The sequence below is a fragment of the Dermacentor andersoni genome, unplaced genomic scaffold (assembly GCF_023375885.2).
Source record: "Dermacentor andersoni unplaced genomic scaffold, qqDerAnde1_hic_scaffold ctg00000276.1, whole genome shotgun sequence".
NCBI classification, from domain to species: domain Eukaryota; kingdom Metazoa; phylum Arthropoda; class Arachnida; order Ixodida; family Ixodidae; genus Dermacentor; species Dermacentor andersoni.
Window position 1 is genome coordinate 43,678 of NW_027314968.1, and position 72,089 is coordinate 115,766.

General features: G+C 45.7%; 2 protein-coding genes across 2 annotated transcripts; one reads left to right on the forward strand and one right to left on the reverse strand.

Annotated features, from left to right (window-relative positions):
* Positions 1 to 14,371: 14,371 nt before the first annotated feature.
* On the reverse strand, positions 14,372 to 22,955 carry LOC126522173 (uncharacterized). The gene is made up of 5 exons (XM_072285839.1): positions 21,679 to 22,955; positions 21,371 to 21,386; positions 20,172 to 20,466; positions 17,051 to 17,311; positions 14,372 to 15,354 (listed from the first exon to the last, which is right to left on the reverse strand). Exons 1-5 carry the CDS (start codon positions 22,908 to 22,910, stop codon positions 14,564 to 14,566), a joined length of 2,595 nt encoding a protein of 864 aa, XP_072141940.1. The 5' UTR covers positions 22,911 to 22,955; the 3' UTR covers positions 14,372 to 14,563.
* A 2,865-nt stretch (positions 22,956 to 25,820) lies between these two features.
* Positions 25,821 to 40,248, forward strand: LOC126522183 (uncharacterized). The gene is made up of 10 exons (XM_050170924.3): positions 25,821 to 26,637; positions 27,637 to 27,749; positions 27,847 to 28,102; positions 28,337 to 28,404; positions 29,302 to 29,373; positions 31,481 to 31,546; positions 32,701 to 32,835; positions 35,999 to 36,064; positions 39,123 to 39,342; positions 40,111 to 40,248. Exons 1-10 carry the CDS (start codon positions 26,442 to 26,444, stop codon positions 40,218 to 40,220), a joined length of 1,302 nt encoding a protein of 433 aa, XP_050026881.3. The 5' UTR covers positions 25,821 to 26,441; the 3' UTR covers positions 40,221 to 40,248.
* The last annotated feature ends 31,841 nt before the right edge of the window (positions 40,249 to 72,089 follow it).

The following is a 72,089-nucleotide window of genomic DNA, read 5'->3' on the forward strand; positions in this document are numbered from 1 at the left end:
ATGCAAATGGTGCTTTTTGCAGAACGCGCACGTGGATTTCTACCAAACGACGTGCTAAGCATGCCGATGCTGCTCTTTTTAGCACCCGCGCACGCATTTGTGCGAAAACGCGTTTTAAGCATGCACATGCATCTTTTGGTAGACGCGGATGAAATTTTCTGCAAAACCACAAGATGTGCATGCAAATGGTGCTTTTCGCAGAACGCGCACGTGGATTTCTACCAAACGACGTGCTAAGTATGCCGATGCTGCTCTTTTTAGCACCCGCGCACGGATTTGTGCGAAAACGCGTTTTAAGCATGCACATGCGTCTTTTGGTAGACGCGGATGAAGTTTTCTGCAAAACCACAAGATGTGCATGCAAATGGTGCTTTTGGCAGAACGCGCACGTGGATTTCAACCAAACGACGTGCTAAGCATGCCGATGCTGCTCTTTTTAGCACCCGCGCACGCATTTGTGCGAAAACGCGTTTTAAGCATGCACATGCATCTTTTGGTAGACGCGGATGAAGTTTTCTGCAAAACCACAAGATGTGCATGCAAATGGTGCTTTTTGCAGAACGCGCACGTGGATTTCTACCAAACGACGTGCTAAGCATGCCGATGCTGCTCTTTTTAGCACCCGCGCACGCATTTGTGCGAAAACGCGTTTTAAGCATGCACATGCATCTTTTGGTAGACGCGGATGAAGTTTTCTGCAAAACCACAAGATGTGCATGCAAATGGTGCTTTTTGCAGAACGCGCACGTGGATTTCTACCAAACGACGTGCTAAGCTTGCCGATGCTGCTCTTTTTAGCACCCGCGCACGGATTTGTGCGAAAACGCGTTTTAAGCATGCACATGCATCTTTTGGTAGACGCGGATGAAGTTTTCTGCAAAACCACAAGATGTGCATGCAAATGGTGCTGTTGGCAGAACGCGCACGTGGATTTCTACCAAACGACGTGCTAAGCATGCCGATGCTGCTCTTTTTAGCACCCGCGCACGCATTTGTGCGAAAACGCGTTTTAAGCATGCACATGCATCTTTTGGTAGACGCGGATAAATTTTTCTGCAAAACCACAAGATGTGCATGCAAATGGTGCTTTTGGCAGAACGCGCACGTGGATTTCTACCAAACGACGTGCTAAGCATGCCGATGCTGCTCTTTTTAGCACCCGCGCACGCATTTGTGCGAAAACGCGTTTTAAGCATGCACATGCATCTTTTGGTAGACGCGGATGAAGTTTTCTGCAAAACCACAAGATGTGCATGCAAATGGTGCTTTTTGCAGAACGCGCACGTGGATTTCTACCAAACGACGTGCTAAGCATGCCGATGCTGCTCTTTTTAGCATCCGCGCACGCATTTGTGCGAAAACGCGTTTTAAGCATGCACATGCATCTTTTGGTAGACGCGGATGAAATTTTCTGCAAAACCACAAGATGTGCATGCAAATGGTGCTTTTTGCAGAACGCGCACGTGGATTTCTACCAAACGACGTGCTAGGTATGCCGATGCTGCTCTTTTTAGCACCCGCGCACGGATTTGTGCGAAAACGCGTTTTAAGCATGCACATGCGTCTTTTGGTAGACGCGGATGAAGTTTTCTGCAAAACCACAAGATGTGCATGCAAATGGTGCTTTTGGCAGAACGCGCACGTGGATTTCAACCAAACGACGTGCTAAGCATGCCGATGCTGCTCTTTTTAGCACCCGCGCACGCATTTGTGCGAAAACGCGTTTTAAGCATGCACATGCATCTTTTGGTAGACGCGGATGAAGTTTTCTGCAAAACCACAAGATGTGCATGCAAATGGTGGTTTTTGCAGAACGCGCACGTGGATTTCTACCAAACGACGTGCTAAGCATGCCGATGCTGCTCTTTTTAGCACCCGCGCACGCATTTGTGCGAAAACGCGTTTTAAGCATGCACATGCATCTTTTGGTAGACGCGGATGAAGTTTTCTGCAAAACCACAAGATGTGCATGCAAATGGTGCTTTTTGCAGAACGCGCACGTGGATTTCTACCAAACGACGTGCTAAGCTTGCCGATGCTGCTCTTTTTAGCACCCGCGCACGGATTTGTGCGAAAACGCGTTTTAAGCATGCACATGCATCTTTTGGTAGACGCGGATGAAGTTTTCTGCAAAACCACAAGATGTGCATGCAAATGGTGCTTTTGGCAGAACGCGCACGTGGATTTCTACCAAACGACGTGCTAAGCATGCCGATGCTGCTCTTTTTAGCACCCGCGCACGCATTTGTGCGAAAACGCGTTTTAAGCATGCACATGCATCTTTTGGTAGACGCGGATGAAGTTTTCTGCAAAACCACAAGATGTGCATGCAAATGGTGCTTTTTGCAGAACGCGCACGTGGATTTCTACCAAACGACGTGCTAAGCTTGCCGATGCTGCTCTTTTTAGCACCCGCGCACGGATTTGTGCGAAAACGCGTTTTAAGCATGCACATGCATCTTTTGGTAGACGCGGATGAAGTTTTCTGCAAAACCACAAGATGTGCATGCAAATGGTGCTTTTGGCAGAACGCGCACGTGGATTTCTACCAAACGACGTGCTAAGCATGGCGATGCTGCTCTTTTTAGCACCCGCGAAAGCATTTGTGCGAAAACGCGTTTTAAGCATGCACATGCATCTTTTGGTAGACGCGGATGAAGTTTTCTGCAAAACCACAAGATGTGCATGCAAATGGTGCTTTTTGCAGTACGCGCACGTGGATTTCTACCAAACGACGTGCTAAGCATGCCGATGCTGCTCTTTTTAGCACCCGCGCACGGATTTGTGCGAAAACGCGTTTTAAGCATGCACATGCATCTTTTGGTAGACGCGGATGAAGTTTTGTGCAAAACCACAAGATGTGCATGCAAATGGTGCTTTTGGCAGAACGCGCACGTGGATTTCTACCAAACGACGTGCTAAGCATGCCGATGCTGCTCTTTTTAGCACCCGCGCACGCATTTGTGCGAAAACGCGTTTTAAGCATGCACATGCATCTTTTGGTAGACGCGGATGAAGTTTTCTGCAAAACCACAAGATGTGCATGCAAATGGTGCTTTTTGCAGAACGCGCACCTGGATTTCTACCAAACGACGTGCTAAGCATGCCGATGCTGCTCTTTTTAGCACCCGCGCACGGATTTGTGCGAAAACGCGTTTTAAGCATGCACATGCATCTTTTGGTAGACGCGGATGAAGTTTTGTGCAAAACCACAAGATGTGCATGCAAATGGTGCTTTTGGCAGAACGCGCACGTGGATTTCTACCAAACGACGTGCTAAGCATGCCGATGCTGCTCTTTTTAGCACCCGCGCACGCATTTGTGCGAAAACGCGTTTTAAGCATGCACATGCATCTTTTGGTAGACGCGGATGAAGTTTTCTGCAAAACCACAAGATGTGCATGCAAATGGTGCTTTTTGCAGAACGCGCACGTGGATTTCTACCAAACGACGTGCTAAGCATGCCGATGCTGCTATTTTTAGCGCCCGCGCACGCATTTGAGCGAAAACGCGTTTTAAGCATGCACATGCATCTTTTGGTAGACGCGGATGAAGTTTTCTGCAAAACCACAAGATGTGCATGCAAATGGTGCTTTTTGCAGAACGCGCATGTGGATTTCTACCAAGCGACGTGCTAAGCATGCCGATGCTGCTCTTTTTAGCACCCGCGCACGCATTTGTGCGAAAACGCGTTTTAAGCATGCACATGCATCTTTTGGTAGACGCGGATGAAGTTTTCTGCAAAACCACAAGATGTGCATGCAAATGGTGCTTTTTGCAGAACGCGCACGTGGATTTCTACCAAACGACGTGCTAAGCATGCCGATGCTCCTCTTTTTAGCACCCGCGCACGGATTTGTGCGAAAACGCGTTTTAAGCATACACATGCATCTTTTGGTAGACGCGGATGAAGTTTTCTGCAAAACCACAAGATGTGCATGCAAATGGTGCTTTTGGCAGAGCGCGCACGTGGATTTCTACCAAACGACGTGCTAAGCATGCCGATGCTGCTCTTTTTAGCACCCGCGCACGCATTTGTGCGAAAACGCGTTTTAAGCATGCACATGCATCTTTTGGTAGACGCGGATGAAGTTTTCTGCAAAACCACAAGATGTGCATGCAAATGGTGCTTTTTGCAGAACGCGCTCGTGGATTTCTACCAAACGACGTGCTAAGCATGCCGATGCTGCTCTTTTTAGCACCCGCGCACGCATTTGTGCGAAAACGCGTTTTAAGCATGCACATGCATCTTTTGGTAGACGCGGATGAAGTTTTCTGCAAAACCACAAGATGTGCATGCAAATGGTGCTTTTTGCAGAACGCGCTCGTGGATTTCTACCAAACGACGTGCTAAGCATGCCGATGCTGCTCTTTTTAGCACCCGCGCACGGATTTGTGCGAAAACGCGTTTTAAGCATGCACATGCATCTTTTGGTAGACGCGGATGAAGTTTTCTGCAAAACCACAAGATGTGCATGCAAATGGTGCTTTTTGCAGAACGCGCACGTGGATTTCTACCAAACGACGTGCTAAGCATGCCGATGCTGCTCTTTTTAGCACCCGCGCACGGATTTGTGCGAAAACGCGTTTTAAGCATGCACATGCATCTTTTGGTAGACGCGGATGAAGTTTTGTGCAAAACCACAAGATGTGCATGCAAATGGTGCTTTTGGCAGAACGCGCACGTGGATTTCTACCAAACAACGTGCTAAGCATGCCGATGCTGCTCTTTTTAGCACCCGCGCACGCATTTGTGCGAAAACGCGTTTTAAGCATGCACATGCATCTTTTTGTAGACGCGGATGAAGTTTTCTGCAAAACCACAAGATGTGCATGCAAATGGTGCTTTTTGCAGAACGCGCACGTGGATTTCTACCAAACGACGTGCTAAGCATGCCGATGCTGCTCTTTTTAGCACCCGCGCACGCATTTGTGCGAAAACGCGTTTTAAGCATGCACATGCATCTTTTGGTAGACGCGGATGAAGTTTTCTGCAAAACCACAAGATGCCCTATTGAAAAATTTTTATGAGAAATTGAGCGAGATGTATGCATGTCGTACAGATTTGTATGAGAAATTGAACGAGATGTATGCATGTCGCACAGATTTGACGAGAAATGAACGATATGCTATGCATATTGAACGACTTCTCGTACAAGATGAGCGAGATCTCTATGATGTGCTACGCACACTTTTACGAAGTGCACGAGATTTATGCGATGTGCGATAAGAATGCGTAGAGAAGTGCACGAGATTTATGCGATGTGCGATAAGAATGCGTAGAGCTTGTATGACGTGTGCGATAAGAATGCGTAGAGCTTGTATGACGTGTGCGATGTGCTGTGTAGACCTGACGAGATTATGTACGAGGTGTGTGAGGTGGCATGCGATGTGTACGCACTGTAGTCGTATGAGCAACATGATCTTTGAGGATGACTATGAATTGCATACAAAGTATGTGCACTTAAGTCGTAGTGCATACAAAAGCTCATCAATGACAGCGAGATTTATGATGAGTTGTTTGTAGTACATGCAAGAGCATGATCAATGTGCTGTATGACACTGAACGATTGTGACACATATTTACCAGAGCAAACGAGATGTTCAGAGTTCAACTTCTGGAATTTCATGCAACGAACACATACAGCCCCATCAAAGCAGGTGTCGGTACTTTTGATGCAATGATTTTCACTTGGAGACATAGTCTCGGATGAACGCTTATGGCGATACTACTGCCTTTGCATAACGCATTCCTCAACCAACCAATAAGCACTGCATATAGCACAATGATATTGTCAAAAGCTATCATCAGAGAATGAATCCCTTGTTCAGAGTAGATCTGCCTAAGATTTTAATGCAATATAGGAGTCGGCTACCATCAAAGTTTCATAATAAAATGCTACATGTTTGTTTCTGCACACAATAAAAGAATCTGGCAATGTGATTATAGCGCATTGGAAACACTTCAAACAAGGACGAGTTGGCAAAGGAGTCTATTGCAGGCAGTTTGATCAATGACAGAAGACGCATGCACTTTGTCACATCCTAATAATATTGCTTGCATCAGAGATGTCAGTCAGGGATATTCATGCACTTAATGCGTTGTACAATATCACTGTAGTGTTTAATGATGGAAGTGCACATGCCCAGTGTACAGCAATTATAAACAGTGTGAAAAATGACTTTGGCAGTCATTCCTTGCATCAATGCCTGCAGATAGAATGGACAGAATTGGTTGTGAGTGAGAACACATATTGTACCTTGGGATTAGCGAAATAGTTCTGAAAAAGCTTGAAACAACAAAGAAGTTTCATAATCCTTATGGTGATAAAAAATCAGTACAGTGCAAGTTCACGGGAATGAGTATTGGTGCATGTGAGCCAGTTTGTAAGAGCTCGCCTAATAAACAAACAATAAGCATAAGAAATTGTGCTTTTCAGTGAAAAGGTCACTCTGTTTCACGTTCCTTCAACTTTGTATCTGTCTCGCTTCAGACAGCACATGCACTGTGTCAGGTTCTCTGTAGATGACACTTTCTTTGAAGCAACATGAAGTACCTCATGGACAAAAGGTTAACAAAAGGTGCTGTCCTGCAGCATATTGGACCTTTTGTTAACCTTTTGTCCATGAGGTGCCAGGAAAAATGAGCGGGCAGCTGGAGTACACACTACTTCTTTTACAACAAGGCATTTGCATTACATATATGTCATTTAACAAGCTGTATTATACAATGCATTTATATGTAAAAACAGAATGGTTACATCAATCACTTCATTGAGAACAATTAAGGTTTGTGCTGGATATAAAAACTGTTCATAGCAATCTGCGACCCAATCAAGTGGCGTTAAAAAGACTAGTGAAAACCACAGATTATTCCACATTAATACTTGAGCACAAATAAGCAGTTGTGTGCATGGATTGAGAGCAAAATTGTATGAACCATTGAAGTGGTGGTCAAACAGCACCGCTGCGCTCTATGTACACTCATTGATATTGAAGAATGGCAATTCCTGAATCCCCATCATGAGTTTTACCTTTTTCTTTTTCATATAATCGTATGTGGTTTTCATTATTTCTTTTCTGTATCATGTCCCCAGCAGCTTTGCGTTCTGTTTAGTGCATGCTCCAGGACATATGGTATTTTACACCAGGACATATGGTATTTTACACAAACTGCAAACACGCACACATGTGAACTGGGGAAAGCTGGACAGGTCGATACATTGTCTACTCTTTGGCTGTGCTCTTCAACCAAAGTTTTCAAACATTGTTTGGCATTGCCTATGTTTCCCAAGAAAGAAAGCTAAGTGCATATTCCACCCAACCTTTACTGTGGGGTCGCATTTCTTTGTTGGTGGCAGCCAACGTGTAACATGCAAATTTGTAGTTGCAAGTTAACACTTTTACCATTTAGCATGTAGTATGATGTATTACCACCAGGTATGACACTGTACATACAAGGAACTGTTCGCATTCTCTCATCACAGAAAACTTGAGCCAATTGACTTAGTGCTAATGCGCGGGTAACTGCGTTATGTACTGTGTTTTCAGCATAGCACAAGTTTTAAAAATGTGCTTCAGTCCCATGACACAGGTGCAAATGCCACAAATTCCCACAATGCAGGTTTTCTTTATATGCTCAACTTTAAAATTGCTCTGCCACCAAAAATGCCCACACGACTGTGGAAACTCTATGTGACTCAAGCAACAACACATTAGAGTTTCCAGAATTGGCCTAGTTCAGACCGCATCATCTCCGGGACCAGCCCAGTTTACTAAGAATGCATCAAGCATTGGCTAGTTTACTCAGCAAGAAACTTGCCAAGTATTGGCGGCGAGGAGTTACGGAGTCGCCACCTATCGGAAGCGCCTCGCTGGCGTATTATGAGGGATCACGTGGCGCGCTCCTCATAGGTTTTGCTGTCAGCGCTCACTGAAAGCACCACGCGCGAGCTCTCCCGAACATTTCTGTAAGTACTTTCGAAACGAGAGAAGTTTATTACTGTCTAAATAATAATCTTGGACAAACTGAAAGCACACAATCGTTTACAGACGCTATCTCTTTACCGAATACGTACAGTGAACGCCACTGCGCGCGGTCGCCGCGATGGAGTCTCCCGAACCGGCTTCTTGCGTGAAAAGTAGGTAAACGCTGAGAGCAAACTATGTGAAATATGTTCTTATAGTGTTTGTATAACTAAATGGAGTGTAATAGAACGAAGCCTCAATGCAGCGATCGCACAGATTCACAGCGACCGACTGCGCGTCTGCATGCTTGTCCGCGCACTGTTTCGTTTTCACCGCGCGCGCGTTTTCGCATCGTGCCATGAGCTTTAGGCCGCAGAATATGAGCATTTGACAGTATACAAGCAACCATTGTTGCGTAGGCGCTATCACAGCTGTTCAAAAATAATTTCATTGTAGAGACTTCGACGCCTACTCCCCGGGGACTGTGATGTGCCGTCGCGACGATTCAATATTTTTTTTTTCTTCTAAATTCTTTGACCTTTCAATACTATTTCTCGAGTTGCGTCGCACTGTACGTTTATCGGTGTTCTCAGCGTGCAATTTCCCGCTGCTCCTTTTTTGTAATTTAGCGCATTCATTCATAACACAAACATGACCATATGCCATGCTTTCTTTAAATGTGCTTCTTACCGCTGCTGTTCCACTCCACTGAACTTGCCAGTATCTATAGCATCGACAAGTTCATAGACCAAACCGTCACGACATTAGTCGGGCAGCGGACTCGGTCGAGCGTCTCAGTGCGCGTTTTCAGAACGTCGCAGACCGGGCGCCGTAGCAGAAATCTTCCTCGCGTCTGTGCTTGCTGCATACCCGAGTTGTAGCCGATGACTGTTTGCCGGTTTTATGTTTCGCGAGCCAAGCTTCACGCAGCTTCTTGTCCTGCGGCTACGTGTGAATAAGGCTGACACCGGCCTCCGTTACGTGCGTCCCGCCCTGCGGCACCGAGCAGTAGCCTACCATGTTGCGCGCCTTCAAAGGCAGCCACTAACTATTGTAGTGCTTTCAAGCGTTGTAAAGGAGACACTCGAAGCGGGAAAATTTCGCCACTAAATGAGGACCGCAGCATACGAGGGAATTTAAACTCGTTTTCAGCTCGCTTCGGCGCGCCCGAAGCAGCCGGCGCGGCCGCTATGTCCACGTGATCCCTCCTAGCACGTCACGCCGACAGTGGCGCCAGCTTTTCCAGTGGTGGAGCTCGAGGCCAATACTCAGTAAGAAACCGACTGAGCAAACATCCCTTGCAAAAGCCAAAGAAATTTAGCTTTGCGTAAAAATGATGCACTTGAACAGTACAGAAGTTTCAGACAAAGGTACGCCACCACTGGAGAGCTCAGCCGTGCAGTTTGGCCATCATTCCCATGGTCCCTAGAATTTTGCTTCAACAGCACATGCTCAATTTTGTTATTGTCATAATACCTGCAAAATTGTGATTCACTGCCATGATCTGGGTTCCAATATGTAGAATATTACCTACCGACCTGGCCGATATATTCTACAGCAAAAACACCCCTGCACTAGTTCAACTAAACACATTACATGTCTCCTAATGCATAGCTTACATACATAAGCTCAGTGCAGTGTTATTAAGAATTTACAGTACTACATGCTTATCGGTGGACAACATGTACCTTATAGTCTGAATTCCTTCAAACTAGTGCAGGCAGTAGCTGTGATTTCAGATTTCCATACGCAACAGAACTATACTGGTGCACCTCTTCCGGGAAGAGGATTTAATTATCGGCCATCAAAGTATTTCTCCAAATATAATGGCTTATAAGTGTGACGGCTCATCGTCAGAAACAGCAATAAGTTTACACAATGTGCATTACGAAACAAGATACAAAAAGGCTAACTATTGATGAATTAATTAATACTACAAACACTATGTTGCAGTGACTTACTGTACAAGAATACAGTAAGACATCGCTAAACTGTACCTGCTTAAACAGCAGTTTCATTTTAAACGTAGTAATGTGAAGTCCCCAACTCAGCGGCTATTCAACATAATCTGTTTTGTATTCGCATAAACCGTTCCAGTTTATTGCGTACGTATTGGTTAACACATAGTGTTTGCACTTTTCCTAGCACAATCACGGCGGTAGGTCGGCCAGGCAGAATGAGCCTGAGATCAGAACGGCCTCGAAGCACGAACGCAGAAGCCGCTTGGAAGGGTGAAGCTACACTAACATCAACATTATTTCGGTGCCGAGCCAGATAGTGCTGTGGCATCGTGCAAGCTAGGACTTGCGTCATGCCAAAGTTTGGACAAAAACCAGGTGCTCAGCATAAATGAAAAATTGGAAATTGTTTGTGCTACCGAACGTGGCACGAAGTTGGCGCTGGCACGCGAGAAGGATCTACCGTTCAATATGGTATGTGGCATTTGGAATGCGAAGGAGAAGATGCTCGGCAGTGCTGCTGGGACCGCGAAAAGATGTTGGCTACGAGGTTAAACTTTTTGAGGTTTGTCTTTTCACCATCGTTGCCTCTGTTATTGCTGAAGTGTCCCCTAACGACAGTGATGAGGACGACACAGAAAACGACAGCACGGGCGATTCAGGCCCGACAGTGGCAGAAGATGCGCATTACGTCAGCCTCATGCGAGTGTTTGGCGAGCTTAAAGGAGTTTGATGCTGCTGTCGTCACTGCTAGGCTGCCGCGGCATCAAACGAATATAACAGACTTTTGTCGTGCAAAATGGATAATACTGCATGTTTTTTGCCCTTTTATTGCACTCTCTCCGAGTTCCGTTTTTGACAGGTAAGTGAGCAATCTCACACTATTTCAGTTTAGCAGTACTATCGTTTAATACATACTTTTTCCAAGCTCCGGCCAACTACGATTTAACAAGGTTTCACTGTACATGTAAATTTAACATTCTCATGTACAGATACTGAGACCTACAAATGCAGGTAACATAAAAGTTAAATATTTAAATTGGCTAGTTGGTTCATGTTTCCAACACAATGTGCTACAAATATGGGACAGGAAAAACAAGTGTACTAACATATGTGCAGTGTTTGTAATACCGTAATTACTGGTCGATACTTCTAAAAAGAAAATGAAGTACGGAAGCAAGGGGTCGGCTTAGATTTGAGTCGGTGGTTTGGCCGCAACTGCCACATACCTATCGCCACCTCACCGTCACAGACTTGTAGCAACATATGCGTGCGCCATAGTGTTTTCTGGAAGCGATCGTTCAGAGCGGGTTGTCCAAATTTTTTTCAAGTGTTGCGCTGTAGCCTCCTGCCAGCCACTGTGGTGGCACTGACCAAGTGGTGCCACTACACTACAGGCTAATGGCAAAAGGTCGTTTTACACATGGAGAAAACCTCCAACCTCCAAGTACAGCACGAGTTCGGCATGGACGAAAAGAACATGCTACGGTGGCGGAAATGGAACAAGCTTTCCAACTGCAGTGCAGCCCGCATGGGTTTCACCGGACCACAGAGGAGTCAACACCATGAGGTGGAAGATACGGCGTATTCATTAGGGAACAGAGAGAAGCAGGAATGCACATAACGATGGGGATTATACAGGCAAAGGCAAGGGAGGTCACCAATGCTAGGCGTATCACACAAACCAATTTCAAGCGCAGCAAAGGCTGGGTAACGCGTTTCATGAAATGTTTTGGCTTCAGCCTCAGACAACTGGCTTTCGTGTGCCAGAAACTAGCCAGCGAATTCTGAGGAAAAGCTCATGGGATTCCAGTACTACGTCATTGAAAAATGGCGGCAAAAGAGCTATCAACTGGAGCAGATTGCAAACACTGACCAGACACCGGTGTTCTTCGACATGCCCATGGCATATACACAGTAAACGAAGAGTGAGAGAGATCAAGCTTAGGACAGCAGGTTATGGGAAGAAGTGAAAAAGAGCAATGCTGTGCTGTTTTGTTGATGGACGGACACAGTACACTACTGGCCAAATAAAAGTTCCCCAGGAATGTTGTTGCGCACGTTCACGAGAAAAGTGCGATGAACAGCGCCACGATGGACTGGGTGAAGACTATTTGAAGCAGCCTGCCCTACAGTGTCAGCGCTGCTGTCGTGGCCGTCACTGTCGCTATCCGATGCACGTTTATGACGATCGCCTCATCAGTTAGAAGCATTTGGTTTACAAATCTATAGCAGTGTGCCTTCTTTTCACCAGCAACGTAGTGCATTGCTGATGATCAGCAGGCAGATCATCCATCTTCCATTTCGGCAGCAACTCATACAAGGCTGAGAAACAACATGGCCAGGAATGGCTTCAATGCAACAAACAGAGACAAGTACAAGTGACTTAATCCATTAGCAGAACTGGGCAGAATGAGGACCATAGAATAAAGAACCAACAGTGAGGACCCAGCCATAGAGATGGCCCAGCGAGCAATCTGGGAGCGGTGCCGGCAGTGCAGTTGGCGTGGTCCATTTGCGTTTTGGAGTGGCGAGGCACAGAGCTATGGCCGCAGCCCATTCTTGTTCGGAGGGGTGGAAGGGCGACGGGAGAGATGCGCAAGGCTGGTGTGAATCTCTCATGGAGAGAAGCGCGCGGCGGCAGTTGCAGTGGCGGGCAAGCATGCAGCGGCTAGCATTTCACTTTTTTTCTTTTCAAGGATGTCAGATTCCATTACCTTTCAGCACGGACATTCAGCAGCCAGAATTCATCATTATAACCGATAATGCGGCATGGGGCCACTGTAGAAAGCAGGTTATTTCCCCATACAAAACATACAAAAGTTGACAGTGTAGCAGCTTTTTGTTGTCCTAACCGATATCTTTATAAGTGGGTTCAACTGTAGTGTCACCCTCAATTGCACACTGATTGGCTGGTTGCCAAATCGTCATTGCCAAATCACCTATATAAAATGAGCACAAAGCATACAATCACAAACTTCAAGCGCACAAGGCAGTCATATTGCCTAGAAACGAGACAACAGCCAGATAGGTAGGACCTCGATTGCTACCTCTACATATGTCCATATTCAAGGGGACATCAATGAGTGGACAGGCTTCTGAGAACAATTTGACCCAACTATTCACCTCAACTGATTTGACATGTTCCGCCAAATTTGACTACCTAAAGTGTTTTCTGGCTGGTGATGTCGCAGCAGCAGTCTCTTGTTTGCACGCGCTTGAAACATGCTGTGTGCATGCCACCTCACTGTTGAAGGAAAGATTATTCAGGACCACTGACAGCACTTTGACATCGTTAGAATGAGAAGTCATACAATGACACACGTGGTCTGCAACGATCGTATGACGCCGCGTAGCTACACATCCATTGCCTTGGCACTCTATGTGTACCAACTCTAATGTATCCAGCTATGCTCATTGATATCGTCCAGCAGGCTCTACTTACGACAAAATTCTCAGCTTCACACGAGGGAAGACAAGTCACACTATGAGGGTACACTTGTGTAATAGTCTTTCTGCAAAAGCCTGCGAGTCACTTTCACCAGCACCTTCGTCAGACACCGAACTAAAATATGTCCTACTGTTTATGCAAGTGGACCTGGAAAGCAGTGAGTAATGCGTGTCACCATCTCAACTACTACAGTAGATCACCATATTGACAGGCAACTTAGTGGTACACCCATGGAATGTAGAAAAAAGATTAAATTAAACAAACAAGGCCAGCCAGTGTAGGCAGAGAAAAAAGTCAGTGGAAGACATCGGTGCTACGTACGCCATGGCTCCCATCAGAGTATGTTCATTCAGTCAAATAAATAGTGCATGCCAGAATGAGCAACTATAACTTCATTGTGGAATAAACAAAAGATGTGAATTTGTTCCAAGATAAACTTCGAAAATGCAGACCCATACTGACACTGTACTTATGGGATTCTAACCCACTCAATTTTCACGAGATTAAAGTAACAAAATAAAATTACATATGAATGCAACTCGCCAGATTTATAATAGAAAAATATAGCATGCCCTAAACGTTCAGGATCAGAATACGAGACATGTAGAAGTTACCTTCACCAAAGGGAATTTTTTTTTTATATATGAGCTTTCGTAATGAAAGTGCTGCATTGTCATTGAAGTTTGGCCTTTATTGGCCACAGATACCAAGCACACAGGGGTGGTAATCTCAAGCAATCACTTCTAGAGAGAATACTGACTTTCAAGGGCTGTGGTGCTGTGCTGCTAAGCACGAGGTCGCAGAAGCCACATTTTGATAGGGTGGAATGCAAACACGCCCATGTGCCGCATATTCGGGGCACGTTGAATATACCCGAGTGGTAAAAATTAATCCAGAGTCCGTCACTACAGCGCACCTCATATTGAGATCATAGTTTTGGCACGTAACACCCCAGAAGTTAATTCAGATTATATGCGACTCGGCATCTGACTTGTCAAAGTATGCGGCAGCGAGCGTTCTTGCAGATACCGAGCTTTCCACAATGCCACAAACGCTGGTGGCCATACACACAGCTTTTGTTTTATATAAGTTCAGGTTATTTTTGAACACAGTTTCTCAGAAAAAACGTGCTAGTTAGATTTCCGTAAATACAGTGACGCAGAGACTTTTGTTTTTGTACTTCAGTTCAATCCCGTTCTACAATGTTGGGCAATGCACATACATACTGCTTGCTTTCAGCCTCAAAGTCTATAAACAAAGCCGGCATTGCAACAGAAGCGGGCTTTAAAACAACACAAGTGTCAACAGGCGACAAAAAACACTCTTGGATGTGAGGAGGAAAACCATCAGCATTTTCACCAATTCCCAGTTTCTGACAAAGCAAGAGAACCACGCCAGAAATGCCGTCAATTACATGCAATATATGGGAAACTATAAAAAATTTCCCATCATGGCTTGCAACGACAGAACAGTCACTTTTCTTTGCTTTTCTATACTGCTGGCTGTGTATAATTGTGCCTTCAAAGCTCATTCTTGAATATTCCTCAATTACAGCACATGTTGTGTCCAAGAAATTTTGCACAGATTGCAGTTCCCGCTCGGACAACATAGCTGTAACTGGTGCTCCAAATAAGCATACATTATCAATTCGAGTCACTTTCTTAATAGGAACATTGCCAAGCAGTCTTTCGCAAAACCTCACCACATCATGCGGAAGAGAAAGCAAATGCAGCGCAAGCTCCAGCTCTCCTTCCAGAGTGACTCTCTCCAGTATTTGTGTCGGAGCTCCTTTTGCTGCCTTTACCATCTTTGTGAGCTTCCCATTCCCTGCTTCGAAGGGAAACGCTGAGTTTGCCCAAAGGGGACCCAGATGCTCCACGCTTGACGTCAGATGGCGAAGCTGGTGGACGTTAAAAGTCATGAAGCGAGTCCCATAGAGGTTTGCAGCTCTGCACACAAATGATTCAAGCAGGTGACCTAGAAAAAATAATTGTTTCATGTAAGAGTATTGTTGAAAGAAAGCTTTGAGTAAGCTTGTCAATGCACGTGTAAATTATCACATCTCCAATACTTTCATCCACTTAACGTGCGTCTCTAACAAGGTTTAAATTAGAGCATCCCCATGTATCAAGAGTAAAACTTTACATAATGGGGGACACAGAACAAATACACTCTGACATAGCTTGAGCATCTATTATAGTGTCTGGGGATGTATCTACAATAGTCACATGATAACTGCAGTCCAATACTCCACTTGAGAAAACATCCACCCCTGTTGACCGCTTCACTATCGTCCTTTCTCTGTCCCTTTTCATGAAATGTATTTCACGCCACAATCAAGCATACCTATGAAATGTGCACAGATTGAGTGTTTTATCTTCCTGCATCGCATTTTGTTTTAGCATTCACAGCAAAAAAAAAAAAAAACAGGAAAGAAAACAATGTTGCCATGGTTGTCAATGAGAGTGAAATTGTAATGACTCACAGTCTAATTAAAGGCTTCATAAATTTCAGAAGCTATGGCTACCAGAAGAAACCAGCAGTGCATAAAATTAGGATAGTTGGTGTAGCACAGCTTCAGAAGTGCAGCAGTGGAACAAAACAAATGCAGTTCAGAGCACATAAAATGCAACCTATTGTAGTGCAGGACCAGATATAAGTCTTTTCTGACTCTTGTTTACCCTCCTATAGAAGTTAGAGTGTGTGCACAATGCTCCCACATCTGTGCGACCTCAAATACCAGACAAAACACAGCTGCCAGAAAATCGTGCAAACGAGGCTGCGGGAGCACTTTCTCACTGGGTGCACTGCTGGGTACAGGGACATTGAGGGGAATATGCAGAGTGAATGGACGATCAGAAATGCACCTGCCACAGTGGTATATAGCGTGCTGTATAAGTCATGAAAAAAAAGTAGTGTCAGGAGAAAAGCTTTGCACTAGAGGATGCATTTGTTTTACAAGATTCCATCCGGGGACAGGCACTTTTAGGGCCTTTCACTCTGCTATTTGAGTGAATCAGAAGGCTATATTGCAGAGCAAGGTTGAATTCATTGACAAATCCAAGCCTTTGCCATAATCAGTGTCGCTTTGGGCTTGCTGATTACTTCAGCCTGCAAGTATAGTGGTTAGCCAAGATGGAAAATGACCACCTAGCAAGCTTCCACAGAATTGATTGGCTAAGGCACGTACTATGTGATGCTTTGATGATGCGCAAAAGGTTGTGTAGGGGACAGAGTAGTCTCTGCGCCTCTGCTCTAACCAAAGGTGTGCACATTGTTGCTCTTTGGCTTTTCAGTTTGTGTACAGTAAGTATGTAATGTGTATACTAACATAACATTCGCATCATAAGATTACCCTAAACAATGCTCTCGAAAATTTCGATTTTCGTTTACCTATTTCTAATAATGACACCCCTAACTTTGGTCTGAAGCAGACTTGTGACCAAATGGCCATGCAGTATTTTTTTGCCGAGATTAAAAGCTTTTACTCTTGCACACACGTTTAGAGCAAATGCACTTAACAGCTGTGGCTGGGGGCTGCAGGTTTGATGAAGGACCAGCTAACGACTATGACAAGGGAACACTGGCAGCAGGAGAATGGTAATAACAGGCTGAGTGGTAAATACTCTTAAAAATAGAAGCAAGATAGTCTAAATGCAAGTAAACAATTTACCTGCACATTGAAGATCAGTTGGTGAAATTTCACTCTTGAGCAGAGTGAAAATGGCTTCGGCCAGCATTGACATGTGCCTCCAGAACCGCGGCGGCAGCACTCCAAGTACTGTTGGCAGAGAGTAGTAGAGCAGCCAGTTCTTCCACTCGCTCGCCTTCCAGAAGCACCTGTCTGCCAAGGACCGTGGCAGCCGTGTGAAGCAGTGGGGTGGGCAAATACTCAGGAGACGTTTATCCAGCTTGGCTATAGTTGAAGGAGCACCTGCACAAAAATAAGCCGTAGTTACTACCACAAATTCCATCTATGCCATGAAGAGGATGTTTGCCTCACCTGTTACAATACTTGCAATGGTTGGGAATAGTGCAATCATATGCCCAGTTTCTCAAGTACCAAGACTAGATGTTACCCATGTCTTAGTAACAGCCTCGTTTTCACGCAATGCCATGTGGACAAATACACATAAAAAAACTACAGACTCCGCATAGTATGGTAGCTGTGGCAAGGCCACAAATATTTATAGCAATCCAAGCAGTAGGCATTACTAAAACGACATTTATTAGCGCTTGGTGCATTATAGCCAATGTTGGCTGCTGTGATATGAAACCTATACTATCATCAATTTTCTTAATGCACAGAGAAGCACATTGCCTTTACAGTTATATGACATCCAGAGGCTTGCAGTGATGCCTAACACCGGCAAAAGATGCAGAGAGCGAGTGGGACTATGCTAATCCAGGGACAACCAAATTAGGAAGGCACACTCAGCTTAGACAAAGACACTGCCTCACCAGAACAGGAATTGGCCTCCCTGGTACAGTATTTGGCCACCCCCTCCCTTATGATTCCTACAAATAACCCATGGGCCTCAGTCCCCAGCAGCTATGGAGCACCTGACCAATGCGGTGGTCAACGCAGCAGAGGTTGCTAAGCATCTCTGGGTCTGGACAGGCTGCCAATGGAAAATGACCCTGTCAACCTTTCACAGCCGGACTCTGTCTAGTGAGGCTAGCTTAGTAGGACTCTTTGAGGAACTGTCACATATTGTTTGGGATATCATCGGCCTTAGTGAGACTAGAACTGGTGACGCTTATACGTTGCTGAATAACGGCCATGTCCTCTGCTTAGAGGTCTCCCAGATAAGAAGCAATACGGGGTAGGATTCCTAATCCATAAGGTCATGGCGGGCAACATTGATGAATTCTACAGCATTAATGAGAGGGTTGCAGTACAAGCTTATGCTCCAACATCCAGTCACAATGATGATGAAGTAGATTGGTTTTATGAAGATGAATTAGCGATGAGAAAAGTGCAAACTCGGTACACTGCAGTAATGGGCAACTTCAATGCAAAAATGGGGAAAAAGCAGGCTGGGGAACAGGCAATTGGAAACTATGGCATCGGTTCTAGGAACGCTAGAGGACAGATGCTGGCAGAATTCACAGAAAGGAATAAGCTTCGCATAATGAACACCTTTTTTCAGGAAGCGTAGCAATAAAAAGTGAACCTGGAAAAGCCGTAATAGTGAAACAAGAAGTGAGATTGATTTCATACTGTCTGCCGATCCCAGCATAGTGCAGGATGTAGAAGTGATAGGTAGAATAAAGTGCTGTGGCCATAGGTTAGAAAGGGCTAGGATTCACCTCAATTTGAAGAGAGAAAGAGCAAAATTGGTCAAGAAGAAACAGGTCAACCTAGAGGCAGTAAGGGTAAAAGCAGACAAATTCAGGCTGGTACTTGCAAACAAATATGCAGCCTTAGAACAGAGAGACGCTGACATAGAGGTAATGAATGAAACCGTAATTGGGCTGGATTCAGAGGCAGCAATAGAAGTGGGAGGCAAGGCACCAAGGAAACCAGTAGGCAAGCTCTCCCAAGTAACAAAGGACCTAATAAAGAAACGACAAAGAATGAAAGTGTCGAATTCAAGAGATAAGGTAGAATTCGCGGAACTGTAAAAACTGATCAAGGCGAAAATAAGTGATAGTCTTAACTATAACATGAGAAAGACTGAAGAAGCCGTAAAAAACGGACACAGCCTGAAATCAGTGAGAAGGAAACTTGGCATAGGACAAACCAAGATGTATGCACTAAAAGATGAGCAGGGTAATACCATCAGCAATCTTGAAGGTATAGTAAAGGCAGTGGAAGAATTCTGTACTGACCCGTACAGTGCCCAGAGGACTTGGGAGAACTCCATTCAAAACAGTAAAGAACAGAATACAGAAACTCCTATAACTCGCGATGAGCTGAGAAGGGCCTTACAAGACGTGAAACAAGCAAGAGAGTGCAGCAGGAGAAGATGGAATAACAGTCGATTTAATCAAAGATGGAGGAGACATAACGCTTGGAAAACTGGCGGCTCTTTATACGAGGTGACTATCGACTGCAAGGGTCCCAGAAAACTGGAAGAATGCAAGCATTATACTAATCGACAAAAACGGAGACGTTAATGATGATGAACATGCAGACGCTGGTAATACTGCAATGACGTGTTCAACTTTCTTTAAGCCACATGCTTACCATAGGTCTTAGAACATGCAAGTCACAGAATATCACGTGAAATTAAAAAAGTACTAACAAAAATATTGGATTGTATCTTTTCTGTTGAAATAACTAGCCGACAACTCAGCAATCAGCTGTTTTATAACTAGTTCAACCCAGCTCGGCTAAATCTGTCAATTTCGGTTACGTGTACTTCTTATACAAAGGCATTCCTACTGTAGTCTGTAAACATTTCCTTTTCAGTGCTATTTCCAGGCAGGTATCCACAGTGGACCAATTGCAAGTTTTAGTGGGATATTTTTTACAATGCTCGGCACTTCCCAGTATACAGGAATGGTTGATTGCCCCCTTTTTTTCTTTTTCTGCAATTTAGAGCATGGCAAGCGCATTGCATTACATAAGTATTCTGACTTGTGTGCAGGATATGTAATATTTCTAAAAAAAAAAAAAATGTTTGTATGTGTGTAACATCAGTACCAGCTAAATCATGGATGTTATCAGGCATACTCTTGTCACATGCACTGCAAGAGCGAATTGTTATTTCCCTTCAAAATTGACTTATCTGAACAAAATATAGAATTCAATTACTCCACTTTAACAAGTGAGCGCAGGTACATACCGATGTAGAACGGCTCCTGGGAGTTTGCACTGTCCAGCCAAAACTCGGTAAGCTGCCTTGTCACTCCAAGCAGCACACAGTGCATGTAGTCAACTGCCTGGCTCAACACTGGATTGAACAAATTAAGGTTTATCAGGGGCGATGGACCCTTGATGCCATTCACTGGCATATCCAGCTCAAGGGCAAGCTTCATGTCTCTCAGGACCCCTTCTTCTGTTCTCAGTGCAAAGTCCGTTTGGATGTAACGAGGAGTACCTGCAATGAAGGAAATGCCCATAAATTTTTTTACATACACCTAAAGATACAAATATTTATGGGAAATCCCACAATGTTTATTACAAGTGTGCTCATAGTGACATATTGGTGCTTTGTAGGGTACAACGTAGTAGGTTGCCTGACATTTACATTAATGCGATGCAGCACCTTATGCATCTCATGGCCCTTCACAAGTTAAACAGTAACAGGTAGTGACATGAAAGCTATGTTGTCAACTGCAAGCGATTCAGTACTTTCAACAAATATGTGCAGAGAAATGTGAAGCATATGTTCTTTTTATTCTAGCAAGAATCTGCATAAATATAGAATGCTTGCAGGAAAGTGCCAGCCAATTTGTTCATCGTGTACTTGTCTCCATCGTGCCTTTCCGTCCTTTGTATGCTGTCGCGCCAGGCACATCATGGATTAACAACTAGCCCAGCCTCACACCTTGCTTCAGTAGATTTCTAGTTCATCACGTTGCACTGCACCAAGAACAGCCTGAACAAAAAGATTTTAGCATGCTCTAAGTCACCAAAAGGCCTCAGTGCAAACATGCCACTGACCTATATACAGCCCACTTGACATGACTTTGGTGAATCAGCGCACTTGGGAAAAAACACAAGTTCACATGAAAATGAATTATGAAAACATACACATGCACTGATGTATGTCCAAATGTCCAGGAGCAGTCCTTTTTTTCCAAGTGCACTGCTTCACCAAAATCATGGGTACCCAACTAGCCCATCAGTACCTATAAAGTAAGCCCGAATAGATCGGTTTAATCAATACACTAAATGCTACTGCCTGTGTACTGTAATACCTTTTGTTACAAGCTATTGCCCACAGTGTAAATCGACAATGCAGCACTGTGTCCCCCCACTATAAAGCATAGCAGTTGCACTTCAAATAGGTGAACGCCGGAGCAGAGAGAACTTACACACCACTCCTCTATGGATGCTGTAAAACACAACATAATGCAGAGCATGCACCGCACTGTCAAAACATGGACAGAACTTACGCATTCCATAAACTAGCTTAAGAAGAAAACCCAATGCAAGGAAGTCGCAAGTATGCTTAGAAGGTATCATCACACAAAGTAAAACATTATAGAAGCCAACGTGAAAACAACTTTGATCTGCAATGTTTCAGTCTAAGACTAGTTATCGTGCCAAGACATTTTCCAACACATCCTTATGACAAAATGGTGTATGGTCACTCAACTAGCGGGCACATCGGAATCAGAGAGAGCTAATAATTCATGAGCAATGTGAAAAACGCCATACCTTCGATTTGTTCTGCACAGGTCAGGCACCAGCAGCAGCCGAACCTTCCATTGAACTGTGTCTGGTTTGTCACTGCTGCACGGGCTGGTGCATCAACTGAACAGCAGATGGAATGAACTTTAGATCTAACCGTTTCTGTTCCATGCTGCCACACAACAGTTCCAACAGCCTGCAATGCCTCCACAAATTTTTCCATAAACACCATCATGTCTGGATGTTTGTGGCCAAACCACAATCCAGCCAGAACAGGGCTTTGGCGGCGCACACCTGGCGGAAGTTCATTTATAGTGAACTGGATGGGCCACACAGACGCTTTCGACGATTTATAAACAGGGCTTCCGTCAGTGTTGAATGTGAGCGTCAAGTCCTTGTGGGATATCTTGCCACTCTGTCTAAGACTCTTGTAAAAGGCACCACTGGTGATGTCACTCACTGAATCGCATTGCAATCCTTGCTCTATTTTTTCCATTTGGGCGAACAGAAGGTCCTTAAACTTTGCTATTGACTGACCAATTTGCTGCTTGATGTTCAAGATGCTGAAAAAGCAACCTGCGTTATTCAATAGCGAGACTTTCATATCTGCTTGGCATGCTTGACAGCGCATTGTCTCTGAACTTAGCTGCTCTAGTTGACTTCCGCAAATGTTGCAGTAGTAATGGCGATTCACGGCCGTATGCATCGTTGGATTCCACAACTTCCTGAGTAGATACTTGCTTCGAGGCAGCATGTCACCTTGAAATCCAAACAATGCTTCGATGAGACGCAACAACCCGTCCACGGTGTCCCAAGGCAGCCCATGCGCAACAACAAAAGCTAGAATCATTACGACTGCAGCAGCTTTTGTTGTTGTGGATCCAGGAAGGGTGCCCGTGCCATACTCGCGCAGAGCCGTTGCGAGCGCTTGGGCAACGTCTATCGGCGGTACTGGGTCGGATTGCCCGCTTTCGTTGCCTTCGTCTGGGGCCGGGCATGCATTGTCAGTCTGACGGCCAGCTGACGATGCGCCGATTTCATCGTCTGAAAGTAGCGGACAGTCGTCAAACGAGCAGGACAGATCAGGCTCGGCAATGTTCGAAGCATGCCCTTGCGCAACCGGCTGTGACATGTGACGCAACCTATAGCGGCGTGTCGATGAGGGAACGTGAAAAGGTTGGCCATCGTGGAGGTACATTTTCCTCTTCCGAGCGGGAGGCTCCATTGATAGGCGCGAAGAGACCACGGTACGGAGTAAGAAAAAGCTAAGCAAAGGAAAGCGTACACAACCGCAGAACAGCAGAACAATGCAACTGTCAGGATACGCGTGCACTCACCGCCAAGATTCACTGTTCGGAATGTAGTCACGTGGCCCCGATTGGTACGTTCGATTCGCCGTCAGTAGGGTGCCTCGATGCCAGCGCCACTTGAACCAGTTCGCGAGGTGCTGCACCCTGCCATTCGTTTCAGCGGTGCAGCAATGACGCCCGCAGAACCACGACGTTCGTTTGAAAAAGTGCAGGAAAGGTGCAGGGCTGGTTCGTGATTTTGCTGCACCCGCTCCACGGTCGGTGCCGACTTGGTGCAGGTGCGAAGCAGCGGCGCAGCAGACGACGCAGCAGACGAGCACGATCGAACACCGTTAAAACCCCGCTTACGCGCGTCTGATGTGTCTGCGCAACTGTGGTGTGCATTTACGCCCCAGAAACCGATCATACCTCCAGTTCAGGACCTCTCAAACTTACGCACACCGTGTACATTCGTCAGACATAGCACAACGCCTACACCGCGTCTGCACCTTTGCTTTCGTTTCGAGTGTTTCGCTGAGCCTGCACACACACACACACACACACACACACACACACGTATATATATATATATATATATATATATATATATATATGTGTGTGTGTTCCAAAACGTTGATACATTCCTGACACAAATACCTGCATTATATAGACCAAAAAAATATTCTTAAGGACATTTGTCAATATTTTGTTACGATAAATAGTGCAAGATTTTGTAGTGCATGAAAGTTATTCTGAATTTGGCAGTCGCGTTTTCCGACTGACATCACGAACTAACTTTACTAGGAGTTTTGTAAATGTGCTTGGTTATTTGTGAAGCTGTACGCATTGAAGATTTGGGACTGCTAGCTGTTATGTTTGGCGTATCTTTTACCGCTGAGAGTTTGGATACGTTGTGCGCGCTTAATTCTTCACGCACGACGTCGATACGATTATTATATACTTTCCTACGTTGAGTGTATCTTCCCCACACACACATTTCACCGAGACATGTCCCAGCTTATGAGCAGAGGAAAAGTCACAGTACAGTCGGCTATGTGCGATACACATTTTCTATCTGATGTGGCCGGGCGGACCCTTTCAGCCTCAACTATAGCTTAATTCATACAACAATAGCCTGCATCTAAACATACACAGCTATCGCCACAGCGGCAGGTACTGTGTGATTTAATTGCGTCTCGCGCGAATTACACGGTCAATAGTTCAATGCGACGATACAATAGATAACGTTGATTCACTGCATTACATTATTTACAGGGCTTTGGCTGTTCAATCGACTCAAATGCCCTTCACTTTTTTATAAAAAGTGCGCATGCCGAGGACGGCATATATACCTGTGAAAAATGTATACCCTTAGGGTCACGTGAAATCAATATTTCCGATGGGCTGATGCGTATTAAGGTAAGTCGTGAGCAAGTAGCCCAGACGCAGAGAACGTTTAATATGAATATTAATGCGAACAGCATTCTTGGCCCCGTCAGAACAGTAGTATTTCAGGCTATCTAGCTATCGACCCACCAAGAATATCCACCGATGCGCGAAGATAGTGCAGCCTGAAAATGGTGGGCCGTTCCAGTGAGCATGTGCAATGATTCTGTGCGCGCTCTTCAATGAACCTGTTCGATGCCAACTTTTGTGACTGTTTACATGTCTGTGGGCTTGCGCGTACTTCACGGCGGCGACGCCAGAAGGCACAACGTGTCCATGAGGAAGCGAGAGAGCTACAGGAGCCCGGCTGCAGGTACCCGCGTCACAGATGCGTTTCGGCTAATCGAATACTTTGATAGTCATATCGTACATGAGTTCTGCCCGATTTCTTGGTAGCTTGGCATGCAGGCTGAAATGAAGGTGCCTGTTCGACTAATGTAATTCATTGAGACGATTCCGTCGCACGGCGCGCGAGCTGTGCTAAACGATAAATCTTTTTGCTATACCGTCGTCTAAGCACTTTTGCTCTCGAGTGTAGAATTATCATGATGTGTTGAAAGCATGCGTGCGCATACCGAAGGCAAGATGCTTAATTGAAGTTTAAAGTATTTCTTCCCTCCTTTCCCTTCCCCTCTCTCTAATTTTTTGTATATGATGTATCACGTGAGCTTGGAGTTGCGCTAAAGAGAGAGGGACAGCTGCAGGTAGAAAGATATAATGGACCTAATAGTTAATAAACCTTGAGTGCCCCTTTGGGACACTTGTTACGTCTTACCATCAGCCACATTTAAATGGTATCAGTAGTCATAAAAATAGTAACGACCTTTTTTTTTTTCTTTTTGACCAATATATACTGGCCGTATTTTTTAACTGCTAACAGCTCAGGCCTGAGCTATTACTCCGGCTCTAAGTTCAATCACTTCTGTGACAAAAATACCCTGACGATGTACCAGGCACACACAACTAAATGCAGGCCACATGCACCACAGGAGGAAAGAAACGTATCGAAAATTTGATTCATAACGTACACTGCGGTTATTCAGGTTATCACACCTAAGCACGTGAGACACGAACAGATCTTTATGTTCCGCGAATCGGTTCGCGTGAGGGTGGAGATTCAATAATAATGACAGGTGGTGTCGAAATCCACGGCCCAGCGATGTCCTCATCAACGTAATAAACGTTGATCTTGAAGGCCATGCTGTTGCTTGCAGCAGAAGGCGGAAGTGGTTGCGGGAGTCAGAAACACGTCATAGACGTCAAATTCGGCGCTGAGGATCCTCAAAAAGGTATTATCAAGATAAGATAACGCGATATTTAAATGGTTCCTTAAGCATATTGCAAATAGGTAGTATTTAATCCATGGCGCATCGACAATTTCAATTGGTATTAGATATCAAAGGCTATGCTTTTGCGGCCTGCACACGACGGAACTGAGATTACGGCATGGCCGACATGTGTTAAAGGTTGTGCATAAACGTTTTTTAATTTTTCTTTTCTCCACTGCCATGTGGCAACACAGAGCACACACATTCAGTACCTCCATAAATTCGCATACGGTGTCAGCAGTCTATGCATATTTACTACAAGCCATACAAGACTATAAAAGCGTGTGTACGTCTTTGTGCAAAGCCCTGCTACCCTAGCTCCTGCTATCGTCGCTGCTTCCCTCGCCATATTTCTGCATACGCCACGTTTTTTTTTCATTCTTATATTCCTATTCCTATATATTCATATTTCCTTTTTCTATATCTCTTTTATATCTTTTTTATATCTCTTTTATATTATCTTTTATATCTTTATTACTGTATCTATATATATAGCTTAATTTCAGTGTAGTGCCGTGATTCTTTTTTCTTTTAAGTTTTCTCTGTAAGTGCTTATTTTGTATGTGTGTATTCAGTGTATAGTTCCTTCATCTTTAATTATATATATATAACTTTTTTTATTACTTTTTGTACTTTTGTAGGCTTCGTATTTATTTCTTTGTGTTAGTGTGCTTTTTATATTTGTCCTTGAAAATGTCAGCGCCGACGCACGCGTATGTGGAATATGAGGACGGAGGCAAGGCGATCGTCTCGGTAAGCCTCATAAAGGATTTCAGTCCCAACGACATGAACGATTTGGCGTCCAACAAGCGCATTTATTGGAGAGACCATGGAAAAGGCTTCGAAGGCGAGGAAGGTTACTACTCCGGCAACGTCATGGTGTTGGGATGTGAGTATATATCAACTTTCAACACTTCATTTGCTTCGCGGGGGTCGATCGCAGGGCAAAGTTGTGACTGGTGTTGTAGATGTCGCGGGGGGCTTTTCTCGTAGCTGGGTGCTTTTTTGTTTTTTCGTTGCGACGATATATTGAATTTTTCACAAGTACTTCTCCAGGAGGGCACATGTAACAGGCAAACGGAGGCCTCAGGAAAGCACCTGAGATTATAGTAACAGGTGCAGATCGCGGTGCTTTGCGCTGCATTTCATGCAGCCTCTATGTCGCTAAATGAAGCATGCACACAGCGCTGTGTGCGCGTTCCTTTATTGGGTCCAGTTATCGTAACGAGTCCTGATCGACGAGATTAGTGCTGCGATGTTATGGCGATGACTTTTCCAACGTTATTCCTTCTCGGAGCATCAGTGGTCATAGTGACGCTCCGACCGCGCTAGAGTGGCATAGAATCGGCGTAAGGCATTGTCACATAATCGCGGCCTATCTTAGCATACAACTCACGGTGCGATCGTGGTTATAACATAGGCGGCTTATATGTCATTGATAAAGGAAATGGGAAAATAACTGAAAAAAATGTAGCCTTGTATGTGCTCGCCACGCGTTACTTGGTCTGAAATTGGGCCTCGTTGCCGACTCTACCGAAAATTTTAGCTCAACAGACCCTATGTTTCTCATTTGACACGTGCGACATGTGTTCAAAAGAACGGAAACCTGCTGCATCAAGACTTAACCTGTGTTAATTAACACACGTTAGCACGCAACATGTTAACGGATGTGATGTGAAGCAACAAAATGCCCATGCTTTAGTGTGCTTGTTTTGGGGCACTTACTGCTTCCGCTTGTTACTTTTCCTTTTCTGTATGTCTTGTAGAATCCCTCAGTTATATTTAGCGCCTAATGTGGCACCTAATAGCGCCTAATATGGCATTTGCGATGACCATCACAAATGCCATATTTTATTGTAATCAGCATTTTGTTTACATTATCCTTCAGGTGGCAAAGCTGATTTGATTGCCAGGATGTCAAAGCAGCACAAGCCTGTTCCCATGGACGTGTTTGAGCAATCAAGTGAGAGACATCGCCACAAGCAGAAGCCAGCCCTCAAGGTAATAATAATGATAATAATGCTTTAACAATTGCAAAGTTTGCCGAAACAAATATTATGCAACTTCATTTTCCTCTTGCCATTTACATTATTACTAGGATGTACCAACAAAGGAAAAGCGGCGCCGATTAGAAAGTGCAAAAAAATCAAGAATGCAGAAGATCCTTGAGAAGAAATCTGCTGTTGGAGATACGGACTCCAGCAGTGAAGATGAGTTGGTGCCCCGGAAGATGCTGAAGAAAGCGGAAAATGAAATTGCAGGGCTGAAAAACAAGTTAAGAATATCCGAGCAGCAGCGGATTGAAGAGCGGCAGCAGAACCACAAACTCCACAGCTTACTCGAGGAGAGGATGAGTGAGCAATAATTTATTTTTAAATGACGGTGTCACTTTGCTTAGAAATTTATTTTTGCAGTATTGTGTGGCCTCACAAGTGTGCTGTCAGTCCTTGTGCATGAATGGTGTAGTAAAATGCCTCAGCATGCCAGCTAAGGTTTTAGATTAATGCTAGTCAGTGGAATTAATTGTGCTATGTGTGGACATTTATGTGACAATTATGATTGTGTTTATGTAAATGTGCACCATGCAGATTCCATGGAGGCCTCCATAATTGAGGCACTAAGAAAAGAAGTTCGTGCGGCAAGGCTGCCTTCACAGGTATGTAATGTGGCATGTTGATATTTTATGGGGAGCAAAATTTCATGATTTTGAAATGTCAAATCAAGTCATGCACTGTTTCCCATGGACAGATTTATAAATTTGGTTACTTGACGATCTAGTTTAACCTTTTGCTGCCACAATCACACTTCTATCATGACATTTCTTTGGCAGCTGACATGATTTGCACCCATAGTACTTGATATAGAATTTCTCATCTAAGCAGCAGCAAAATAATATTTGTCGATCTAAGTACACGAGTCTAGCTGCATCCTAATAAACAACTAATAAATGACACTTCTGTATTGTGAGATCATGCACTGATCTCACATTTTGCAAAACTTTAGCCTGTTTACCTTTAACCATGGAGGAAGGAAAAAGATAGGTTGGAGCGTACCGCAACGCGATTGAAGCCAACCTGGTGACCCAACCTGTGGTCGCATGCCGAAGTTTGCGGCTGGTTTTAGTGTTCCCACTCTGCAGGCAGAGCCACGGCAAGGCAGCTGAACAAGCGTGCACCGAATAAATATTGGCATAGCTACTGGGAACCAAACGTCTTAGCAGATCTCGACCAAAGAGGTCACATGTTGGGCCACTACTGTGGCTTCATGGAGCGTTCGCTTGCCAAGGCTGGCTGCCTGACGTAATGCTCCCTCCTATATCTTTCCTTCCTCCATGCATTTAACTGCACAATTATCAATGCATATCTCTAAGCACGTGGGAATCTAATAGCTACAGCAATTTGTCTAAAGCAGCTAAACTTTTTAATTTGCAGTAACGTTTTGTGTCAAAAACAAAACCCTACAAGCCTTAATGGCCTTACTCTTTTACCAGTGCCTATTGGAGAAAATGTAAATGGACTTCTGATAACTGTACTGTTCTTCAATTGCCCTTTAGGGTTGTGCTGCAAATGTTTGCAGCGATCATTTGCAACAAACAGTCCGGGAAGCTCCCATGAAGCCATGTGAGGTGAGAACTTCATTGGCATTGGTATATTTATTTGTTAGAAATGACTATGCATTATGCATTGCTCATTATTTATGTAGTCAACTTTAAAACAAATCTAACTTACCACGAAATGCTAGTGTAAACTTGATGGTATTGAGCTTTGGTGTCGTATATTTTATGCTGAATTATAATTTAAGGTAATCAAACCAAGGAATGGGGAGTGTGTGTTACTCAACAGCATTTCTAGTTTGCATATGTACGGCTTTGTTATGCACTATGCACATTTCGTGCATGTTAGTGCACGTAATACTGTACTTATGGCTATATACTAGTTACTGTGGATAAGCTTTTCTTTGCTTCTTTGCACATTCCTGCTTGTGTACAGTCTAGCTTCTGTATCACTGGTGAGCACTAGGTAGCATTATTGTGCAATGCATGGAATCCTGCTAATATGTCTGCAGTGTAGATTTCTCAGCGACAAGATCGTTACAATTGTTCGCTGAAATAAAAATGTATTTCGCAGTGCAAGAAATAATGTGTAAACTTTCATTAAGGGTTATGTTTCAATGCAGTAGCAGTATAATTAGCAGAGTGGCAAATTGAGTGAATTGGCATTCGTTGTCAAATAAACATAACAGCACTAACAACAAGGGAGAAAAAATGTACGACACAGGAAAGTGCCCGTAGCACTAGCTGTTACTTCCGTTTCAAATTTAGCTAAAGTTATACCCACCACTGTGGTTCAGCCACTGCGACGTCCTACCACAGAGCACAAAGTAAAAAGAAATAATTATCAGTGTTGTGAGCCACAATCCAATGAAGCCAGAATTCAAAACCGTTCATGCATCAATTTATGTGTACATTGACGAACCTGAGGTTTTAAAAAAGTATCTGGAGCCCTTTACATGGCTTTTCTCATAATCTTTGGGATTCACGTCCAAAGGCCAGGTTATTATATCTCCTTTGCATTAAACAGCCATAGGCAGAAAAAGCTGATACTCGCTCATACTTGCTCGCCTATATATTTGGAGGCTATGCACTCACTCGCAGTCATTGGCACTTGCATTCATGAAAGAAAGAAAATATTCCCGCGTAGTGCAATACAAAATGGTATACAGTATCATGTGGCATTTGCAGTTGCTTGCATTGACACTTAATGGTACCCAGTCATGATAATTCTTGCATCCACAACCATTCACTCACATTACATTCACTCGCACTTGTGGACAGCCACCTATTATACTCGCATTCACTGAAACTCGCTGCCACCAAATTTCATTCATAGTCGTGTTTATCAGCACTTGCTGTTATCCATACGTCCCCTCAAGCTTGTTAACACTCCCATTCATACACACATCCTTGCACCTATCATTACTCACTAGCACCCTCCTATGCCTGTGAAATAAGCGTGGAGCAAGTACGAGTTGGTATACTTGTGAACATTTTGACCTATACAAATTAAAAGCTGGTGTTTTTCTTCCAGCGCAGCAATATGCAATAGTATAATTATTCACTACAAGTTTCTGGGGCTTTACTAGTTCTCAACAGTAGTGATAGCATGTAGTGCTCTGCAGTGTTGCATAGTTGTCACACATGAGGCAACACATGGGCCGTAGTATTTCCGCCAGCAAGATAACCTTATGCATTCAGCTGAAGAGCACCATGTAGTGTGACACAAATTTTTACGTGGTTTAAAGCTTCAAATATTGGGTAAGCTTGCATTGAATTTAGACTGAAGAATGCACACACTTCAGGTTGTCCCCATGCAGCAACCAAATGAACAATCAGTGTTTTATGTTTCTCTTTCCTGTTGTGCTGTGTCATTCCTACATTCTGCTCCCAAGCAATCGTTTTTTCTAGCCCAGACATATGTTTAAGTAATAGCTGACACGCACGCTTCTTGCTTCTCGGTCTAGATCTATGTGTTTTGAGCCATTGGCAAGGAAGGTGGCAGGTTAGGCCCTGTTTAATTTCAGAAAAGGGCTCAAAAAGAACTTTGCCATTGCTCTTAGACACTTCGCATAGCTTCTTTATAGTTCATGTGCTAATGCTGATAAGTCTGTGGCCTACACATTTAAAGAATTGATGTGTGGTGGTAATTGCAATGTGGTTGGTTCCTGGATTTCAGGATAATTTCATTCAGGAGAACTCCCGAATGGCAATTGATGAACAAGAGTCTACCACGCTGTATGAGGTATGTATACACAATACATGAAAGCCCAGCTAGTGTGTTTTGCATGGGGCTGCGAAAAATTAAGATCTGGAAATCTGAACAGCCAGAACGAAGACAGATTTGTACGCATTTGGTTTGTACTTTGCAAGCCTAATGTAGCAGCCACGGGACTATAAATGATATTGTTGCTTTCGCCACTTTATCTAAGAGAGCGGATGCTGAAGTGCGTGGGCGAAAGCACTGTCTTGTTAATTTTTAGCAGAATAAGATGACCTAGTGAACATTGTCTTTAGCTGTTTTGGATTGCGAGCACTTTTTTCTTGAAGCTAAGCTTTTTTCCTATATTTTTCTATCTCCCCTTTTCCTAAGCCTGTGTTTGGCATGGTTGCTGCTGCTGTGGTATCCTTGTAGGTATGATTCTGGATATGTATATGCAGGTTTATATGCAAAGATTGCAGGCTCCAGCACTTGGGCTGACATAGCTCTGTACGCTCTCGGACTCACTAATGCCAGTTAGCATGCTATATTCTGGATAAAAAGAAAGTTGCTATTTAAGATGTGGGTATAATGATGACTTGAAGGTATTTTTAAATCACACTGACCTCTTAATGGAATAACATGTTATATCCAGTGGCACCTTGGGTTTAGGCATTCGGCATGTGCCACTGTGACCCAAGGGGGTACAGAATCATTAAATTTAGCTAGATGTGTGCCATACAAACATCATGATGTTGCTTTTGTCATTGTTGCATCGCTGCATGCAGTAGACATCTCACAATGTGTATCTGCATCTGCTTTGTTTGGCATTTGCAATATGGCATAACCTGTGAGCAGTGTAGTGCATAAAGAAAAAGAAATTGCATGAGACACTTGCGCACATATGTTTATGGTGAACAAACATAAACATTGCATAATTAAAATTACAGGTCCCACAGGGTGAAAGTAAACACTATTATATGCACCTTTACTTTTATAGCACTTCATTAAGCATGCCACTAAGACTTTGCTTCACGTTGACTCCAGTGTGTCTTGGATCTGCATAATTATTTTTTGGTGTTCTGCATGGGCTGCCACACTGTATTGCTCAGTTGTATTTGTTCTCTAACCTGCATCTATTGTACACCCTTGAGGTACTCGTTGCTATGATGTGCAATCAACTTGCTATTTGTGTTCAGGATTTGGATCTCGGCACTGCCCCAATGGATGGGGCACTGCCAGCTCATTGCGAGTCGGCAAAGCCCAGCTGCGTACTTGGGCCTCGAGAAGAGGTGGCAGGCAGCCAGGTAGCCAGCCATGTGCCTTCCACCCATGTGAGTGTATAGATTTATCCTGATAATTTGCACCTGCTAAGCCGCTATGCTTGCTAGACAAAGCCTAGCGAAGTGTTTATTTCCTCTTGTTAAACATTGTGTCATACTGAAGAACTAACATTGCCATGAATGCACTTGCAGTTGGTCTGCTTGAATTTTCGAATCGTACTTTGTATACTAGTTTATGCCAACTCAATATGAGAATCGTGCTATGCGGATAGAGCTATCTGCCTCCTGCTCAGAAGGCACAGTACGCACCTCTTTGGCCTCTGCTTCACGTAGATGGCAACCCCAGACTGACCCACCCGGGAGAAATCTGTAGTTGCCCTTTCCTATCCTCCTCTCTAATCTTTGTCTTTCTCTTGCTTTCGATCTTCCCTGTTTCCTCTTGGCTTCCTCTTACTTCCACTTTTTCCAAACAGCAAGGGTTAACCTTCTGTGGGATAGCCAACCTTGGTTATAACAGATTTGGTTATAGTAGGGTACGTACAGCTGGCGCCTGCAGGATGTGTTTTTTCACGGTCTTGTATCATCCCCTTGTTGGGCTCCATATGGAGGTCGGTGGTTGGCGGTGCTGCCGAATTTCCGCATATATTTATGGCATGTTCTTTTCCCCCACTTGCTGATCACCCTCATAAACGAGGGCGCACCGAAGAAGTATTTAGCTTCTATGGCCAACATGCTGAAAACTTTCCCAAATTCCATGTCATACATTCCGAGAAAACCGCAATGTCAGTGAGAATGATCTCCTTTTCTGGTGTCGAAATCAATAACCGATGTTCTTGGTCAAGGCTATAAACTTTCCAAACTTCCTAGTGGAGATCTCCTTTTAGAACTCCGAGATAAAAATCAATATGAAAGGCTGCCGAATCTTGTCTTTTGGCGACGTTCCAGTGAATGTGACGCCGCATCGCACCATGAACACCAGCCGTGGTGTTGTATTTGATAGTGACCTGATTGATCTGACAGAGGCTGAACTACTTGAAGGCTGGGGTGACCAGAATGTGATCAGTGTAAAACGAATCAAGATGAGGTGCGATGGTAAAGAAATACAGACTAAGCATCTTATTCTCACATTCGGCTCATGTGTTCTGCCTGAAACAATCGAGGCAGGCTATGTGAAGATCAGGGTCAGGCCATATATACCAAATTTCCTCCGATGCTTTAAATGTCAAAGGTTCGGCCACAGTTCCCAGAACTGCTATGGCTGAATAACCTGTGCCAAATGGCAGCGACCATGAACATCCGTCCGAGTCATGCGCGAACACTGCACACTGAATTGTGAAGGGGAGCACCCTGCGTACTCGCGGTCCTGCCCATCTTGGAAAAAAGGAAAAGAAACAATGGCAATCAAAATCAAAGAGCAAATTTCGTTTAAAGAGGCACGCAGGCATGTATCCTTCTTGCCAAAGTGGCGCGTCGGGGCAGTGCCACATCCGCCTCCAGCGGCTGTCCGGCCCGTACACAGTGAGCCGGCAGTGCCGTCACCTGCCCCCTGGGCGGTTGCAGCTGGCGCTGTTCCACCGTCCGAGATCAAGGGGCCATCGACCTCTGGGCTGGTGGCCTCAAAGGCCTCATCACTTAAGAGGCTTTCTCGACAAACAAATCTCTCTCAAGAGCCGGTGTCCAGCGCCTCGCAGGAGGCGATGGACACAACACTTAGTCAAACGGCACCACCAGCGCCTTAGGGGCGGCGAGAATCTTGACCGTTCCATAACAGAGAAACATCGCATTATGGGACCGGCAAAGGGCCCTGTAACCTAACTTTTCTTGTTAGACACACAGCACTAACCTCGTTCCCATATGGATACGCAAATATTGCAATGGAACGTGAGCGGACTTCTTCACAACCTTGACGATGTTAAAGAACTCCTCCGCAAATTCACTCCAAAGGTGCCATGTGTACAAGAAACACGCCTAAAATTAATGCAGACCAACTTTCTAAGGCAATATGCCACTTTCCGCAAAGTCCGTGATGATGCACGCGCCTTCTCAGGGCGTGTAGCCGTAATAGTCTATAAGGGCGTTGAATGTCTGCAAATAAATCTCTGAACCCCCCTCGAGACAGTTGCATTACGAGCTGTGCTATTTGGTCAGCTAATCACGGTTAGTTTGATGTACGTCTCCCCTTCCTGTCAACTTACTAAAGCAGAGTTTCACAGCTTGATCGATGAACTTCCTCCACCATATGTAGTCGCGGTGATCTAAATGCACATAGGCCCATGTGGGGCAAGACATGTGCGGATGCGTGTGGGCGCCTGATAGAAAATTTTGTTTTCTTCAGGTGCATGCTTATTGAACAAAAAAGAACCAACATACTACACTGTTACACATAAAATATACTCGTCCATAGACTTGAGCATAGTTTCGAGCTCACTATTTCCGTACCCGGAGTGGTCTGTTCTGAAGAATCCCTATGGGAGTGACTACTTCCCAATTACATTAAAGGTAACAAAACCAGATGCATGCTGTCCGCATTTTCTTTGATGAAACCTCGAATCTGCAAACTGGGAACTTTTCCGAGAACTCTTATATTTAGGCGGTGATAACAATTCTGATTTTAACGTAGATGATGCTGTGGCATACCTAACTAATTGTGTTATTGATGCTGCAACAAAATGTATTAAACAATTTAACGGACTGGCAACGAATCGTCGCAATCCATGGTGGAATGACGAATCTAGGAAAGCCCTCAAAAATCAAAACAAAGCTTGGGGATTGTTTCACAATTCTCTAACAGCTGAAAACCTTATTTCATTGTGGCCAGAATATTGTCTCAGGCTTTTGCTATCCTGAGGTTTGACTATGTGTTAATTGAATGCTACACTAATGAACTTGTTTGGCGTGGGACAATTTGTGTTTATAGCATTGAAGAACCATTTATAAAAAAAAAACTTTTAATGTATCTCCAGATAGGTTCTGCTTACGTAGTTTGTAGTTTACTTTTTGCCAGTGGCGATGCTGGCTAGTCTTATAGCACGTGCTTGGTGCACAAGCAATGTGGAAATGAGATATAATCACATTCACTGATTATGCATGCTTATTGTATGCAGTCTTCTGTAGGGTATTCTTTCTAATGTCAGGTTTGATATTTTTTGTGTAAAACAGAAATACTAGGAAAGGTAGGTTGGCTAACCACATAGGTGTGCTGCTTTTATTTCAGGGGCCAGTCCCAGTACGTGCAGAGCTGGGTGTGGAAGCTCCACTCTTCACACCAGTTGGTGGAAAGGCAAGCTGTGTTTGCTTATCTCAATCAAACTAGTTTGTCATTATAAACGAAAATATGTGCCGAGTACTTTACTCGGTACTAACTGTGGAGCTTAGTGTATGCAGTTGTCAAAGCAGCCAGTACAGCAGTGTTCTGAAGAAATAACAGGTGCTGACGTGCTAGTATTTCAAGTTCATTCGCAGTGCATATAAAGATTAATAAAGGCACAATCAACAAACTTATTTTCACGCCTTTTTTCGCAGTGGAGTTTGGCATCATCATTTGGGTTAGTCATCCAGCATACCCTTGCTAGCTTGTTAGGTGCAGAGAATACTAGTTGTACATTCAATCGCTGGCCAATCTTTTTCGAGTTGTGTGATAACTTATGTATTTAATAAAAAGAAAAGCCTCGCAGTTAAAAAACAATTTGTCCTGGTCCGGGACTCGAACCTGGGACCACTGCCTTTTCGGGGCAGCTGCTCTACCATCTGAGCTAACCTGGCGGCTAGCAGATGGCAGGGCGAAGTCGAACTTGTTGACAACTCGAAGCAATCAAAGGCAAGAGTTTGACCTAATATTTCTGCGGAAAACCGCAAGGTAAATAGGGGCGTGCCAAGGCATTGATAATCCGCAACCGCAAATCATTCGCAGCCACGACTGTAGGCAACATTCAGTACGAGAAAAGAGAGCAAAAATCAAGTTTGGTTTAAATTTTCTCGGCTGCTAATCAACCCCTTCTTTTTCTGCAAGAATATCTTGGCAATTGCTATGAACGGTTGGATGTCTGCTTTACCCTTTATTAATTACTTCTCTCCAACTTGCGGGTTTCTGTAGAACTATTAGGTCAAACTCTTGCCTTTGCTTCGAGTTGTCGACAAATTTGACTTCGCCCTGCTATCTACTAGCCGCTTGGTTAGCTCGGATGGTAGAGCGGCTGCCCTGGAAAGGCAGTGGTCCCAGGTTCGAGTTCCAGACCAGGACAAATTGTTTTTCAACTGCGAGGCTTTTCTTTTTATTAAATACATAAGTTATCACACAACTCGAAAAAGATTGGCCAGCGATTGAATGTACTAGTATTCTCTGCACCTAACAAGCTAGCAAGGGTATGCTGGATGACTAACCCAAATGATGATGCATCATCGTGCATCTGCGGGCAATTACACCTGCAGTGCTTTAGATTCTCTATGTAGGACAAACAGGATGATGCCTGAATGATTGGCTACGGGAGCATAACAATGTAAAGAAATTTGGCAGTTAGTCGGTAGCGTGCCATTGTAGAAAGTGTGGTTGCACCTTTGTTTGACCAGTGCAGTATCTGGGCGGGGCCGGACAGCAGCTGACATGTGGTGTAATAGAAGCTGTTCATATTAAGTACTTAGTAGACAGGTGCGTTTACATTGTGCCCTTGTCACTATACCATAAGGAACTGGCAGCATACGTTCGAGGAGAGAAAAAATAATAGAGTAATGCAGAATGTTGCAGGAAGCTCATTGCATAAAAGATATCTGATATAGTTTAAGTCCTGCATCTGTTGCGCTACCCAATAAAGAAAAACCCATGCTAACGGTGGTATCCTACATGTGCGTGGAATGTGGTTTGGTGAAAGTACCATGTGTTGAACAGTTGCTTATGCTATTGTGTAACATTTAAGAGCTTTTTTTTCAATGCCATGAAACCAGTTGAAGACTAGTGCCCTTTCTGTCCTGTCATCCTTTCTGCATTGTAAGACATTTCTTTTTTCCTCCAGAGGATGAGTACTTCTATTCAATTAGTTCAGCACTGCACGTGACATTAGGTATTGCCTAATGACTCGGGCTCTGAGCAAGGTGTGTGACTATTGTGCAATGCAAAAGAGCAAAAGCAGTGCCAGTGTCCAACTGAAATGACACAGCAAGTCAACATTCCCTTGTCATTGGGGGAAATTGTACAGGGATGCCAAAATGTGTCATGCCTTGTTGTGTCTTTATTCTCGCATTTGCTAGCTGCCTTGCATGACACTGCATTGGCCACCTGCCTTCAGAACTGCATAATTGCCCTCTGTAGTCGTGATGATCATGACCACGGTTTCGTTCGCAGCTGTTGTGACAAGTAGTAGTTCATTGTGACTTGGTGCAATGCATGCTGTCTCACAAACATGGTGGCTATCGAGGATAGTGATTGTACTGTGGCCAGGCTTGCATCCAATCAGCCAGTTACATTGAGATTGTTGTACAATCTGTTGTACAGCCATCTCAGTGGTGAAAAAATTATCGGGATGGACATGTGGTAGTGAATAGCATGCCTCCGACAAAGATGCGGCCACGTCTTGTGCTATGACTGCACTGCAAAGAAAGTACTTCCTCAAGGCCCTTGCCGCTGCGAGCAGCATGAGCAGTCGCGAAATGACATCTGCAGCTCCTGCACTGCTTATACGTGAAGTAGAAACAGGATTTGCGGATTGATTCAGTATAAAAGTGTGTTGGTGTGAACATTTGTTTTTTTTCTTTTCATACCCTTAACAATTCAACATTTGGTTAATTCAGAATTTAGTTCCAGTCCTGTGAAATTTGAATAAATGAGGTTTTACTGTATTACACCCCTTCTTTCACCGCATGTGTAATTTGAGCTCACTGGGGTACTGCAAGAACTGTTTTCAGCCTCAAGGGTAAGATTGCTAGCTCTGGGACAAAGCAGCTCCTTAAGCGTGCAATAAGTTTTACTGTGGTTTTCTACTCTTCTCATCTGCTTCCCTAGACTTTTTCTCAAGTCTAAATAAAAACTAGTATATCCCGTACAAAAGGTGCTTGTCGCTGACTGTGGGATTAAATGTGGTGAATCCTCCGAGGTAGAATTGTTGTCCCTGGGCCATTATCAGTGAAGCTTCATCGACTAGGGCTTCCTACAGTCAGGGCGTAAACTTTTAACCTTTTGCATATATCTTGGTTTTATCCTTGAGTGCCATCACTGTTTGGCAACCTACTTTTCCTTAATAACTGTTACCTTTTTTATCCATTATTTCAAGAACAGAGACTTTTTCTGAGAGTACATATGCTCTTTTGTATTTGAGTAAATAATCTCTTGCAATTTTTATCTTTCGTAGGTTCACATTGGAAATGGCCTATTTATCTGTGCCAACAAGTGGACGTGGGTTAACCAAGCAAAGACAGACAGCACATTTGCCAGAGAGGTTGCCCGGTGCCTGTGGCAGCCACATGAATTGGTCGGCAGGAGCGTGACGGGCAAAATTTGCATGCGCAAACTGAAGGAAGGTGGCGAGGCAAAGCCAGCGTTAACACCAGAAAAACTTGGTGCAGTTCGAAGTAAGTAGACCCTGTCCTGCTAGCTCATGTTTTCATAACGATTGCGAAGTGTTTTGAAGTTAAAGGAGCAATGCCTATCGCATGGTGCTATTTCTGCACAAATATAATGGGCTGTTGGTAAGATGGGGTTGTATAGAGGTGATCTTCTTATATGGGCCGACATAGTTTACATCTACACATCAGGGGCATGCATAGCTGTATGTGCATATTTAGTGATGCGCTCTCACTAACAAAAACTATCACTTAGTTTCTATAGTGGTATTATAGGTGCATTAATCTTTCCTATTAATAGTTCTGCACTGGCATCTATGCAGTGTTTTCCATCTGCATATTCCGCGGTGCTGTAGCGAAAAGCTGTGTAATTTGTGTAGTCACTTGCATGAGCTGGTATATACTTGATAATTTAATGTAAAATATGTGTGGAAATGTATTAGACTATTTCTGTGGTCTTTTATTGCAATTCTGCAGCCATTTATATTGTTTGTAAAACACGAACATTTCACAGAAATGGGAACAAGACAATGCGAGGACGAGCGCTTGCTTTCAACTGTTGTGGTTAATGTTGAAATATCAATTTACGTTGGTAAAAAACTCATAAGCCTCCGTGTTCTATTTTTGCAGTTTCTCTGTGAGATGTTCACGCTTTACACTCAATATCGTGCCAGAACTAGCCCAATCAGTTACGCAGTGGAGCCACCTACTGTGCATGTCAGTTCCAATGGCTTGTGGAATCTAACAGAGCATGCTTTGTTTGCATTTTTTGTGCAGAGTCATACGAGCACTTTGTGGCGCAGCATCCAAGCGCTGTGGACACTGAGGCCAGGAGGCTCAAAGACTTCAACAAGCACCTGGCCACCATGCTGCGTGATGCCAAATAAAGATGGTTTGTGCTGCGTGCCCTAAAAAGTGTCCTCTTTGGAGCTGGCTCATTGCTCGACTGTGCGATTGAAATTCACTCGCTGCAGTGTTGGCAGACGATGTTACTGTGTGCAACTTCATCAGAAATATTGCATGAACAAAAGAACTCGTTCAACACAAATGAGAACACTTGTACAATGTAGCTAAATAAGAATAGCGTCTTTTGCATAGCTGAAGAGAACATTTTCATGTAGCATACACAAACGAGAACGATATCGTTGAGCGTAGCCATGCGAGAACGATATCGTTGAGCGTAGCCATGCGAGAACGATATCGTTGAGCGTAGCTATGCTAGAATAATCTCGTTTAACATAGCTATGCGAGAATAATCTCGTTTAACATACCCATACGAGAACGATCTCGCTTACTGTAGCCATACGAGAATCTCGTTCAGTGACGATGTCCTCTCGTACACATGTGACATACGATGTCGTTGAGTCTACGAAGCAATAATAGCGTAGAGAAGTTCTCGTTCAATTATCGTACATATTTTTTCAATAGGGTGTGCATGCAAATGGTGCTTTTTGCAGAACGCGCATGTGGATTTCTACCAAGCGACGTGCTAAGCATGCCGATGCTGCTCTTTTTAGCACCCGCGCACGCATTTGTGCGAAAACGCGTTTTAAGCATGCACATGCATCTTTTGGTAGACGCGGATGAAGTTTTCTGCAAAACCACAAGATGTGCATGCAAATGGTGCTTTTTGCAGAACGCGCACGTGGATTTCTACCAAACGACGTGCTAAGCATACCGATGCTGCTATTTTTAGCACCCGCGCACGCATTTGTGCGAAAACGCGTTTTAAGCATGCACATGCATCTTTTGGTAGACGCGGATGAAGTTTTCTGCAAAACCACAAGATGTGCATGCAAATGGTGCTTTTTGCAGAACGCGCACGTGGATTTCTACCAAACGACGTGCTAAGCATGCCGATGCTGCTCTTTTTAGCACCCGCGCACGCATTTGTGCGAAAACGCGTTTTAAGCATGCACATGCATCTTTTGATAGACGCGGATGAAGTTTTCTGCAAAACCACAAGATGTGCATGCAAATGGTGCTTTTTACAGAACGCGCACGTGGATTTCTACCAAACAACGTGCTAAGCATGCCGATGCTGCTCTTTTTAGCACCCGCGCACGCATTTGTGCGAAAACGCGTTTTAAGCATGCACATGCATCTTTTGGTAGACGCGGATGAAGTTTTCTGCAAAACCACAAGATGTGCATGCAAATGGTGCTTTTTGCAGAACGCGCACGTGGATTTCTACCAAACGACGTGCTAAGCATGCCGATGCTGCTCTTTTTAGCACCCGCGCACGGATTTGTGCGAAAACGCGTTTTAAGCATGCACATGCATCTTTTGGTAGACGCGGATGAAGTTTTCTGCAAAACCACAAGATGTGCATGCAAATGGTGCTTTTGGCAGAACGCGCACGTGGATTTCTACCAAACGACGTGCTAAGCATGCCGATGCTGCTCTTTTTAGCACCCGCGCACGCATTTGTGCGAAAACGCGTTTTAAAAATGCACATGCATCTTTTGGTAGACGCGGATGAAGTTTTCTGCAAAACCACAAGATGTGCATGCAAATGGTGCTTTTTGCAGAACGCGCACGTGGATTTCTACCAAACGACGCGCTAAGCATGCCGATGCTGCTCTTTTTAGCACCCGCGCACGGATTTGTGCGAAAACGCGTTTTAAGCATGCACATGCATCTTTTGGTAGACGCGGATGAAGTTTTGTGCAAAACCACAAGATGTGCATGCAAATGGTGCTTTTGGCAGATCGCGCACGTGGATTTCTACCAAACGACGTGCTAAGCATGCCGATGCTGCTCTTTTTAGCACCCGCGCACGCATTTGTGCGAAAACGCGTTTTAAGCATGCACATGCATCTTTTGGTAGACGCGGATGAAGTTTTCTGCAAAACCACAAGATGTGCATGCAAATGGTGCTTTTTGCAGAACGCGCACGTGGATTTCTACCAAACGACGTGCTAAGCATGCCGATGCTGCTCTTTTTAGCAGCCGCGCACGCATTTGTGCGAAAACGCGTTTTAAGCATGCACATGCATCTTTTGGTAGACGCGGATGAAGTTATCTGCAAAACCACAAGATGTGCATGCAAATGGTGCTTTTTGCAGAACGCGCATGTGGATTTCTACCAAGCGACGTGCTAAGCATGCTGATGCTGCTCTTTTTAGCACCCGCGCACGCATTTGTGCGAAAACGCGTTTTAAGCATGCACATGCATCTTTTGGTAGACGCGGATGAAGTTTTCTGCAAAACCACAAGATGTGCATGCAAATGGTGCTTTTTGCAGAACGCGCACGTGGATTTCTACCAAACGACGTGCTAAGCATGCCGATGCTGCTCTTTTTAGCACCCGCGCACGCATTTGTGCGAAAACGCGTTTTAAGCATGCACATGCATCTTTTGGTAGACGCGGATGAAGTTTTCTGCAAAACCACAAGATGTGCATGCAAATGGTGCTTTTTGCAGAACGCGCACGTGGATTTCTACCAAACGACGTGCTGAGCATGCCGATGCTGCTCTTTTTAGCACCCGCGCACGGATTTGTGCGAAAACGCGTTTTAAGCATGCACATGCATCTTTTGGTAGACGCGGATGAAGTTTTGTGCAAAACCACAAGATGTGCATGCAAATGGTGCTTTTGGCAGAACGCGCACGCGGATTTCTACCAAACGACGTGCTAAGCATGCCGATGCTGCTCTTTTTAGCACCCGCGCACGCATTTGTGCGAAAACGCGTTTTCGCACAAATGGTTCTAAAGTTGCGCCAGTTTTGAGTGACATTTATCTAAGTCGCGTTAATAGAAAACTACAAAACAATCTTAAGGAATTGGCGGTGCATGCGTTTAGATACGTAGACGACTATCTGGTATTTTGTTCTCGCGATAACTACACTAAGAAAGCTACGGATATCTTAAAAGTTTTTAGGGAATGTGGTGGGGGCCTAGGTTTCACGCTAGAGATTATCCAGGACAACAATTTACAGTTTCTAGATCTGTGCTTAACGTTTCAGGATGAGCATGTCTGTTGGCATTATTCGCCTAGGGCCAAGAAGCCATTGCTAGAATATTCTTCTTGCCATTCTAAACTTGTTAAACGGGGGATAGCTTATTCAACTCTTAGGTCTGCCATTACTAAGTCATGTCCGCACAATATGCAACAAAGTTTTTCACAGCAGATAGAAAGGCTTAAAAAAGCTAGCTATCCAGTGCATCTATTATCACTAACCTGCGAAAAACTTGTAAAATGGGTAAAAAGCCCCGGTAAAAAACAAGAAAAACAGAAAAAAGAAACAAAGTTTGCTGTAGTACCCTACATACATAGATTATCCCATGGTTTAAGGAATGTGGCAAATAGGTATGACGTCAGTACCGTTTTCTCGGCCCCACGCAAGTTGTCTAACATGTGCCCTTTGATAAATAGGAGACTTGAACAGGAAGGCAAAAAAAGAAAAGATGATTGCGGAGTAAAACATGTGTCCCCTTTAGTGCCTTGCAACACGGGTATAGTTTACCAGATTCCACTCGAGTGTGGGAAAGCTTACATTGGACAGAGTGGCAGGTGCATTAACATCAGACTAAAAGAACACAAACATTCACTAAACAACCCCAATGCGTCACATTTAGCGGCACATTGTTTCGAGTGTGGTTGCAAACCTTTCTTTGAAGACACAAAAATTCTTTCTAAACACAGATGCCAAACCACGCGGGAAATTATCGAGGCATTCCACATAAAAAGATTAGGAGACACTTGCGTCAGTCATGCTTCGTTGTCACTGTTAGATTGCGAATTTCAGTACCTTCGCAATACATGTACTAATCTGTAGTAATTTTTGTTTCTTTGACTTCTATACCTCCTGATATGTTAAACTGATGCCTTTTACCTTGTCATGTTCTTTTGCTACGGTTTTTGCAATCACCTATATATGTTCTTCGTTTCAATAAATATTTAGTTGAGAGTTAGCGCTCGTCCTGTCTGCTCCTTTCTGTGTCCGTGTTTCACTTCGCGCTAGAAGCCATAATCATGTTATCGGCATGCTTAGCACGTCGTTTGGTAGAAATCCACGTGCGCGTTCTGCCAAAAGCACCATTTGCATGCACATCTTGTGGTTTTGCAGAAAACTTCATCCGCGTCTACCAAAAGATGCATGTGCATGCTTAAAACGCGTTTTCGCACAAATGCGTGCGTGGGTGCTAAAAAGAGCAGCATCGGCATGCTTAGCACGTCGTTTGGTAGAAATCCACGTGGGCGTTCTGCAAAAAGCACCATTTGCATGCACATCTTGTGGTTTTGCAGAAAACTTCATCCGCGTCTACCAAAAGATGCATGTGCATGCTTAAAACGCGTTTTCGCACAAATCCGTGCGCGGGTGCTAAAAAGAGCAGCATCGGCAAGCTTAGCACATCGTTTGGTAGAAATCCACGTGCGCGTTCTGCAAAAAGCACCATTTGCATGCACATCTTGTGGTTTTGCAGAAAACTTCATCCGCGTCTACCAAAAGATGCATGTGCATGCTTAAAACGCGTTTTCGCACAAATGCGTGCGCGGGTGCTAAAAAGAGCAGCATCGGCATGCTTAGCACGTCGTTTGGTAGAAATCCACGTGCGCGTTCTGCAAAAAGCACCATTTGCATGCACATCTTGTGGTTTTGCAGAAAACTTCATCCGCGTATACCAAAAGATGCATGTGCATGCTTAAAACGCGTTTTCGCACAAATGCGTGCGCGGGTGCTAAAAAGAGCAGCATCGGCATGCTTAGCACGTCGTTTGGTAGAAATCCACGTGCGCGTTCTGCCAAAAGCACCATTTGCATGCACATCTTGTGGTTTTGCAGAAAACTTCATCCGCGTCTACCAAAAGATGCATGTGCATGCTTAAAACGCGTTTTCGCACAAATCCGTGCGCGGGTGCTAAAAAGAGCAGCATCGGCATGCTTAGCACGTCGTTTGGTAGAAATCCACGTGCGCGTTCTGCAAAAAGCACCATTTGCATGCACATCTTGTGGTTTTGCAGAAAACTTCATCCGCGTCTAGCAAAAGATGCATGTGCATGCTTAAAACGCGTTTTCGCACAAATCCGTGCGCGGGTGCTAAAAAGAGCAGCATCGGCATGCTTAGCACGTCGTTTGGTAGAAATCCACGTGCGCGTTCTGCAAAAGCACCATTTGCATGCACATCTTGTGGTTTTGCAGAAAACTTCATCCGCGTCTACCAAAAGATGCATGTGCATGCTTAAAACGCGTTTTCGCACAAATGCGTGCGCGGGTGCTAAAAAGAGCAGCATCGGCATGCTTAGCACGTCGTTTGGTAGAAATCCACGTGCGCGTTCTGCCAAAAGCACCATTTGCATGCACATCTTGTGGTTTTGCAGAAAACTTCATCCGCGTCTACCAAAAGATGCATGTGCATGCTTAAAACGCGTTTTCGCACAAATGCGTGCGCGGGTGCTAAAAAGAGCAGCATCGGCATGCTTAGCACGATGTTTGGTAGAAATCCACGTGCGCGTTCTGCAAAAAGCACCATTTGCATGCACATCTTGTGGTTTTGCAGAAAACTTCATCCGCGTCTACCAAAAGATGCATGTGCATGCTTAAAACGCGTTTTCGCACAAATGCGTGCGCGGGTGCTAAAAAGAGCAGCATCGGCATGCTTAGCACGTCGTTTGGTAGAAATCCACGTGCGCGTTCTGCAAAAAGCACCATTTGCATGCACATGTTGTGGTTTTGCAGAAAACTTCATCCGCGTCTACCAAAAGATGCATGTGCATGCTTAAAACGCGTTTTCGCACAAATCCGTGCGCGGGTGCTAAAAAGAGCAGCATCGGCATGCTTAGCACGTCGTTTGGTAGAAATCCACGTGCGCGTTCTGCAAAAAGCACCATTTGCATGCACATCTTGTGGTTTTGCAGAAAACTTCATCCGCGTCTACCAAAAGATGCATGTGCATGCTTAAAACGCGTTTTCGCACAAATGCGTGCGCGGGTGCTAAAAAGAGCAGCATCGGCATGCTTAGCACGTCGTTTGGTAGAAATCCACGAGCGCGTTCTGCAAAAAGCACCATTTGCATGCACATCTTGTGGTTTTGGAGAAAACTTCATCCGCGTCTACCAAAAGATGCATGTGCATGCTTAAAACGCGTTTTCGCACAAATGCGTGCGCGGGTGCTAAAAAGAGCAGCATCGGCATGCTTAGCACGTCGTTTGGTAGAAATCCACGTGCGCGTTCTGCAAAAAGCACCATTTGCATGCACATCTTGTGGTTTTGCAGAAAACTTCATCCGCGTCTACCAAAAGATGCATGTGCATGCTTAAAACGCGTTTTCGCACAAATGCGTGCGCGGGTGCTAAAAAGAGCAGCATCGGCATGCTTAGCACGTCGTTTGGTAGAAATCCACGTGCGCGTTCTGCAAAAAGCACCATTTGCATGCACATCTTGTGGTTTTGCAGAAAACTTCATCCGCGTCTACCAAAAGATGCATGTGCATGCTTAAAACGCGTTTTCGCACAAATGCGTGCGCGGGTGCTAAAAAGAGCAGCATCGGCATGCTTAGCAAGTCGTTTGGTAGAAATCCACGTGCGCGTTCTGCAAAAAGCACCATTTGCATGCACATCTATTGGTTTTGCAGAAAACTTCATCCGCGTCTACCAAAAGATGCATGTGCATGATTAAAACGCGTTTTCGCACAAATGCGTGCGCGGGTGCTAAAAAGAGCAGCATCGGCATGCTTAGCACGTCGTTTGGTAGAAATCCACGTGCGCGTTCTGCCAAAAGCACCATTTGCATGCACATCTTGTGGTTTTGCAGAAAACTTCATCCGCGTCTACCAAAAGATGCATGTGCATGCTTAAAACGCGTTTTCGCACAAATGCGTGCGTGGGTGCTAAAAAGAGCAGCATCGGCATGCTTAGCACGTCGTTTGGTAGAAATCCACGTGGGCGTTCTGCAAAAAGCACCATTTGCATGCACATCTTGTGGTTTTGCAGAAAACTTCATCCGCGTCTACCAAAAGATGCATGTGCATGCTTAAAACGCGTTTTCGCACAAATCCGTGCGCGGGTGCTAAAAAGAGCAGCATCGGCAAGCTTAGCACATCGTTTGGTAGAAATCCACGTGCGCGTTCTGCAAAAAGCACCATTTGCATGCACATCTTGTGGTTTTGCAGAAAACTTCATCCGCGTCTACCAAAAGATGCATGTGCATGCTTAAAACGCGTTTTCGCACAAATGCGTGCGCGGGCGCTAAAAAGAGCAGCATCGGCATGCTTAGCACGTCGTTTGGTAGAAATCCACGTGCGCGTTCTGCAAAAAGCACCATTTGCATGCACATCTTGTGGTTTTGCAGAAAACTTCATCCGCGTATACCAAAAGATGCATGTGCATGCTTAAAACGCGTTTTCGCACAAATGCGTGCGCGGGTGCTAAAAAGAGCAGCATCGGCATGCTTAGCACGTCGTTTGGTAGAAATCCACGTGCGCGTTCTGCCAAAAGCACCATTTGCATGCACATCTTGTGGTTTTGCAGAAAACTTCATCCGCGTCTACCAAAAGATGCATGTGCATGCTTAAAACGCGTTTTCGCACAAATCCGTGCGCGGGTGCTAAAAAGAGCAGCATCGGCATGCTTAGCACGTCGTTTGGTAGAAATCCACGTGCGCGTTCTGCAAAAAGCACCATTTGCATGCACATCTTGTGGTTTTGCAGAAAACTTCATCCGCGTCTAGCAAAAGATGCATGTGCATGCTTAAAACGCGTTTTCGCACAAATGCGTGCGCGGGTGCTAAAAAGAGCAGCATCGGCATGCTTAGCACGTCGTTTGGTAGAAATCCACGTGCGCGTTCTGCCAAAAGCACCATTTGCATGCACATCTTGTGGTTTTGCAGAAAACTTCATCCGCGTCTACCAAAAGATGCATGTGCATGCTTAAAACGCGTTTTCGCACAAATCCGTGCGCGGGTGCTAAAAAGAGCAGCATCGGCAAGCTTAGCACGTCGTTTGGTAGAAATCCACGTGCGCGTTCTGCAAAAAGCACCATTTGCATGCACATCTTGTGGTTTTGCAGAAAACTTCATACGCGTCTACCAAAAGATGCATGTGCATGCTTAAAACGCGTTTTCGCACAAATGCGTGCGCGGGTGCTAAAAAGAGCAGCATCGGCATGCTTAGCACGTCGTTTGGTAGAAATCCACGTGCGCGTTCTGCAAAAAGCACCATTTGCATGCACATCTTGTGGTTTTGCAGAAAACTTCATCCGCGTTTACCAAAAGATGCATGTGCATGCTTAAAACGCGTTTTCGCACAAATGCGTGCGCGGGTGCTAAAAAGAGCAGCATCGGCATGCTTAGCACGTCGTTTGGTAGAAATCCACGTGCGCGTTCTGCCAAAAGCACCATTTGCATGCACATCTTGTGGTTTTGCAGAAAACTTCATCCGCGTCTACCAAAAGATGCATGTGCATGCTTAAAACGCGTTTTCGCACAAATGCGTGCGCGGGTGCTAAAAAGAGCAGCATCGGCATGCTTAGCACGTCGTTTGGTAGAAATCCACGTGCGCGTTCTGCCAAAAGCACCATTTGCAAGCACATCTTGTGGTTTTGCAGAAAACTTCATCCGCGTCTACCAAAAGATGCATGTGCATGCCTAAAACGCGTTTTCGCACAAATGCGTGCGCGGGTGCTAAAAAGAGCAGAATCGGCATGCTTCGCACGTCGTTTGGTAGAAATCCACGTGCGCGTTCTGCCAAAAGCACCATTTGCATGCACATCTTGTGGTTTTGCAGAAAACTTCATCCGCGTCTACCAAAAGATGCATGTGCATGCTTAAAACGCGTTTTCGCACAAATCCGTGCGCGGGTGCTAAAAAGAGCAGCATCGGCAAGCTTAGCACGTCGTTTGGTAGAAATCCACGAGCGCGTTCTGCAAAAAGCACCATTCGCATGCACATCTTGTGGTTTTGCAGAAAACTTCATCCGCGTCTACCAAAAGATGCATGTGCATGCTTAAAACGCGTTTTCGCACAAATGCGTGCGCGGGTGCTAAAAAGAGCAGCATCGGCATGCTTAGCACGTCGTTTGGTAGAAATCCACGAGCGCGTTCTGCAAAAAGCACCATTTGCATGCACATCTTGTGGTTTTGGAGAAAACTTCATCCGCGTCTACCAAAAGATGCATGTGCATGCTTAAAATGCGTTTTCGCACAAATGCGTGCGCGGGTGCTAAAAAGAGCAGCATCGGCATGCTTAGCACGTCGTTTGGTAGAAATCCACGTGCGCGTTCTGCCAAAAGCACCATTTGCATGCACATCTTGTGGTTTTGCAGAAAACTTCATCCGCGTCTACCAAAAGATGCATGTGCATGCTTAAAACGCGTTTTCGCACAAATCCGTGCGCGGGTGCTAAAAAGAGCAGCATCGGCATGCTTAGCACGTCGTTTGGTAGAAATCCACGTGCGCGTTCTGCAAAAAGCACCATTTGCATGCACATCTTGTGGTTTTGCAGAAAACTTCATCCGCGTCTACCAAAAGATGCATGTGCATGCTTAAAACGCGTTTTCGCACAAATGCGTGCGCGGGTGCTAAAAAGAGCAGCATCGGCATGCTTAGCACGATGTTTGGTAGAAATCCACGTGCGCGTTCTGCAAAAAGCACCATTTGCATGCACATCTTGTGGTTTTGCAGAAAACTTCATCCGCGTCTACCAAAAGATGCATGTGCATGCTTAAAACGCGTTTTCGCACAAATCCGTGCGCGGGTGCTAAAAAGAGCAGCATCGGCATGCTTAGCACGTCGTTTGGTAGAAATCCACGTGCGCGTTCTGCCAAAAGCACCATTTGCATGCACATCTTGTGGTTTTGCAGAAAACTTCATCCGCGTCTACCAAAAGATGCATGTGCATGCTTAAAACGCGTTTTCGCACAAATCCGTGCGCGGGTGCTAAAAAGAGCAGCATCGGCATGCTTAGCACGTCGTTTGGTAGAAATCCACGTGCGCGTTCTGCAAAAAGCACCATTTGCATGCACATCTTGTGGTTTTGCAGAAAACTTCATCCGCGTCTACCAAAAGATGCATGTGCATGCTTAAAACGCGTTTTCGCACAAATGCGTGCGCGGGTGCTAAAAAGAGCAGCATCGGCATGCTTAGCACGATGTTTGGTAGAAATCCACGTGCGCGTTCTGCAAAAAGCACCATTTGCATGCACATCTTGTGGTTTTGCAGAAAACTTCATCCGCGTCTACCAAAAGATGCATGTGCATGCTTAAAACGCGTTTTCGCACAAATGCGTGCGCGGGTGCTAAAAAGAGCAGCATCGGCATGCTTAGCACGTTGTTTGGTAGAAATCCACGTGCGCGTTCTGCAAAAAGCACCATTTGCATGCACATCTTGTGGTTTTGCAGAAAACTTCATCCGCGTCTACCAAAAGATGCATGTGCATGCTTAAAACGCGTTTTCGCACAAATCCGTGCGCGGGTGCTAAAAAGAGCAGCATCGGCAAGCTTAGCACAACGTTTGGTAGAAATCCACGTGCGCGTTCTGCAAAAAGCACCATTTGCATGCACATCTTGTGGTTTTGCAGAAAACTTCATCCGCGTCTACCAAAAGATGCATGTGCATGCTTAAAACGCGTTTTCGCACAAATGCGTGCGCGGGTGCTAAAAAGAGCAGCATCGGCATGCTTAGCACGTCGTTTGGTAGAAATCCACGTGCGCGTTCTGCAAAAAGCACCATTTGCATGCACATCTTGTGGTTTTGCAGAAAACTTCATCCGCGTCTACCAAAAGATGCATTTGCATGCTTAAAACGCGTTTTCGCACAAATCCGTGCGCGGGTGCTAAAAAGAGCAGCATCGGCAAGCTTAGCACATCGTTTGGTAGAAATCCACGTGCGCGTTCTGCAAAAAGCACCATTTGCATGCACATCTTGTGGTTTTGCAGAAAACTTCATCCGCGTCTACCAAAAGATGCATGTGCATGCTTAAAACGCGTTTTCGCACAAATGCGTGCGCGGGTGCTAAAAAGAGCAGCATCGGCATGCTTAGCACGTCGTTTGGTAGAAATCCACGTGCGCGTTCTGCAAAAAGCACCATTTGCATGCACATCTTGTGGTTTTGCAGAAAACTTCATCCGCGTCTACCAAAAGATGCATGTGCATGCTTAAAACGCGTTTTCGCACAAATGCGTGCGCGGGTGCTAAAAAGAGCAGCATCGGCATGCTTAGCAAGTCGTTTGGTAGAAATCCACGTGCGCGTTCTGCAAAAAGCACCATTTGCATGCACATCTATTGGTTTTGCAGAAAACTTCATCCGCGTCTACCAAAATATGCATGTGCATGCTTAAAACGCGTTTTCGCACAAATGCGTGCGCGGGTGCTAAAAATAGCAGCATCGGCATGCTTAGCACGTCGTTTGGTAGAAATCCACGTGCGCGTTCTGCAAAAAGCACCATTTGCATGCACATCTTGTGGTTTTGCAGAAAACTTCATCCGCGTCTACCAAAAGATGCATGTGCATGCTTAAAACGCGTTTTCGCACAAATGCGTGCGCGGGTGCTAAAAAGAGCAGCATCGGCATGCTTAGCACGTCGTTTGGTAGAAATATACGTGCGCGTTCTGCCAAAAGCACCATTTGCATGCACATTTTGTGGTTTTGCAGAAAACTTCATCCGCGTCTACCAAAAGATGCATGTGCATGCTTAAAACGCGTTTTCGCACAAATCCGTGCGCGGGTGCTAAAAAGAGCAGCATCGGCATGCTTAGCACGTCGTTTGGTAGAAATCCATGTGCGCGTTCTGCAAAAAGCACCATTTGCATGCACATCTTGTGGTTTTGCAGAAAACTTCATCCGCGTCTACCAAAAGATGCATGTGCATGATTAAAACGCGTTTTCGCACAAATGCGTGCGCGGGTGCTAAAAAGAGCAGCATCGGCATGCTTAGCACGTCGTTTGGTAGAAATCCACGTGCGCGTTCTGCCAAAAGCACCATTTGCATGCACATCTTGTGGTTTTGCAGAAAACTTCATCCGCGTCTACCAAAAGATGCATGTGCATGCTTAAAACGCGTTTTCGCACAAATCCGTGCGCGGGTGCTAAAAAGAGCAGCATCGGCAAGCTTAGCACATCGTTTGGTAGAAATCCACGTGCGCGTTCTGCAAAAAGCACCATTTGCATGCACATCTTGTGGTTTTGCAGAAAACTTCATCCGCGTCTACCAAAAGATGCATGTGCATGCTTAAAACGCGTTTTCGCACAAATGCGTGCGCGGGTGCTAAAAAGAGCAGCATCGGCATGCTTAGCACGTCGTTTGGTAGAAATCCACGTGCGCGTTCTGCAAAAAGCACCATTTGCATGCACATCTTGTGGTTTTGCAGAAAACTTCATCCGCGTATACCAAAAGATGCATGTGCATGCTTAAAACGCGTTTTCGCACAAATGCGTGCGCGGGTGCTAAAAAGAGCAGCATCGGCATGCTTAGCACGTCGTTTGGTAGAAATCCACGTGCGCGTTCTGCCAGAAGCACCATTTGCATGCACATCTTGTGGTTTTGCAGAAAACTTCATCCGCGTCTACCAAAAGATGCATGTGCATGCTTAAAACGCGTTTTCGCACAAATCCGTGCGCGGGTGCTAAAAAGAGCAGCATCGGCATGCTTAGCACGTCGTTTGGTAGAAATCCAGGTGCGCGTTCTGCAAAAAGCACCATTTGCATGCACATCTTGTGGTTTTGCAGAAAACTTCATCCGCGTCTACCAAAAGATGCATGTGCATGCTTAAAACGCGTTTTCGCACAAATGCGTGCGCGGGTGCTAAAAAGAGCAGCATCGGCATGCTTAGCACAGCGTTTGGTAGAAATCCACGTGCGCGTTTTGCCAAAAGCACCATTTGCATGCACATCTTGTGGTTTTGCAGAAAACTTCATCCGCGTCTACCAAAAGATGCATGTGCATGCTTAAAACGCGTTTTCGCACAAATCCGTGCGCGGGTGCTAAAAAGAGCAGCATCGGCAAGCTTAGCACGTCGTTTGGTAGAAATCCACGTGCGCGTTCTGCAAAAAGCACCATTTGCATGCACATCTTTTGGTTTTGCAGAAAACTTCATTCGCGTCTACCAAAAGATGCATGTGCATGCTTAAAACGCGTTTTCGCACAAATGCGTGCGCGGGTGCTAAAAAGAGCAGCATCGGCATGCTTAGCACGTCGTTTGGTAGAAATCCACGTGCGCGTTCTGCAAAAAGCACCATTTGCATGCACATCTTGTGGTTTTGCAGAAAACTTCATCCGCGTCTACCAAAAGATGCATGTGCATGCTTAAAACGCGTTTTCGCACAAATGCGTGCGCGGGTGCTAAAAAGAGCAGCATCGGCATGCTTAGCATGTCGTTTGGTAGAAATCCACGTGCGCGTTCTGCCAAAAGCACCATTTGCATGCACATCTTGTGGTTTTGCAGAAAACTTCATCCGCGTCTACCAAAAGATGCATGTGCATGCTTAAAACGCGTTTTCGCACAAATGCGTGCGCGGGTGCTAAAAAGAGCAGCATCGGCATGCTTAGCACGTCGTTTGGTAGAAATCCACGTGCGCGTTCTGCCAAAAGCACCATTTGCATGCACATCTTGTGGTTTTGCAGAAAACTTCATCCGCGTCTACCAAAAGATGCATGTGCATGCTTAAAACGCGTTTTCGCACAAATGCGTGCGCGGGTGCTAAAAAGAGCAGAATCGGCATGCTTCGCACGTCGTTTGGTAGAAATCCACGTGCGCGTTCTGCCAAAAGCACCATTTGCATGCACATCTTGTGGTTTTGCAGAAAACTTCATCCGCGTCTACCAAAAGATGCATGTGCATGCTAAAAATGCGTTTTCGCACAAATCCGTGCGCGGGTGCTAAAAAGAGCAGCATCGGCAAGCTTAGCACGTCGTTTGGTAGAAATCCACGAGCGCGTTCTGCAAAAAGCACCATTCGCATGCACATCTTGTGGTTTTGCAGAAAACTTCATCCGCGTCTACCAAAAGATGCATGTGCATGCTTAAAACGCGTTTTCGCACAAATCCGTGCGCGGGTGCTAAAAGAGCAGCATCGGCATGCTTAGCACGTCGTTTGGTAGAAATCCACGTGCGAGTTCTGCAAAAAGCACCATTTGCATGCACATCTTGTGGTTTTGCAGAAAACTTCATCCGCGTCTACCAAAAGATGCATGTGCATGCTCAAAACGCGTTTTCGCACAAATGCGTGCGCGGGTGCTAAAAAGAGCAGCATCGGCATGCTTAGCACGTCGTTTGGTAGAAATCCACGTGCGCGTTCTGCAAAAATCACCATTTGCATGCACATCTTGTGGTTTTGCAGAAAACTTCATCCGCGTCTACCAAAAGATGCATGTGCATGCTTGAAACGCGTTTTCGCACAAATGCGTGCGCGGGTGCTAAAAGGGCAGCATCGGCATGCTTAGCACGTCGTTTGGTAGAAATCCACGTGCGCGTTCTGCAAAAAGCACCATTTGCATGCACATCTTGTGGTTTTGCAGAAAACTTCTTCCGCGTCTACCAAAAGATGCATGTGCATGCTTAAAACGCGTTTTCGCACAAATGCGTTCGCGGGTGCTAAAAATAGCAGCATCGGCATGCTTAGCACGTCGTTTGGTAGAAATCCACGTGCGCGTTCTGCAAAAAGCACCATTTGCATGCACATCTTGTGGTTTTGCAGAAAACTTCATCCGCGTCTACCAAAAGATGCTTGTGCATGCTTAAAACGCGTTTTCGCACAAATGCGTGCGCGGGTGCTAAAAAGAGCAGCATCGGCATGCTTAGCACGTCGTTTGGTAGAAATCCACGTGCGCGTTCTGCCAAAAGCACCATTTGCATGCACATCTTGTGGTTTTGCAGAAAACTTCATCCGCGTCTACCAAAAGATGCATGTGCATGCTTAAAACGCGTTTTCGCACAAATCCGTGTGCGGGTGCTAAAAAGAGCAGCATCGGCATGCTTAGCACGTCGTTTGGTAGAAATCCACGTGCGCGTTCTGCAAAAAGCACCATTTGCATGCACATCTTGTGGTTTTGCAGAAAACTTCATCCGCGTCTACCAAAAGATGCATGTGCATGCTTAAAACGCGTTTTCGCACAAATGCGTGCGCGGGTGCTAAAAAGAGCAGCATCGGCATGCTTAGCACGTCGTTTGGTAGAAATCCACGTGCGCGTTCTGCCAAAAGCACCATTTGCATGCACATCTTGTGGTTTTGCAGAAAACTTCATCCGCGTCTACCAAAAGATGCATGTGCATGCTTAAAACGCGTTTTCGCACAAATCCGTGCGCGGGTGCTAAAAAGAGCAGCATCGGCAAGCTTAGCACGTCGTTTGGTAGAAATCCACGTGCGCGTTCTGCAAAAAGCACCATTTGCATGCACATCTTTTGGTTTTGCAGAAAACTTCATCCGCGTCTACCAAAAGATGCATGTGCATGCTTAAAACGCGTTTTCGCACAAATGCGTGCGCGGGTGCTAAAAAGAGCAGCATCGGCATGCTTAGCACGTCGTTTGGTAGAAATCCACGTGCGCGTTCTGCAAAAAGCACCATTTGCATGCACATCTTGTGGTTTTGCAGAAAACTTCATCCGCGTCTACCAAAAGATGCATGTGCATGCTTAAAACGCGTTTTCGCACAAATGCGTGCGCGGGTGCTAAAAAGAGCAGCATCGGCATGCTTAGCACGTCGTTTGGTAGAAATCCACGTGCGCGTTCTGCCAAAAGCACCATTTGCATGCACATCTTGTGGTTTTGCAGAAAACTTCATCCGCGTCTACCAAAAGATGCATGTGCATGCTTAAAACGCGTTTTCGCACAAATGCGTGCGCGGGTGCTAAAAAGAGCAGCATCGGCATGCTTAGCACGTCGTTTGGTAGAAATCCACGTGCGCGTTCTGCCAAAAGCACCATTTGCATGCACATCTTGTGGTTTTGCAGAAAACTTCATCCGCGTCTACCAAAAGATGCATGTGCATGCTTAAAACGCGTTTTCGCACAAATGCGTGCGCGGGTGCTAAAAAGAGCAGAATCGGCATGCTTCGCACGTCGTTTGGTAGAAATCCACGTGCGCGTTCTGCCAAAAGCACCATTTGCATGCACATCTTGTGGTTTTGCAGAAAACTTCATCCGCGTCTACCAAAAGATGCATGTGCATGCTAAAAACGCGTTTTCGCACAAATCCGTGCGCGGGTGCTAAAAAGAGCAGCATCGGCAAGCTTAGCACGTCGTTTGGTAGAAATCCACGAGCGCGTTCTGCAAAAAGCACCATTCGCATGCACATCTTGTGGTTTTGCAGAAAACTTCATCCGCGCCTACCAAAACATTGCATGTGCATGCTTAAAACGCGTTTTCGCACAAATGCGTGCGCGGGTGCTAAAAAGAGCAGCATCGGCATGCTTAGCACGTCGCTTGGTAGAAATCCACGAGCGCGTTCTGCAAAAAGCACCATTTGCATGCACATCTTGTGGTTTTGCAGAAAACTTCATCCGCGTCTACCAAAAGATGCATGTGCATGCTTAAAACGCGTTTTCGCACAAATGCTTGCGCGGGTGCTAAAAAGAGCAGCATCGGCATGCTTAGCACGTCGTTTGGTAGAAATCCACGTGCGCGTTCTGCCAAAAGCACCATTTGCATGCACATCTTGTGGTTTTGCAGAAAACTTCATCCGCTTCTACCAAAAGATGCATGTGCATGCTTAAAACGCGTTTTCGCACAAATCCGTGCGCGGGTGCTAAAAAGAGCAGCATCGGCATGCTTAGCACGTCGTTTGGTAGAAATCCACGTGCGCGTTCTGCCAAAAGCCCCATTTGCATGCACATCTTGTGGTTTTGCAGAAAACTTCATCCGCGTCTACCAAAAGATGCATGTGCATGCTTAAAACGCGTTTTCACACAAATCCGTGCGCGGGTGCTAAAAAGAGCAGCATCGGCATGCTTAGCACGTCGTTTGGTAGAAATCCACGTGCGCGTTCTGCCAAAAGCACCATTTGCATGCACATCTTGTGGTTTTGCAGAAAACTTCATCCGCGTCTACCAAAAGATGCATGTGCATGCTTAAAACGCGTTTTCGCACAAATCCGTGCGCGGATGCTAAAAAGAGCAGCATCGGCATGCTTAGCACGTCGTTTGGTAGAAATCCACGTGCGCGTTCTGCAAAAAGCACCATTTGCATGCACATCTTGTGGTTTTGCAGAAAACTTCATCCGCGTCTACCAAAAGATGCATGTGCATGCTTAAAACGCGTTTTCGCACAAATGCGTGCGCGGGTGCTAAAAGGAGCAGCATCGGCATGCTTAGCACGTCGTTTGGTAGAAATCCACGAGCGCGTTCTGCAAAAAGCACCATTTGCATGCACATCTTGTGGTTTTGCAGAAAACTTCATCCTCGTCTACCAAAAGATGCATGTGCATGCTTAAAACGCGTTTTCGCACAAATCCGTGCGCGGGTGCTAAAAAGAGCAGCATCGGCATGCTTAGCACGTCGTTTGGTAGAAATCCACGAGCGCGTTCTGCAAAAAGCACCATTTGCATGCACATCTTGTGGTTTTGCAGAAAACTTCATCCGCGTCTACCAAAAGATGCATGTGCATGCTTAAAACGCGTTTTCGCACAAATGCGTGCGCGGGTGCTAAAAAGAGCAGCATCGGCATGCTTAGCACGTCGTTTGGTAGAAATCCACGTGCGCGTTCTGCCAAAAGCACCATTTGCATGCACATCTTGTGGTTTTGCAGAAAACTTCATCCGCGTCTACCAAAAGATGCATGTGCATGCTTAAAACGCGTTTTCGCACAAATCCGTGCGCGGGTGCTAAAAGAGCAGCATCGGCATGCTTAGCACGTCGTTTGGTAGAAATCCACGTGCGAGTTCTGCAAAAAGCACCATTTGCATGCACATCTTGTGGTTTTGCAGAAAACTTCATCCGCGTCTACCAAAAGATGCATGTGCATGCTTAAAACGCGTTTTCGCACAAATCCGTGCGCGGGTGCTAAAAGAGCAGCATCGGCATGCTTAGCACGTCGTTTGGTAGAAATCCACGTGCGCGTTCTGCCAAAAGCCCCATTTGCATGCACATCTTGTGGTTTTGCAGAAAACTTCATCCGCGTCTACCAAAAGATGCATGTGCATGCTTAAAACGCGTTTTCACACAAATCCGTGCGCGGGTGCTAAAAAGAGCAGCATCGGCATGCTTAGCACGTCGTTTGGTAGAAATCCACGTGCGCGTTCTGCCAAAAGCACCATTTGCATGCACATCTTGTGGTTTTGCAGAAAACTTCATCCGCGTCTACCAAAAGATGCATGTGCATGCTTAAAACGCGTTTTCGCACAAATCCGTGCGCGGATGCTAAAAAGAGCAGCATCGGCATGCTTAGCACGTCGTTTGGTAGAAATCCACGTGCGCGTTCTGCAAAAAGCACCATTTGCATGCACATCTTGTGGTTTTGCAGAAAACTTCATCCGCGTCTACCAAAAGATGCATGTGCATGCTTAAAACGCGTTTTCGCACAAATGCGTGCGCGGGTGCTAAAAGGAGCAGCATCGGCATGCTTAGCACGTCGTTTGGTAGAAATCCACGAGCGCGTTCTGCAAAAAGCACCATTTGCATGCACATCTTGTGGTTTTGCAGAAAACTTCATCCGCGTCTACCAAAAGATGCATGTGCATGCTTAAAACGCGTTTTCGCACAAATCCGTGCGCGGGTGCTAAAAAGAGCAGCATCGGCATGCTTAGCACGTCGTTTGGTAGAAATCCACGAGCGCGTTCTGCAAAAAGCACCATTTGCATGCACATCTTGTGGTTTTGCAGAAAACTTCATCCGCGTCTACCAAAAGATGCATGTGCATGCTTAAAACGCGTTTTCGCACAAATGCGTGCGCGGGTGCTAAAAAGAGCAGCATCGGCATGCTTAGCACGTCGTTTGGTAGAAATCCACGTGCGCGTTCTGCCAAAAGCACCATTTGCATGCACATCTTGTGGTTTTGCAGAAAACTTCATCCGCGTCTACCAAAAGATGCATGTGCATGCTTAAAACGCGTTTTCGCACAAATCCGTGCGCGGGTGCTAAAAGAGCAGCATCGGCATGCTTAGCACGTCGTTTGGTAGAAATCCACGTGCGAGTTCTGCAAAAAGCACCATTTGCATGCACATCTTGTGGTTTTGCAGAAAACTTCATCCGCGTCTACCAAAAGATGCATGTGCATGCTCAAAACGCGTTTTCGCACAAATGCGTGCGCGGGTGCTAAAAAGAGCAGCATCGGCATGCTTAGCACGTCGTTTGGTAGAAATCCACGTGCGCGTTCTGCAAAAATCACCATTTGCATGCACATCTTGTGGTTTTGCAGAAAACTTCATCCGCGTCTACCAAAAGATGCATGTGCATGCTTAAAACGCGTTTTCGCACAAATGCGTGCGCGGGTGCTAAAAGGGCAGCATCGGCATGCTTAGCACGTCGTTTGGTAGAAATCCACGTGCGCGTTCTGCCAAAAGCACCATTTGCATGCACATCTTGTGGTTTTGCAGAAAACTTCATCCGCGTCTACCAAAAGATGCATGTGCATGCTTAAAAACGCGTTTTCGCACAAATCCGTGCGCGGATGCTAAAAAGAGCAGCATCGGCATGCTTAGCACGTCGTTTGGTAGAAATCCACGTGCGCGTTCTGCAAAAAGCACCATTTGCATGCACATCTTGTGGTTTTGCAGAAAACTTCATCCGCGTCTACCAAAAGATGCATGTGCATGCTTAAAACGCGTTTTCGCACAAATGCGTGCGCGGGTGCTAAAAGGAGCAGCATCGGCATGCTTAGCACGTCGTTTGGTAGAAATCCACGAGCGCGTTCTGCAAAAAGCACCATTTGCATGCACATCTTGTGGTTTTGCAGAAAACTTCATCCGCGTCTACCAAAAGATGCATGTGCATGCTTAAAACGCGTTTTCGCACAAATCCGTGCGCGGGTGCTAAAAAGAGCAGCATCGGCATGCTTAGCACGTCGTTTGGTAGAAATCCACGAGCGCGTTCTGCAAAAAGCACCATTTGCATGCACATCTTGTGGTTTTGCAGAAAACTTCATCCGCGTCTACCAAAAGATGCATGTGCATGCTTAAAACGCGTTTTCGCACAAATGCGTGCGCGGGTGCTAAAAAGAGCAGCATCGGCATGCTTAGCACGTCGTTTGGTAGAAATCCACGTGCGCGTTCTGCCAAAAGCACCATTTGCATGCACATCTTGTGGTTTTGCAGAAAACTTCATCCGCGTCTACCAAAAGATGCATGTGCATGCTTAAAACGCGTTTTCGCACAAATGCGTGCGCGGGTGCTAAAAGGAGCAGCATCGGCATGCTTAGCACGTCGTTTGGTAGAAATCCACGAGCGCGTTCTGCAAAAAGCACCATTTGCATGCACATCTTGTGGTTTTGCAGAAAACTTCATCCGCGTCTACCAAAAGATGCATGTGCATGCTTAAAACGCGTTTTCGCACAAATCCGTGCGCGGGTGCTAAAAAGAGCAGCATCGGCATGCTTAGCACGTCGTTTGGTAGAAATCCACGAGCGCGTTCTGCAAAAAGCACCATTTGCATGCACATCTTGTGGTTTTGCAGAAAACTTCATCCGCGTCTACCAAAAGATGCATGTGCATGCTTAAAACGCGTTTTCGCACAAATGCGTGCGCGGGTGCTAAAAAGAGCAGCATCGGCATGCTTAGCACGTCGTTTGGTAGAAATCCACGTGCGCGTTCTGCCAAAAGCACCATTTGCATGCACATCTTGTGGTTTTGCAGAAAACTTCATCCGCGTCTACCAAAAGATGCATGTGCATGCTTAAAACGCGTTTTCGCACAAATCCGTGCGCGGGTGCTAAAAGAGCAGATCGGCATGCTTAGCACGTCGTTTGGTAGAAATCCACGTGCGAGTTCTGCAAAAAGCACCATTTGCATGCACATCTTGTGGTTTTGCAGAAAACTTCATCCGCGTCTACCAAAAGATGCATGTGCATGCTCAAAACGCGTTTTCGCACAAATGCGTGCGCGGGTGCTAAAAAGAGCAGCATCGGCATGCTTAGCACGTCGTTTGGTAGAAATCCACGTGCGCGTTCTGCTAAAATCACCATTTGCATGCACATCTTGTGGTTTTGCAGAAAACTTCATCCGCGTCTACCAAAAGATGCATGTGCATGCTTAAAACGCGTTTTCGCACAAATGCGTGCGCGGGTGCTAAAAGGGCAGCATCGGCATGCTTAGCACGTCGTTTGGTAGAAATCCACGTGCGCGTTCTGCAAAAAGCACCATTTGCATGCACATCTTGTGGTTTTGCAGAAACTTCATCCGCGTCTACCAAAAGATGCATGTGCATGCTTAAAACGCGTTTTCGCACAAATGCGTTCGCGGGCGCTAAAAATAGCAGCATCGGCATGCTTAGCACGTCGTTTGGTAGAAATCCACGTGCGCGTTCTGCAAAAAGTACCATTTGCATGCACATCTTGTGGTTTTGCAGAAAACTTCATCCGCGTCTACCAAAAGATGCTTGTGCATGCTTAAAACGCGTTTTCGCACAAATGCGTGCGCGGGTGCTAAAAAGAGCAGCATCGGCGTGCTTAGAACGTCGTTTGGTAGAAATCCACGTGCGCGTTCTGCCAAAAGCACCATTTGCATGCACATATTGTGGTTTTGCAGAAAACTTCATCCGCGTCTACCAAAAGATGCATGTGCATGCTTAAAACGCGTTTTCGCACAAATCCGTGCGCGGGTGCTAAAAAGAGCAGCATCGGCATGCTTAGCACGTCGTTTGGTAGAAATCCACGTGCGCGTTCTGCAAAAAGCACCATTTGCATGCACATCTTGTGGTTTTGCAGAAAACTTCATCCGCGTCTACCAAAAGATGCATGTGCATGCTTAAAACACGTTTTCGCACAAATGCGTGCGCGGGTGCTAAAAAGAGCAGCATCGGCATGCTTAGCACGTCGTTTGGTAGAAATCCACGTGCGCGTTCTGCCAAAAGCACCATTTGCATGCACATCTTGTGGTTTTGCAGAAAACTTCATCCGCGTCTACCAAAAGATGCATGTGCATGCTTAAAACGCGTTTTCGCACAAATCCGTGCGCGGGTGCTAAAAAGAGCAGCATCGGCAAGCTTAGCACGTCGTTTGGTAGAAATCCACGTGCGCGTTCTGCAAAAAGCACCATTTGCATGCACATCTTGTGGTTTTGCAGAAAACTTCATCCGCGTCTACCAAAAGTTGCATGTGCATGCTTAAAACGCGTTTTCGCACAAATGCGTGCGCGGGTGCTAAAAAGAGCAGCATCGGCATGCTTAGCACGTCGTTTGGTAGAAATCCACGTGCGCGTTCTGCAAAAAGCACCATTTGCATGCGCATCGTGTGGTTTTGCAGAAAACTTCATCCGCGTCTACCAAAAGATGCATGTGCATGCTTAAAACGCGTTTTCGCACAAATGCGTGCGCGGGTGCTAAAAAGAGCAGCATCGGCATGCTTAGCACGTCGTTTGGTAGAAATCCACGTGCGCGTTCTGCCAAAAGCACCATTTGCATGCACATCTTGTGGTTTTGCAGAAAACTTCACCCGCGTCTACCAAAAGATGCATGTGCATGCTTAAAACGCGTTTTCGCACAAATGCGTGCGCGGGTGCTAAAAAGAGCAGCATCGGCATGCTTAGCACGTCGTTTGGTAGAAATCCACGTGCGCGTTCTGCAAAAAGCACCATTTGCATGCACATCTTGTGGTTTTGCAGAAAACTTCATCCGCGTCTACCAAAAGATGCATGTGCATGCTTAAAACGCGTTTTCGCACAAATGCGTGCGCGGGTGCTAAAAGGGCAGCATCGGCATGCTTAGCACGTCGTTTGGTAGAAATCCACGTGCGCGTTCTGCAAAAAGCACCATTTGCATGCACATCTTGTGGTTTTGCAGAAACTTCATCCGCGTCTACCAAAAGATGCATGTGCATGCTTAAAACGCGTTTTCGCACAAATGCGTTCGCGGGTGCTAAAAATAGCAGCATCGGCATGCTTAGCACGTCGTTTGGTAGAAATCCACGTGCGCGTTCTGCAAAAAGTACCATTTGCATGCACATCTTGTGGTTTTGCAGAAAACTTCATCCGCGTCTACCAAAAGATGCTTGTGCATGCTTAAAACGCGTTTTCGCACAAATGCGTGCGCGGGTGCTAAAAAGAGCAGCATCGGCGTGCTTAGCACGTCGTTTGGTAGAAATCCACGTGCGCGTTCTGCCAAAAGCACCATTTGCATGCACATATTGTGGTTTTGCAGAAAACTTCATCCGCGTCTACCAAAAGATGCATGTGCATGCTTAAAACGCGTTTTCGCACAAATCCGTGCGCGGGTGCTAAAAAGAGCAGCATCGGCATGCTTAGCACGTCGTTTGGTAGAAATCCACGTGCGCGTTCTGCAAAAAGCACCATTTGCATGCACATCTTGTGGTTTTGCAGAAACCTTCATCCGCGTCTACCAAAAGATGCATGTGCATGCTTAAAACGCGTTTTCGCACAAATGCGTGCGCGGGTGCTAAAAAGAGCAGCATCGGCATGCTTAGCACGTCGTTTGGTAGAAATCCACGTGCGCGTTCTGCCAAAAGCACCATTTGCATGCACATCTTGTGGTTTTGCAGAAAACTTCATCCGCGTCTACCAAAAGATGCATGTGCATGCTTAAAACGCGTTTTCGCACAAATCCGTGCGCGGGTGCTAAAAAGAGCAGCATCGGCAAGCTTAGCACGTCGTTTGGTAGAAATCCACGTGCGCGTTCTGCAAAAAGCACCATTTGCATGCACATCTTGTGGTTTTGCAGAAAACTTCATCCGCGTCTACCAAAAGTTGCATGTGCATGCTTAAAACGCGTTTTCGCACAAATGCGTGCGCGGGTGCTAAAAAGAGCAGCATCGGCATGCTTAGCACGTCGTTTGGTAGAAATCCACGTGGGCGTTCTGCAAAAAGCACCATTTGCATGCGCATCGTGTGGTTTTGCAGAAAACTTCATCCGCGTCTACCAAAAGATGCATGTGCATGCTTAAAACGCGTTTTCGCACAAATGCGTGCGCGGGTGCTAAAAAGAGCAGCATCGGCATGCTTAGCACGTCGTTTGGTAGAAATCCACGTGCGCGTTCTGCCAAAAGCACCATTTGCATGCACATCTTGTGGTTTTGCAGAAAACTTCACCCGCGTCTACCAAAAGATGCATGTGCATGCTTAAAACGCGTTTTCGCACAAATGCGTGCGCGGGTGCTGAAAAGAGCAGAATCGGCATGCTTCGCACGTCGTTTGGTAGAAATCCACGTGCGCGTTCTGCCAAAAGCACCATTTGCATGAACATCTTGTGGTTTTGCAGAAAACTTCATCCGCGTCTACCAAAAGATGCATGTGCATGCTTAAAACGCGTTTTCGCACAAATCCGTGCGCGGGTGCTAAAAAGAGCAGCATCGGCATGCTTAGCACGTCGTTTGGTAGAAATCCACGTGCGCGTTCTGCAAAAAAGCACCATTTGCATGCACATCTTGTGGTTTTGCAGAAAACTTCATCCGCGTCTACCAAAAGATGCATGTGCATGCTTAAAACGCGTTTTCGCACAAATGCGTGCGCGGGTGCTAAAAAGAGCAGCATCGGCATGCTTAGCACGTCGTTTGGTAGAAATCCACGAGCGCGTTCTGCAAAAAGCACCATTTGCATGCACATCTTGTGGTTTTGCAGAAAACTTCATCCGCGTCTACCAAAAGATGCATGTGCATGCTTAAAACGCGTTTTCGCACAAATCCGTGCGCGGGTGCTAAAAAGAGCAGCATCGGCATGCTTAGCACGTCGTTTGGTAGAAATCCACGTGCGCGTTCTGCAAAAAGCACCATTTGCATGCACATCTTGTGGTTTTGCAGAAAACTTCATCCGCGTCTATCAAAAGATGCATGTGCATGCTTAAAACGCGTTTTCGCACAAATGCGTGCGCGGGTGCTAAAAAGAGCAGCATCGGCATGCTTAGCACGTCGTTTGGTAGAAATCCACGTGCGCGTTCTGCCAAAAGCACCATTTGCATGCACATCTTGTGGTTTTGCAGAAAACTTCATCCGCGTCTACCAAAAGATGCATGTGCATGCTTAAAACGCGTTTTCGCACAAATCCGTGCGCGGGTGCTAAAAAGAGCAGCATCGGCAAGCTTAGCACGTCGTTTGGTAGAAATCCACGTGCGCGTTCTGCAAAAAGCACCATTTGCATGCAGATCTTGTGGTTTTGCAGAAAAGTTCATCCGCGTCTACCAAAAGATGCATGTGCATGCTTAAAACGCGTTTTCGCACAAATGCGTGCGCGGGTGCTAAAAAGAGCAGCATCGGCATGCTTAGCACGTCGTTTGGTAGAAATCCACGTGCGCGTTCTGCAAAAAGCACCATTTGCATGCACATCTTGTGGTTTTGCAGAAAACTTCATCCGCGTCTACCAAAGATGCATGTGCATGCTTAAAACGCGTTTTCGCAGAAATCTGTGCGCGGGTGCTAAAAAGAGCAGCATCGGCATGCTTAGCACGTCGTTTGGTAGAAATCCACGTGCGCGTTCTGCAAAAAGCACCATTTGCATGCACATCTTGTGGTTTTGCAGAAAACTTCATCCGCGTCTACCAAAAGATGCATGTGCATGCTTAAAACGCGTTTTCGCACAAATGCGTGCGCGGGTGCTAAAAAGAGCAGCATCGGCATGCTTAGCATGTCGTTTGGTAGAAATCCACGTGCGCGTTCTGCCAAAAGCACCATTTGCATGCACATCTTGTGGTTTTGCAGAAAACTTCATCCGCGTCTACCAAAAGATGCATGTGCATGCTTAAAACGCGTTTTCGCACAAATCCGTGCGCGGGTGCTAAAAAGAGCAGCATCGGCATGCTTAGCACGTCGTTTGGTAGAAATCCACGTGCGCGTTCTGCAAAAAGCACCATTTGCATGCACAACGTGTGGTTTTGCAGAAAACTTCATCCGCGTCTACCAAAAGATGCATGTGCATGCTTAAGACGCGTTTTCGCACAAATGCGTGCGCGGGTGCTAAAAAGAGCAGCATCGGCATGCTTAGCACGTCGTTTGGGAGAAATCCACGTGCGCGTTCTGCCAAAAGCACCATTTGCATGCACATCTTGTGGTTTTGCAGAAAACTTCATCCGCGTCTACCAAAAGATGCATGTGCATGCTTAAAACGCGTTTTCGCACAAATCCGTGCGCGGGTGCTAAAAAGAGCAGCATCGGCAAGCTTAGCACGTCGTTTGGTAGAAATCCACGTGCGCGTTCTGCAAAAAGCACACACGCGAGACAGATCTAGTGGTTTTGCAGAAAACTTCATCCGCGTCTACCAAAAGATGCATGTGCATGCTTAAAACGCGTTTTCGCACAAATGCGTGCGCGGGTGCTAAAAAGAGCAGCATCGGCATGCTTAGCACGTCGTTTGGTAGAAATCCACGAGCGCGTTCTACAAAAAGCACCATTTGCATGCACATCTTGTGGTTTTGCAGAAAACTTCATCCGCGTCTACCAAAAGATGCATGTGCATGCTTAAAACGCGTTTTCGCACAAATGCGTGCGCGGGTGCTAAAAAGAGCAGCATCGGCATGCTTAGCACGTCGTTTGGTAGAAATCCACGTGCGCGTTCTGCAAAAAGCACCATTTGCATGCACATCTTGTGGTTTTGCAGAAAACTTCATCCGCGTCTACCAAAAGATGCATGTGCATGCTTAAAACGCGTTTTCGCACAAATCCGTGCGCGGGTGCTAAAAAGAGCAGCATCGGCATGCTTAGCACGTCGTTTGGTAGAAATCCACGTGCGCGTTCTGCAAAAAGCACCATTTGCATGCACATCTTGTGGTTTTGCAGAAACCTTCATCCGCGTCTACCAAAAGATGCATGTGCATGCTTAAAACGCGTTTTCGCCCAAATGCGTGCGCGGGTTCTAAAAAGAGCAGCATCGGCATGCTTAGCACGTCGTTTGGTAGAAATCCACGAGCGCGTTCTGCAAAAAGCACCATTTGCATGCACATCTTGTGGTTTTGCAGAAAACTTCATCCGCGTCTACCAAAAGATGCATGTGCATGCTTAAAACGCGTTTTCGCACAAATGCGTGCGCGGGTGCTAAAAAGAGCAGCATCGGCATGCTTAGCACGTCGTTTGGTAGAAATCCACGTGCGCGTTCTGCCAAAAGCACCATTTGCATGCACATGTTGTGGTTTTGCAGAAAACTTCATCCGCGTCTACCAAAAGATGCATGTGCATGCTTAAAACGCGTTTTCGCACAAATCCGTGCGCGGGTGCTAAAAAGAGCAGCATCGGCATGCTTAGCACGTCGTTTGGTAGAAATCCACGTGCGCGTTCTGCAAAACGCACCAAAGCACCATTTGCATGCACATCTTGTGGTTTTGCAGAAAACTTCATCCGCGTCTACCAAAAGATGCATGTGCATGCTTAAAACGCGTTTTCGCACAAATGCGTGTGCGGGTGCTAAAAAGAGCAGCATCGGCATGCTTAGCACGTCGTTTGGTAGAAATCCACGTGCGCGTTCTGCCAAAAGCACCATTTGCATGCACATCTTGTGGTTTTGCAGAAAACTTCATCCGCGTCTACCAAAAGGTGCATGTGCATGCTTAAAACGCGTTTTCGCACAAATGCGTGCGCGGGTGCTAAAAAGAGCAGCATCGGCATGCTTAGCACGTCGTTTGGTAGAAATCCACGTGCGCGTTCTGCCAAAAGCACCATTTGCATGCACATCTTGTGGTTTTGCAGAAAACTTCATCCGCGTCTACCAAAAGATGCATGTGCATGCTTAAAACGCGTTTTCGCACAAATGCGTGCGCGGGTGCTAAAAAGAGCAGAATCGGCATGCTTCGCACGTCGTTTGGTAGAAATCCACGTGCGCGTTCTGCCAAAAGCACCATTTGCATGCACATCTTGTGGTTTTGCAGAAAACTTCATCCGCGTCTACCAAAAGATGCATGTGCATGCTAAAAACGCGTTTTCGCACAAATCCGTGCGCGGGTGCTAAAAAGAGCAGCATCGGCAAGCTTAGCACGTCGTTTGGTAGAAATCCACGAGCGCGTTCTGCAAAAAGCACCATTCGCATGCACATCTTGTGGTTTTGCAGAAAACTTCATCCGCGTCTACCAAAACATTGCATGTGCATGCTTAAAACGCGTTTTCGCACAAATGCGTGCGCGGGTGCTAAAAAGAGCAGCATCGGCATGCTTAGCACGTCGCTTGGTAGAAATCCACGAGCGCGTTCTGCAAAAAGCACCATTTGCATGCACATCTTGTGGTTTTGCAGAAAACTTCATCCGCGTCTACCAAAAGATGCATGTGCATGCTTAAAACGCGTTTTCGCACAAATGCGTGTGCGGGTGCTAAAAAGAGCAGCATCGGCATGCTTAGCACGTCGTTTGGTAGAAATCCACGTGCGCGTTCTGCCAAAAGCACCATTTGCATGCACATCTTGTGGTTTTGCAGAAAACTTCATCCGCGTCTACCAAAAGGTGCATGTGCATGCTTAAAACGCGTTTTCGCACAAATGCGTGCGCGGGTGCTAAAAAGAGCAGCATCGGCATGCTTAGCACGTCGTTTGGTAGAAATCCACGTGCGCGTTCTGCCAAAAGCACCATTTGCATGCACATCTTGTGGTTTTGCAGAAAACTTCATCCGCGTCTACCAAAAGATGCATGTGCATGCTTAAAACGCGTTTTCGCACAAATGCGTGCGCGGGTGCTAAAAAGAGCAGAATCGGCATGCTTCGCACGTCGTTTGGTAGAAATCCACGTGCGCGTTCTGCCAAAAGCACCATTTGCATGCACATCTTGTGGTTTTGCAGAAAACTTCATCCGCGTCTACCAAAAGATGCATGTGCATGCTAAAAACGCGTTTTCGCACAAATCCGTGCGCGGGTGCTAAAAAGAGCAGCATCGGCAAGCTTAGCACGTCGTTTGGTAGAAATCCACGAGCGCGTTCTGCAAAAAGCACCATTCGCATGCACATCTTGTGGTTTTGCAGAAAACTTCATCCGCGTCTACCAAAACATTGCATGTGCATGCTTAAAACGCGTTTTCGCACAAATGCGTGCGCGGGTGCTAAAAAGAGCAGCATCGGCATGCTTAGCACGTCGCTTGGTAGAAATCCACGAGCGCGTTCTGCAAAAAGCACCATTTGCATGCACATCTTGTGGTTTTGCAGAAAACTTCATCCGCGTCTACCAAAAGATGCATGTGCATGCTTAAAACGCGTTTTCGCACAAATCCGTGCGCGGGTGCTAAAAAGAGCAGCATCGGCATGCTTAGCACGTCGTTTGGTAGAAATCCACGTGCGCGTTCTGCCAAAAGCCCCATTTGCATGCACATCTTGTGGTTTTGCAGAAAACTTCATCCGCGTCTACCAAAAGATGCATGTGCATGCTTAAAACGCGTTTTCACACAAATCCGTGCGCGGGTGCTAAAAAGAGCAGCATCGGCATGCTTAGCACGTCGTTTGGTAGAAATCCACGTGCGCGTTCTGCCAAAAGCACCATTTGCATGCACATCTTGTGGTTTTGCAGAAAAATTCATCCGCGTCTACCAAAAGATGCATGTGCATGCTTAAAACGCGTTTTCGCACAAATCCGTGCGCGGATGCTAAAAAGAGCAGCATCGGCATGCTTAGCACGTCGTTTGGTAGAAATCCACGTGCGCGTTCTGCAAAAAGCACCATTTGCATGCACATCTTGTGGTTTTGCAGAAAACTTCATCCGCGTCTACCAAAAGATGCATGTGCATGCTTAAAACGCGTTTTCGCACAAATGCGTGCGCGGGTGCTAAAAGGAGCAGCATCGGCATGCTTAGCACGTCGTTTGGTAGAAATCCACGAGCGCCTTCTGCAAAAAGCACCATTTGCATGCACATCTTGTGGTTTTGTAGAAAACTTCATCCGCGTCTACCAAAAGATGCATGTGCATGCTTAAAACGCGTTTTCGCACAAATCCGTGCGCGGGTGCTAAAAAGAGCAGCATCGGCATGCTTAGCACGTCGTTTCGTAGAAATCCACGAGCGCGTTCTGCAAAAAGCACCATTTGCATGCACATCTTGTGGTTTTGCAGAAAACTTCATCCGCGTCTACCAAAAGATGCATGTGCATGCTTAAAACGCGTTTTCGCACAAATGCGTGCGCGGGTGCTAAAAAGAGCAGCATCGGCATGCTTAGCACGTCGTTTGGTAGAAATCCACGTGCGCGTTCTGCCAAAAGCACCATTTGCATGCACATCTTGTGGTTTTGCAGAAAACTTCATCCGCGTCTACCAAAAGATGCATGTGCATGCTTAAAACGCGTTTTCGCACAAATCCGTGCGCGGGTGCTAAAAGAGCAGCATCGGCATGCTTAGCACGTCGTTTGGTAGAAATCCACGTGCGAGTTCTGCAAAAAGCACCATTTGCATGCACATCTTGTGGTTTTGCAGAAAACTTCATCCGCGTCTACCAAAAGATGCATGTGCATGCTCAAAACGCGTTTTCGCACAAATGCGTGCGCGGGTGCTAAAAAGAGCAGCATCGGCATGCTTAGCACGTCGTTTGGTAGAAATCCACGTGCGCGTTCTGCAAAAATCACCATTTGCATGCACATCTTGTGGTTTTGCAGAAAACTTCATCCGCGTCTACCAAAAGATGCATGTGCATGCTTAAAACGCGTTTTCGCACAAATGCGTGCGCGGGTGCTAAAAGGGCAGCATCGGCATGCTTAGCACGTCGTTTGGTAGAAATCCACGTGCGCGTTCTGCAAAAAGCACCATTTGCATGCACATCTTGTGGTTTTGCAGAAACTTCATCCGCGTCTACCAAAAGATGCATGTGCATGCTTAAAACGCGTTTTCGCACAAATGCGTTCGCGGGTGCTAAAAATAGCAGCATCGGCATGCTTAGCACGTCGTTTGGTAGAAATCCACGTGCGCGTTCTGCAAAAAGTACCATTTGCATGCACATCTTGTGGTTTTGCAGAAAACTTCATCCGCGTCTACCAAAAGATGCTTGTGCATGCTTAAAACGCGTTTTCGCACAAATGCGTGCGCGGGTGCTAAAAAGAGCAGCATCGGCGTGCTTAGAACGTCGTTTGGTAGAAATCCACGTGCGCGTTCTGCCAAAAGCACCATTTGCATGCACATATTGTGGTTTTGCAGAAAACTTCATCCGCGTCTACCAAAAGATGCATGTGCATGCTTAAAACGCGTTTTCGCACAAATCCGTGCGCGGGTGCTAAAAAGAGCAGCATCGGCATGCTTAGCATGTCGTTTGGTAGAAATCCACGTGCGCGTTCTGCAAAAAGCACCATTTGCATGCACATCTTGTGGTTTTGCAGAAAACTTCATCCGCGTCTACCAAAAGATGCATGTGCATGCTTAAAACGCGTTTTCGCACAAATGCGTGCGCGGGTGCTAAAAAGAGCAGCATCGGCATGCTTAGCACGTCGTTTGGTAGAAATCCACGTGCGCGTTCTGCCAAAAGCACCATTTGCATGCACATCTTGTGGTTTTGCAGAAAACTTCATCCGCGTCTACCAAAAGATGCATGTGCATGCTTAAAACGCGTTTTCGCACAAATCCGTGCGCGGGTGCTAAAAAGAGCAGCATCGGCAAGCTTAGCACGTCGTTTGGTAGAAATCCACGTGCGCGTTCTGCAAAAAGCACCATTTGCATGCACATCTTGTGGTTTTGCAGAAAACTTCATCCGCGTCTACCAAAAGTTGCATGTGCATGCTTAAAACGCGTTTTCGCACAAATGCGTGCGCGGGTGCTAAAAAGAGCAGCATCGGCATGCTTAGCACGTCGTTTGGTAGAA

Bases quoted from the DNA above. Each gene is read 5' to 3' on its own strand.
- LOC126522183 (XM_050170924.3), top strand. From the start codon at position 26,442: ATGTCAGCGCCGACGCACGCGTATGTGGAATATGAGGACGGAGGCAAG. The intron at 26,638-27,636 runs GTGAGTATATAT...ATTATCCTTCAG, and splicing joins CAACGTCATGGTGTTGGGAT to GTGGCAAAGCTGATTTGATT. The intron at 29,374-31,480 runs GTGAGAACTTCA...CCTGGATTTCAG, and splicing joins CTCCCATGAAGCCATGTGAG to GATAATTTCATTCAGGAGAA.
- LOC126522173 (XM_072285839.1), bottom strand. From the start codon at position 22,910: ATGGAGCCTCCCGCTCGGAAGAGGAAAATGTACCTCCACGATGGCCAA. The intron at 17,312-20,171 runs GTATGTACCTGC...ATTTTTGTGCAG, and splicing joins CCAGGAGCCGTTCTACATCG to GTGCTCCTTCAACTATAGCC. The intron at 15,355-17,050 runs GTAAATTGTTTA...TATTTTTTCTAG, and splicing joins AACTGATCTTCAATGTGCAG to GTCACCTGCTTGAATCATTT.